Consider the following 72,089-nt stretch of genomic DNA (forward strand, 5'->3'; position numbering starts at 1 on the left):
TATATACTCACCGGATAGTCTGGTGATGGAGATGAAGTATACACCGGTGTGTTCGGTGTTTATAGAGGCTTGAGTGGGGTTCCAACGGCTAGTTTGTAAAAGTGTACTTACTGGATGATCAAGTGTTAGTATTATTGTTCTTATCGGATCATCCGGTGTTAACAAGTTTTATGAGCCATTGGGTTAATGACTAGTGCGCGGGTTTGAGGCTATAAATACCCCTTCACTCAGTCATTTGAAGTTGTGGCATGCTACTGGAGTCTAGAGGAAGCTCATATACACTTGAGAAGACATCCAAACCACTAAAGTGATTACTGTGATTATCCAAGGCGATTAAGCACAAGATTAGTGAGTGATTAGTGCTTATAGGCCTAGAGAGAGTGTTGCTAGGTGATTGCTGCCTAGAGAGTGGATTAAGGAGTGATCCAACCATGTATCAAGTGGTATGCCGGTACCTTGGAGTCTTGGTGACTCAGCGGCAAGCTTGTTGACCCTTCGACTTGGTATGTAGCAGCGACAATACACGTGTACGGGGACATGGAGACCTTTGCCTTGGTGGCTTAAGCTCTGAAGTGATCACGGCGGCAAGGAACCGGAAGAGATGCTAGTGGTGAGACCTTGCCTTGGTGACTCATCCGGGTGGAGGCCTTGTTTTTGTGACTTAGTGGCTCAAGAGCCGTGACTAGGTGCTGACCGTGAGCATATCCTTAGTGGAACTCCAACGTAGACTAGAGGTGGCACTCATGCCATCGATACCAAAAAAAAAGTCCTTGTGTCGAGTTTGCTCTCTCTGTTTCCGCATTTACATTCTTGCAATTTACCTTCTTAGATAGGTTGCAAGCGCTTTGATCGGTAGAGTAGACATACTAGATAAACCTAGAGCACATCTAGATAGAATTTGATATAGGTTTATTTTGTGTTATTTTTGGAGTCGAAATAGTTCTAAGTGTCCTAATTCACCTTCCCTCTTAGGACGTCACTGATCCCTTCATACTCATGTACAAAAAGGCCGCTCGGATAGTGCCCGGGGGCTAGTTCTAATGATTTTATTCAGTGTCCATAAAATCTGAAGATGCCCCTCAGCGGGTCGAACTGGATGGTCCAAAGAAGGGAGCGAGCTGCATATAGAAATGAGTTTGCGTGGTCATCGAGCTCCACCATGGTCCACTAAACACCATCAAAATCTGTACCGAAGTGAGATCGAGGTCGGGAAAGTGATCATTGACGCAGGTAAGGGCAAGACAGGCGCTGAACACTCTGACCTCAAAAAGGTGGTCGCCGACAGTCTCGTGAAGCCTCTACTCGAGGTCACCTGCCTTCTCGGAGGCTGCCAGAAACCAGTCAATATGACTAGTCACGGTATCCCCAGGGTTAGATGGACATGAACACCGGCGGCTCGAAGCAGCGAGTCAAAGAGGGTGAACACTAGGCCAAGGCAATAAAAAAAATTACACCCACCACTGGTCATTCTCCCTCAACATCCACTCCAAGTACCTTTGCACTGCGTGAAGTTTCTCCTGGCAAACTGGGTAGAAACATGTTGCAGAGCACGCAAGGGTCAGCTGGTCGGGTATTACTTGGCTAGTCTAAGACTATGTGTGGCTTAGCCTGTGGCAAGACTGGCGCACCTCGAAGACCACTCTAAAGGATCTCTCACTCAACCGCAAACCCAAGCTTGCACTTAGCCACTGCTTCCCGACTGTGCTAGTCGTTGATGTCGTCTATGGTGGTGGTCGGGGGTTCAGAGCGAGCAGGTGATTCAGTTAGTTTGGGGACTCTATGACCACACCAACAACACTAGCCCATCAAATAAATGTAGAAGGTCGATCAATATCATACAAACTTAAGATACAAACTGATGTTTACTCTTCCTCGGTCTCCACCCAGAAGAGAGACCCTATGAATTCCAGTGGCCCTTGGCGGTGGCCTCTAGCTTCGCCTCGACTTTAGGGACAACAGTTAAGAACCCTTCCCGGACGATCTCAAGGTTGAACCCAGGGTTGCGACAGCATTAGCACCGGAGAACATAACCTGCTACGGTCTTAGCCTCCTTCACCACATCCTCCACCTGAATGTACTTAAAAGTGCCTAGAGGGGGGGGGCGTGAATAGGCTTTTCTGAAAATTAAAACTAATCAGCGGATTAAACAAAGATGCCGGATACTCCGGTGAAGGTCGGATACTCCGGTGAAGGTCGGATACTCCGGTCTGTCCGGAGTATCCGGTCTAGTCTGGAGTCTCCGGTCTATACAGGATCTCGAGAACAACTAAGAATTAACGAGAACAGCTAGAGTCTAAAAGGTGATACTAAATCTACTTGACAGCACAAGGCTTAAACAACAATAGACACTAGCAAGATGATCACAAAGACAAATAGTATGAAAAATCTCAAAGCTACACAATTTAAATAAATTGCACAAATGAAGACACAAGGGATTATCCTGGAGTTCGGCCACCTCACAAAGAAGTGCCTACGTCTCTGTTGAGGAGCTCACAAAGAGCCGGGTCTTCTCCAACCCTATCATCTTCTAGCGACCACAAAGATCAAGCTAGAATTTCCTTACTCAAGTTGATGTCAATTATAAACTTTCCGTGGCACTCTACAAAGATTGGGTGCTCTACAGGCGACGCCTTGCCGTCTAGGAGCATAAGGCTCCAAGAGAAATGGTCACAACGAATGCTTGATGAAGAACTCAATGCTCAAGTGTCTTAACTTCACTCTCAAAAACTAGTCGTTATTGTTCTGACACACCTACCCGGGAGTATCCAGTGAATACTGGAGTCTCCGGTCTAAAATCCAAAACGGCGTCAGAACGGTCACAAAACTATGTCAGAACTAGCCGTTACAGTTCTGTTAAGTTGCCGGAGTCTCCGGTCCTGACAGGGCTACCACACAGACAAAGTCCGGAGACTTGCCGAACCCTCTGACTTCTCCAGGTACCGAAGTATGCGGTGAACACCAGAGACTCTGGTCTTTTTAATAAAAGAATAAATACTAACCGAGCCACCCTTGCCGGAGTCTCCCTCGGAGACTCTGGTAAAAAACTTGTTCTCCTATCGGAGTATCCGGTGAACACCGGAGACTCCGGTCTTTTTCCAACAAAAATAAATGCTTAACCTAGCGACCGCTGGCGGAGTCTCCCTCGGAGACTCTGGCCTAAAAACTCACCAACACCGGAGTATCCGGTCAACACCGGAGACTCCAGAAAAATAGAAATTCGGAACCGAGCATCTTCTGGCGGAGTCTGTCTCGGAGACTCCTGCCTAAATACTGAGGACCGGAGTATCCGGTGAACACCGAAGACTCCGGGCCCAGTAAACTTCTGTCTAACTTCCCGGTGTCCGTGGGTGAGTGTGTCTCTCAACTTATTGGTTCTAAAGGTTATCTTGAGCATTGAGACACTATACCAGCAATCAAATGCAACCCTCTTAATAGAACGGCTACCCTAGACTCAATTTTAAAGATAGAAAAATTTAGATCCTATTGAGTACTACTCAGTGCTTCTTTTTTCTTTTCGAGGGGCGTCAACCGTCATAAGTCTTCTCAATTTAGACTAAGACCTATTCATGACTTAGATAAATATATTAGATCCTTAATCGTTTTGTCATCAATAAGCCAAAACCCACTTAGGAGACCTAGATGCACTTTCAATCTCCCCCTTTTTGGTGATTGATGATAACACGATTAAAGCTTACAAAAGATATTTGAAAAAAGATTTTGAATTCTAGAAGATATGGCGAGCTCCCCCTAAATGTGTGCATTGATTTAGGATTGAGTTAAACTCAAATGCACATATTCAAGAGAAATTTTTTTGCAAGAGCCCCCCTTATATCCTAGGATTCGTGGGATGCAATATCAAGTATTTAAGATGCATATGACAAGATATGTATCACACTTAATTTAATAAATACGACAAGCATCATACTAACATGAAGAGTCTTACAAATTTTAAATAAAGCACATAGTTCATTACACACAAAAGATAAATCCCAATGTCCAAAAGCGATGAAAAGATAAAGAGTCCAAAGCTAGAAAAGAAGGAAACTAAGGAAACTAAGAATCTGATCTCTCTCTCTCCCCCTTTGGCATCAAGCACCAAAAAGAGGAGAGGAACTATTCACTGCTTTCTTCATCTTCATTGTCGTCATCCTCACTTCCATCATTGTTGCCATCAGGAGAGGAGCTCGCTGCAGGAACGTCTTCGGCATCGGAGGAGTCATCGTTAGGTTGTGCTTGAGAGCTCTCGGCAGTTGCTTCGGCTTCATCATACCAAGCCCATGGATTCTCAAATTCAATGGGTGCACTTTCTGCTTCATCCGAAGCGATAGGAGAGCAAGGCGGCTGAAGGTTCATTGAGCCATACATTGCCTTTTGACATTTCTCCATTTTCTTCAGACGGACATTCTGCTCCTTGATCTGAGTCGCATTGTGAGTGCATGCATTAAAGATAGCTTTGAGAGCGCTCTTTATGAAGGATGACCCTCGAGGAGGAGCACGTCTCAAGGCAATTTTCCTTGAGCTCGGGGGAACATGAGGAGGAGATGGTGAAGGAGATGGAGCTCGGATGTTTAGAGGCCTCATTCGATATGGTTCATGTTTGATCTCCTTCACAAAAGTCTTCTTGCATACACGCTCGATGATTGACATGATGTATGGAGCATATCCACAACTCTTGATAGGTGATTTTGATGTGAACACTATTTCTTCCCAAAGGAAATATGCCACACTAAATGGTGCATGATCATTGGACATAGCGGCGAGGAGGTTCCTTGAGATGCTCTGCACTATGGTCGCATCCCCGCTTTTAGGTGCCAATGTGAGTCAAAATAGAGAGTTCAATGATCTGTAGAATGGCCTCATACCGGTGAGTTTTCCAAACTCAACTCTTCCATGGTTATGATACATAAATCCGAGCTCTTCCAAGGTGAGTTGATGCTCGTTGTGAATTTGATCCTTATGTGTATCATGAGTATCAAAACGGAAATGATGAGCAAAGCCTCTGAAGCTCACCTTGTACTGTTCTCCCTTAGTCATCCAATGCATGAAGGGATTCTCCGATCCATCGAACCATACTGTGGTGTAGAACTGTGCGATAACTTCTTCGCACCAATCATATTTGAAAGCCATTATATTCTTTACCTTCTTGCTCTCACATGCAGCTATGACTTCATTAAACATAGGGTCATTTTTCTGTGCCATGTAGTTCCAATCTATCCATTGCATGTGGGTAATAGGCTTCTTCTTTGAGAGAATCATCGCCTCGTAGAAGTACGCTTGGAAATCATTCCAGAAACGGTAGTCCGTGACATTCTTTTCATAGTCAAAAGGATTTGTCATCCTCTCAGTGTTCATCTTTGACACATGCTTCATGTAATTCACTGTCTGCTTTGGAGTATCAAAAGGTGAAGCTGTCCTGAGGGGTCTAGGAAGTTTTAGAGGTCCAATCACATTATCTTCCTCTTGTTCTTCTTCATCCTCTTCCTCAGCTGCATTAGACTCAGAACTATTTTCCATAGCAATGCCTTTGCCTCTCTCTTCCCGAGATGGCATGCTACCTCTTCCCCTTCCTGCTGTCACTGGAGCCAAACCCTTTCCACGGCCACTCTCGCGACCTCTCATAGCTTGACTCTTGGTCCTACATAGAGCAACATTGGATCTTTGTGATTCATCAACAAAGGTCTCTTCTTCAATGTGAATGCCTCTCCCGGTGGCTACTTTGCGAACTCGTTCACCACTTGCATGTCCGCTCCCACTGTCCTCTGAATGAAACGGTGCGCTAGGCTCTTGAACATGAGGATCGCTTTTCTGTTTCTTCTTCTGCTCGAAAGTGTGACCTTTCACAAATCGATCTCCGGCCATGACGCTCTTCCTGAGAGAGAAAGAAGAATTTAGGAAGATGCGAAGAAGTTTTGACGACAGGGTTTGTCAGTGACACAAGAACCAGGGGTCCCCGAGTCCCGAGGCCAGAACAGCAGAGTGCCACGTGGCTCCCTCCCTTGGGGGTTATCTCCCCGAGGTACGAGAAGACCAAGTCCCGGGAGAGGATGCTCGGGGCCACGAACAGCGGTCCCCGAGTACCCGAGTTCCCCGATGACCCGAGAAGACCAAGTACCGTGAAGAGAGTGCTCGGGGCTGCGAACAGTGTCCCCCGAGCACCCAAGTCCCCCAACGACAAGACAAGCCAGTTCCGGGAGAGAGTGCTCGGGGCCGTGAACAGTGGCCCCTGAGCACTCGGTTCCCTGAGGACTCGAACAATCAGCTTCGGGAGAGAGTGCTCGGTACCATAAATAGTGGCTCCCGAGCACTCGGTTCCCCGAGGACCAAGAGAGGGCATTTCTGGGAGAGAGTGCTCTGGGCTGCGAACAGTAGCCCCCGAGCACTCACAGTACCCCGAGGGCCTGAGAAGTCCTTCGCCGGTGGTCCCCACAAGGGCCCAGCGGTGAGGTGTCAACTGGTGAGAGGCCCGATGCTGCATTTAAGAGGGCGCGTGGCCTGTCACTTCCAACTGCTCCCCCCACGCCTACTGTCAGTCCCTGCCACAGCCCGGCAGGGAGGCATGGGGACATTTAATGCACGAGTCCCATCGCGCATCTTCCGACGCGCCTCGGGATAACATCGCAGAGCTCGAGGCACCCCGCCTGTCACCCTACTGTGTCAGACCTGCCCTGACCAGGCGAGCATGCCGGGCTGCTCGGTGGCTGCCCGGTGGGCCCTCCCCGCGGCGCCCGTTGAAAAGCGGTATGATGACGAACAAGATTAGATGGGGGCGCGTTTTCAACCCTCCCCATCACCTCGCGCAGCAGCCCATGATGGTTGCTTTCCATTTATGGCGCCTTGGAACTCGCGCCATCCTTTCTAGGCACGCTACCGCCCCGGCGGGTATATAAGCGAGGCGGGCTCAACGGAGAAGAGGGACCGGTTCAGATCGAGACATCGGAGATCAAGACAACAGAGGACGAACACCGAAGCATAGAAGATAGATCAGTCGAAGAACAAGGAGCACGAAGCTCTAGACTAGACAAATATTCTTGTAACCCAGCAGATCCTCAGAGAGATATTCTCAGAGCATTTATAGCATACACACAGCAGTAGGGTGTTACACTTAGTGCAGCCCGAACCTATCTAAAAATCCCTTAAGCATTTATTACTTCCTGCATCCGATCATTCCACCTCCACCTGCATCCCATTTACTCCTATTTATTTCACCTACGAAGCGAATTCAGAATCATCCCCCCGGCCGAATCTCAAAGGAGGTCCCTCCGGATCCCCGCTTGAGGAGTTCACCCTCCGACAGGGCTGATGCTGAAAAACTATCAGATACCGGAGTATCCGGTGCACACTGGATACTCCGGTCAGCCTGAGAAAGTCCCAAAAACTTAGGGTTTTGGGAGATTTGGCCAACAAGAGTTAGATCTGGTAGAGGAACAAGTTCTAAGAAGTATAAGAAGCTATTCTACCAAAGGAAATCGATCCTAGAAGAGGGCATTGAGAGATCGGGAAATTTTGGGAAAAAGTACCTTTTGGAGCAAAAATAACTCCGGTGATTTGATGAATAGAGATGTCCGGAGTTTCTGACCTTGGATCCGAGTGAGAAACGATGAGAATGTTGAAACTCCTTGGTTGTTCTTCAAAAATGGCCGGAGAGGGTTATTTGAGATGAGAGGAGTTGAGAATAGATGAGTTTGAGCAACTGTTCGGGTAGAGGGGGATATAAGAATCTGGAGAACCCGGAGACTCCGGTCCTGATACTTTACCGGAGACTCCGGTGAACACCGGACTTTCCGGTAACTGGAACCTGGACAGGAATCAGCTGAAACATGAACAGTGTCACCGGACATTCCGGTACCTGGAACTGTTACATAATAGAGTGAAAGCTGAAATTTGAGGAGGAATTTTTCGGGAGATAGCCGTTGGACATAAAAGACGAATTTGCCAATTGTGATCAGCCAACAAGCATCATTACATAACTATGATCACAAGTAGCAAACTATGATCAAAAGATCAAAGAACCAAATAATTTTGAAAAAGCACTCAAAAATGCAGTTTTTGCAAACTCCTAGCTAAGAAAGCTATAACTCTACAACAAACAAATGTATGCAACAGTTCAAGCCACATTTCGAGAATTTAAGATATTTAATTCACTTCTCAACTCGTAAAACCTTTGCTCGTCTAGTGGCTTAGTGAGGATATTGGCTAGTTGTCTTTCGGTTCTCACATGGCGAATGTCGATATCCCCTTTTGTTGCATGGTCTCTCAAGAAGTGATGTCTAATATCTATGTGCTTAGTTCTTGAGTGTTATACGGGGTTGTTGGCTATTTTGATGGCACTCTCATTATCACACAAAAGTGGAATTTTGGATGTGTTGTGGCCATAATCTCTTAGCGTTTGCCTCATCCATAGGAGTTGAGCACAACAAGCTCTCACAGCAACATATTCGGCTTCGACGGTGGATAGACCTACGGAGTTTTGTTTCTTGGACGACCAAGACACTAAGGACCTACCCAAGAATTAGCAAGTCCCCGAAGTGCTCTTCCTATCTACTTTGCAACCGGCATAGTCGGAATCCGAATAGCCGATGAGATCAAAGGATAACCCTTTAGGATACCATAAGCCAAGATAAGGTGTATGAACTAAATATCGAAGAATCCTCTTAACGGCCATTAAATGGCACTCTTTTGGAGCGGCTTGAAATCTTGCACACATGCACACACTAAGCATGATATCGGGCCTAGATGCACAAAGATAAAGTAAAGAACCTATCATGGAGCGATATACCTTTTGATCCACGCTTTTTCCTTCTCCATTAAGATCAAGATGACCATTGGTTTGCATAGGTGTCTTGATAGGTTTGGCATTCTCCATGTCAAACTTCTTGAGCATGTCTTTGATATACTTTGTTTGGCAAATAAAGATTCCTTCCTTGAGTTGTTTGATTTGAAATCCGAGAAAGAACTTTAATTCCCCCATCATTGACATCTCAAATCTTCTTGTCATGATCCTACTAAAATCTTCACAAAATTGTGGATTAGTAGAACCAAATATGATGTCATCGACATATATTTGGCAAACAAATAAATCATTATCAACATTTTTAGTAAAGATAGTAGAGTCGGCTTTGCGTATTTCAAAGCCCTTTTTAACAAGAAAATTCCTAAGGCGTTCATACCATGCTATTGGGGCTTGCTTTGGCCCATAGAACGCCTTATGAAGTTTGTAAACATGTGAGGGATGCTTGGGATCTTCAAAGCCGGGCGGTTGCTCCACATACACCAATTCGGAAATTGGTTCATTAAGGAATGCACTCTTCACGTCCATTTGATATAGCTTGAAATCATGGTGAGTAGCATAGGCTAATAATATGCGAATTGACTCAAGCCTAGCTACGGGAGCATAAGTCTCACCAAAATCCAAACCTTTAATTTGAGTGAACCCTTGAGCAACCAATAGTGCCTTGTTCCTTGTTACTATCCCATTTTCATCTTGTTTGTTGCGGAAGACCCATTTTGTGCCAATCACATTTTGTTTTGCTCTTTCCACTAAGGACCAAACTTCATTTCTTTTGAAGTTGTTCAATTCTTCTTGCATGGCCATCATCCAATTCGGATCATCAAGGGCTTCTTCTACCTTCAAAGGCTCCAAAGAAAAAACAAAGGAGTAAAATTCACAAAAATTTGCAATTTTGAACAAGTAGTTACCCCCTTTTGTATATCACCAAGTATGTTGTCCACGGGGTGATCTCTTTGGATGCTTTGATGAACACGTGGGTATGGTACTTGAGATTGATGTTGAATATCTCCCACTTCATAATCTAAAAAGTTATTTGGGTCTTCATAGGCTTGATTTTGGTCTTGTGGTTGTTTATCGCCTTGATCTTGAGTTGACGTTGATGGTTCCACATGCGTTGATGAAGATGGTTGATCTTGATCATTTGAGTTGCTTGTAGCTTTTGTGGCTCTAAAGGCTTGATTTCACCAATTGCCATCTTCTTGATGTCTTCGCTTGGTATTTCTTCATCACCTAGCACACTAGGATCAACTTGCTCTACTTGGGAGCCATTAGATTCATCAAATGTCACGTCTCTCACAATTTCAACGCAACCGGTGGTTTTGTTGAAAACACGGTAGGCGTAGGCATTTGATCCATAACCAAGCATAAAGCCTTCATCAACTTTTGGAGCAAATTTAGAACTTTTTGCCTTCTTATTCAAAATAAAGCATTTGCTACCAAAAACTTTAAAGTAAGAAACATTTGGTTTGTTACTGGTTAGAAGCTCATATGCGGTCTTGTTCAATATCTTGTGTAGATACAACCAGTTGATGGCATGGCATGCGGTGTTGATTGCTTCCACCCAAAATTGATCCGATACCTTGTATTCATCAAGCATTGTTCTTGCGGACTCAATTAGAGTCCTATTTTTCCTCTCGACCACTCCATTTTGTTGAGAGGAGTAAGGAGCCGAGAATTCATACTTGATCCCTTCTTCATCAAGAAACTATTCAACTTGCATATTCTTGAACTCGCTTCCATTGTCACTTCTCACCCTTTTGATCTTCACTTCGAACTCATTTTGGGCTCTTCTTACAAACTTCTTGAAAATAGCTTGTATTTCGCTTTTGTCATGAAAGAAGAATACCCAAGTGAAACGTGAAAAGTCATCAACAATAACTAAACCATATTTGTTACCTCCAATACTTATGTAGGCAATCGGCCCAAATAAGTCCATGTGGAGGAGTTCCAATGGTCTTGTAGTTATCATCACATTTTTAGCGGGATGAGGTGCTCTGACTTGTTTTCCCGCTTGACAAGCACTACAAATTATATTTTTCTCAAAAGAAACATTTGTTAGTCCTAAGATGTGTTCGCCTTTTTGAAGCTTAGACAAATTCCTCATGCCAACATGAGCTAGTCGGCGGTGCCAAAGCCAACCCATGCTAGACTTAGCCATCAAGCAAGTTTTAGGATTCACTTCATCCGTTGAAAAATCAACAAGATAAAGTTTACCCTTCAACTTACCGGTGAAAACTATTGATGCGTTTTCCCTTCTAGAGACGATCACACTCTCATTAGTAAGAAGACAATTATAACCTATCTCACATAATTGTGACACAGACAACAAATTATAATTGAGAGATTTGACTAACAAGACATTTGAAATAGAATGATCATTGGAGATGACGATTTTACCTAGGCCTCTTACCTCTCCTTTTCCATTATCGCCAAAAATGATGTTTTCATGAGGTCCTCCATCTTCTTCAAAAGAAGAAAACATACTCTTTTCTCCGGTCATGTGATTTGTACATCCACTATCAATGACCCAACTTGATCCTCCGGAGAAGTATGCCTACAAAACAAAGTTATGCCTTTATTTTAGGTACCCAAATTTATTTAGGTCCTTTAGCGTTAGTCACAAGCACCTTTGGCACCCACACATTCCTTTTAACAATTCCATCTCTTGTGCGGGGACCAATATAGAGAGCAACCACTTTACTATGGTGATTTCTCTTAAGCATATACGAGGCATAGAATGAGCATTGGGGAGCATGAGCCTTTGGTTGTTTTGCTTGAACCGTATGATCAACTTGCTTGCCTCCTTTGACAAACTTGAGGCATTCCACTCCATTCAATATCACATGATCATTTGGTTTGCTCGTGTATTGGTCAAATCCAAGACCTCTCTTTAGCTTATTATCCTTGGCTTGGATGGTCTTGTAGAGTGCATCTTTTGATTTATAGGTTTTGATGCATCCATATTTGACCAAGGCATTTAGCCTCTCATTCTCCTTTTGTAATGCTTGCAAGGATTCAACATTTGTTGTACAAGCATTTATATCAATATTGAAACAACGAGAGCATCCATTGCTAGTAGATACACTAGATAGCTTCATTAGAGTTGGATGATCCTCTCTTAAGGGTATCAATTTGCATTTCAAGAGTTTTATAATTTTTATCCAAACAAGATAATTTCTTTTGAAGCAAAAAAATTGTTACTCTTAAGGTCGGCTATTGAGAAATTGGCCAAATCATAATCATTTGACAATTTCTCAACTTTCTCCTTCTCTTTAGCAAAGAGCTCCTCGAGTTTAAGGTTTCTCTCCTTTTCAAGGATGAGCAAGTCCTCTTGTCTCTCGAGGGTCTCCTCATGACTATCTATTGTATCCATTAGCTCCTTTATTTTAGCCATGATATTTTTATTCAAACCTTTAAACAAGCTATCACAATCACTATAATATTCACTATCGCTATCTAGGAGCTTGGATTGAGATTTTACCTTACGGCTTTTGGCCATGAAGCAATTTGGGGAGCCGTCATCATCATCACTCATTAAGAGTGATTTTCTTGGTGTTAACTCGCGGATGGCAATGGTGGTGACCCCTTCACCATCGGAGTCGGAGTTAGAATTTGAATCCCACTCTTCTCCAATGTGTGCTTGACCCGAATATTTCTTCTTGTGGGTCTTGTTTTTGTCCTTCTTGTATGGCTTGATTTTATTATCTTCCTTGTCCTTTCCTTTCTTCTTGTTCAGACAATCAGCTATGAAGTGACCAACTTCGTCACATTCATAGCATGCCCTTCTTGATGTTCTCTTCTTGGGTATGTCTCTCTTGTATTTAGAGTAGCCTCCCTTTCTCATGAACTTCTAGAATCTTTTCACAAAGAAAGCCATTTCTTCATCTTCGGAGCTTTCCTCTTCACTTGTACTTGATTCTTGAGTTTGTTTGCTTTTGCTTGCCTTGAATGCAACCTCCTTGTTCTTGGAGGTTGAGCTTTGTTTGGCATGAATCTTCACTTCATTTGCTTCTTCTTCCATGAGCTCATGAGCATGTATCCTTCCAAGCACATTGCTTGGTGTAAGCCTTTTGTAGTCTCTTCTCTCTCGGAGGAGTGTCACCAAAGTGGGATTTCTAGGAGCAAATGCTCTAAGCAATCTCTTCACCACTTTGTGATCATCAATGTCCTCACTCTCGAGTCCTCTTAACTTGTTTACAAGCACTACCATTCGATCATACATGGCTTGAGGAGTTTCATGATCTTCCATCACAAATCTTCCTAGCTTGCCCTCAAGTAGCTCTATCTTGGATTCTCTCACGCTTGTTGTCCCTTCATGAGCAACTTGGAGAGTGTCCCAAATTTTCTTAGCCTCCTCAAGTCCATCCACTTTATTGAATTCTTCCGGACTCAAGGCACTAAGCAATACACTTGTAGCTTGAGCATTACGGTGCATATTTTGCTCTTCACTTGACGTGAGCTCTTGATCTTCATCCGGCAAGTCAAAGCCTGTGCAAACAATCAACCAAATACTTGAATGAAGAGAGATTAAATGCATTTTCATTTTGTGCCTCCAGACGGCATAATGTGTACCATCGAAGAATGGTGCACGCCCGGAGGGCATGGAGATATAGTTACTCGAAGAATTTAAATGATCATAATTGAAAGAAACTTCACTTCCCTTTCCCTTACCATTACCATCATCATTCTTCGATGGATCATGTTTTAAACCCCTCGGGCTTCCGGATGTCGACATAATGATTTTCTCCAAGCGGTGAAGCCTTGTAGGAGGTTAGACTCTGATACCAATTGAATGTACATAAAAGTGCCTAGAGGGGGGGGGGGGTGAATAGGCTTTTCTGAAAATTAAAACTAATCAGCGGATTAAACAAATACCGGATACTCCGGTGAAGGTCGGATACTCCGGTCTATTCGGAGTATCCGGTCTAGTCTGGAGTCTCCGGTCTATACAGGATCTCGAGAACAACTAAGAATTAACAAGAACAATTAGAATCTAAAAGGTGATACTAAATCTACTTGACAGCACAAGGCTTAAACAACAATAGACACTAGCAAGATGATCACTAAGACAAATAGTATGAAAAATATCAAAGCTACACAATTTAAATAAATTGCACAAATGAAGACACAAGGAATTATCCCGGAGTTCGACCACCTCACAAAGAAGTACCTACGTCTCCGTTGATGAGCTCACAAAGAGCCGGGTCTTCTCCAACTCTATCCTCTTCTAGCGACCACAAAGATCAAGCTAGAATTTCCTTACTCAAGTTGATGTTAATTACAAACTTCCCGTGGCACTCCACAAAGATTGGGTGCTCTACGGGCGACGCCTTGCCGTCTAAGAGCACAAGGCTCCAAGAGAAATGATCACAGCGAATGCTTGATGAAGAACTCAATGCTCAAGTGTCTTAACTTCACTCCAAACTCAATCTCACTAAATTTGCGCAAAACTAAGCACTAGAGATGATTGGAGGGACTTTGAATGCTCTTGGAATGCTTTATGAGTGTAGAGCTCAGCAGCAACAGCAAGCCATTAATGCTTGGGGGTGTGGAAGTATATATAGCTCACTCTCAAAAACTAGCCATTACTGTTCTGACACACCTACCTCGGAGTATCCGGTGAACACTGGAGTCTCCGGTCTAAAATCCAAAACAACGTCAGAATGGTCACAGAACTGTCAGAACTAGCCGTTACGGTTCTGTTAAGTTGTCGGAGTCTCCAGTGAACACCGGAGTCTCCGGTCCTGACAGGGCTACCACACAGACAAAGTCCGGAGACTTGCCGGACCCTCCGACTTCTCCAGGTACTGGAGTATGCGGTGAACACCGGAGACTCTGGTCTTTTTAATAAAAGAATAAATACTAACCGAGCCACCCTTGCCGGAGTCTCCCTCGGAGATTCCGGTTAAAAAACATGTTCTCCTATCGGAGTATCCGGTGAACACCGGAGACTCCGGTCTTTTTCCAACAAAAATAAATGCTTAACCGAGCGACCTCTGGCGGAGTCTCCCTCAGAGACTCCGGCCTAAAAACTCACCGACACCAGAGTATCCGGTGAACACCGGAGACTCCAGAAAAATAGAAATTCGGAACCGAGCATCTTCTGGCGGAGTCTGTCTCGGAGACTCTGGACTAAATACTGAGGACCGGAGTATCCGGTGAACACCGGAGACTCCGGACCCAGTAAACTTCTTGTCTAACTTCCCGGTGTCCGTGGGTGAGTGTGTCTCTCAACTTATTGGTTCTAAAGGTTATCTTGAGCATTGAGACACTATACCATCAATCAAATGCAACCCTCTTAATAGAACGGCTACCCTAGACTCAATTTCAAAGATAGAAAAATTTAAATCCTATTGAGTACTACTCATTGCTTCTTTTTTCTTTTCGAGGGGCGTCAACCGTCATAAGTCTTCTCAATTTAGAGTAAGACGTGTTCATGACTTAGATAAACATATTAGATCCTTAATCGTTTTGTCATCAATAAGCCAAAACGCACTTAGGGGGCCTAGATGCACTTTCACCACCGTCCTTGCCGCCAGGATGCTCAGGAGCTAGGTGAACTTCTCCGCCGGGACTTTGATGGAGTAGGCCCAGCCCTATGCGGACTCTTCCTTCAGCTCACTGGCTTCTAGCCTGATGCTCCTCAGTGGCCCCTACATTGCCATAAAGTTAGTCCGGAGAAAGCCATGAGTCATCCACTCATGCTCCATCAGCTTGGAGTGTTGAGCGACGAGTGCAACCCTCTCATACTTGAAATGTGTTCTTCTCCTGTTGAAGTGCAGTGCTCTGCCACGGAAGCGCCTCCTTTTCCTCGGCCATCAGCCTCTTTAATTCGACACATCTGCGGATTGCTGCCTCCTTCTCAGTGATCAGCTGGCTCATAGAGGTAGCGAGGCTGGTGACCAAGGAGAGCATGTCAGAGGCTGAAGCGGACCCCTCAGTAGGTTCCGAAGGCACGGGGGTCATGGCGAGTACTTAGGGTGGCGTTGGGACCGCAGTTGGCTTGGGGGCTGGAATGTTTGGCTGAGACATCGGAGGAGGAGTTTCTACCGGAGTCATTGATAGGGTGGAGGACCTGTAGAGACAACAAGTTGTAGGGTCAAGAAAAGGGCTCAGAATATCTGCGCCTAACCAAGGGACTTACCGTGTGGTCGGAGGGGGAGCACAACTCTTGACCTTGTGAAACCACTGAGTTGACCCGATGGGGAGGCCTCATATGCCGTCGTGTCATGGGCAGACGGAGTCCCACTGACACGTTTGGATGCTTCCGTGAAAGTCGAATCCTCCGGTGGCCTTTTTTCCCCTTAAACGGGGGCTCAACGAATAGGCTGGTCAGACCTAGTTGGCTCGGAGAGTGACTAATCGCTCCCCTAGTGGCTGGCACCGCTCGTCGTACCTCCACCCATGGTAGACTTTTGGCTGTGAGCAATCTATTTCCTGGCTGGCTCAGGGCGGGGCTGGTTGCTCCTCTGCTGACCAGCACCACACGCAAGATCTCCACCTGTGGTCGACGTCCGGCTGCCTTTGCGACCAAGTGTGTCGGAGGCGTGACTAAATCAATCAGGAGGAGGCGGGGCCACGCCTTGTTGGGCACCTGGGTGGAGATCGCGATGAACTCCACTCCCTAGGGCAGCTTGGCCGGAGGCCTCCAAGACCTCATCGATGACCGGGCGCAATACGTCGACCTCAGGAAGACCCTGCAAATGGCATCAACAATGAGAATCCATGTCATAAGAAGGCTCGGGGGAGGGAATTTTAGAAATACCAAACTTACCCTCATATGTTGTGCTCTCTCTAGCAGGGTGAGATCATACATCGGAAGGGCGCCGACTGGAGGACCGTCCTTCCTCGCAGAGCTCGACATTAGGACTCGAACTCGTGAGTCGATGACGTTGTCAGTAAGATCTGAATAACAAAAGGGGGGGTGAGAGGTTGCACACTTTTTGGAAGAAAGGGCGGTACCGAGGATTCGACGGCAGGGTAACATGTGAAGCTCGACCGGGTCTCATCATTCAGCCCGAAGTACATGAACATTGGGTGTGCTCACCCCCGCAGGGGACATAACCAACGCTTGATGTAGTCGTGGGAGATGTCCAACCCCGTCAGCCTAGCTTTTCAAAGCTAGCCAACTCGTTTGACCAAGGTCAGTAGCTCGGAGGTAGTCGTGGGTGAATTTCCCCAGTCCTTTGTGACCTGCGTTGGTGTGCTCGACACGCGAAGGTTGTTCAAGGAATCGTTGACCATGAGGTAGAACCAATTCTCCCTCTAGCCCGATCATGATGACTTGAGGCCCACCTCGATATAGGAGTCTGTGGCGCCATCGCGGAGGGGGAACCCGTAGCTCCAAATGGTCGACCCAGTCACCGACCAGACTATGTAGAAGAACAGAAATAGGTCGAGGCATGGCTCAACCCCGACAAAGTTCTCATATAGATGAGTGAAAATGCTGAGCATGTGAATGGAATTGAGGTTGAGATGGAGGTGCCAGATGCCATAGAAAAAGATGACGGTGGTAAAGAACTCGAAGAAGGGCAGCACGAGGCCTGCCAATAAGAACGAGACAAATAGCCCAATCTCCCCTTGGCGGGGGGGCGGGCACGCTCTCCCCAGCGTGGTACCCTATGGAAAGGCGGCAGGTGAGCAGGTCGGCCTCATGCAGCATCTTTAGCCTCGTCGTGTCGCACTTGGATCTGGGGAAGGCATAATCGTTGCCGGTGTGTGTCGGATTGCGGTGGAAGATGCTATGAGGAAAAGGATAGAGATAGAGACAGAGATGGCGGAGGAGACGAAGAGCTCTGAGCATAGAGAGGCTTGGGGGCGATGGAATACAGTGAAAGGATTCATGGGGACCTATGAGTATGCCAATTTAAAGGGCCGTCGCGGTATTTCAACTGTCGTAGGGTCAGGTTTGCGCAAGATTCAAAGGGGCACGCATGGGGAACCAAAATTTCCTCGAGCCTAGCAGCAATCAATGTTTCTCTCTCCCATGTCTTTTCTCTCTCTCCCATGTTTTCTCTCTCTCTATCTCTCCCACGTTTTCCTCCTCTCTGGACGTTTAACCTCCCTTGAGTTGATCTTTAATTTGGGCTACGTTGACGACCACTCCTCAAGCAAATTTATGATCACTTGGGGCCCATGTGGTGCGACTGGACTCGTCCACGACCACGAACCCCCACAGCGAACCGACCGCTCCCCGAGCAAATTTATGATCACTTGGGGCCCATGTGGTGCGACCGGACCCGTCCACGACCACGTGGCATACGGCGACCACGAACCCCCACAGCGAACCACTCAATCCACCGTATCCACGAGAGAGTTTGGAGGCTATTGTCGGTGCAATAGGTGAGGGTGTGCTCCACATGGCGGGCTTCATACCGCTAAGTGTCAGCCAACAGTAGGTATTATAAAGAACACATCCACATTGCACGACCAATCCCTGGTCGCCCAACGAGGTCCTGCGATGAGCCCTTGCTAGTCGCAGAGCAGATACTCACCTACCCGGTCAAGTCTCATTTAATGATGCCCACTGTAGCGAAAATGATCCTATTAGCCCATGATTGTGATTTTGGTGATTAATGACAACATACTCAATGGGACTAACATGTTTGTCAAGAATATATATTAGTAGATCTCATGGATGCAATACATGAAGAAGCCACCGGAGCTGGAAAAAAGTTTGGTTAAATTGGAAAAGTCATAGGAAAAATGACTTCAACGGATGGTCCGGTATTCACATGGTTGAACACATCGAAGCATTGTGTCTAGAGGCATTTAACCTCACCAGATGGTTCAGTGCTCAAAGGAGGATACACACTGGAGCATTTCCACCAGAGAAGGTTGCAACCGTTGAAGATCGAAGTTCAACACGCCAGAAGGTCTGGTGATGAAGAGAAGTGCACTAGACAATACACCGAACAATGAACAGTGCAAATACCAAGAAGAAGCATAAGACCCCACCGGATAATCTGGTGATTGATTTGAACACACTGGAGGAAAACACCTGAGTATCGTTGAAAAAGGGGAGAATGCAGTGACCTCACCGGAAGGTCCGGTGCTCTGAAGATGTGTACACCGGAGCATATTTTCTAGAGAGGGTTGCATTGGCTCGGCTGGCTGAGGATAATGCACCGGATGGTCCGTGATGAAGTGATGTGCACCGGAGAAAACATTGGAGCAATTTCCACAGAGAAGATGTTGGCTAGGATGGCTAAGGTATACTCAACAGAAAGTCTGGTGATGAAGATGGAGTATACACCAGAGTGTTCGGGGTTCACAGAGGCTTGAGTGGGGTTCCAACGGCTAGTTTGTGAGAGTGTACTCATCGGATGATCCGGTGTTAGTACTATTGTTCTCACCAGATCATCCGATATTAACAACTTTTTAGAGTTGTTGGGTTAACAGCTAGTGCGCGTATTTGAGGCTATAAATACCCCTCCACTCAGTCATTTGAAGGTGCTGGAGTCTAGAGAAGTTCACACACCTGAGAAGACATCCAAATCACCAAAGTTCTTAAAGTGATCATCCAAGATAATTAAACACAAGATTAGAGAGTGATTAGTGCTTATAGGCCTAGAGAGGGTGTTGCTAGGTGATTGCTGCCTAGAAAGTGGATCAAGGAGTGATCCAACAGTGTACCTCTTGGTACGTTAGCACCTTGGAGTCTTGGTGACTCGCCGGCAAGCTTGTTGACCCTCCAACTTGGTGTGAAGCGGCGGCAAGGTGATTGTGCGAGGACGTGGAGACCCTTGCCTTTGTGGCTCAAGCTCTGAAGTGATCATGGTGGTAAGAAACCGGAAGAGATGCTAGTTGTGAGACCTTGACTTGGTGGCTCATCCGGGTGGAGGCCTTGTCTTTGTGACTCAGTGGCTCAAGAGCCGTGATCGGGTACCGTCCAAGAGCATATCCTTTGTGGAGCTCCAACGTGAACTAGGGGTGAAATTCATGCTATCGATATCATAGAAAAAAATCCTTATGTCGAGTTTGTTTATCTATCTTATTTACGTTCACATTTACTTATTTGCAAATTTATCTCCTTAGATAGGTTGCAAATGCTTTGATCGATAGAGTAGACACACTAGATAAACATAAAGTATATTTAAGATAGGAATTGATAAAGATTTATCTTGTGTTATTTTTAAAACCGAAATAGCTCTAAGTGTCCTAATTCATCCTACTCTTAGGACGTCACTGATCCCTTCACCTACTCTAGTATTTTTCTCTTCCACAAGCACTTGCTTTCAACGTGGTATGGTCGTGTAGCTGTGTGGAGTTGCAGCGACTCACTCCATAGCATTTAATGTATCGACATGCAGAACAACTAGAGAAAAATAGGCATACCTATCCGACGTCATAATGGGTTAAAGGTAGTTAGCTTCATTAAAGATAAATTTATCATAGGGTTTGACACGACCCATTAGTTTGTGTATTTTTACCCCTAGCATATAAAAGAGATATTAAGAATAAATCAACCCAATTCATAAGACAATATATATGATATAGAAGTATTATAAATCTTGTTGTTCTTAATCTAGGTTGATACACGCATATAGGAAACGCGGATCAACGCACCCGTCGTCCGATATATTCAGAATTATTTTCAGGATCATCCCGACAAGAAGTGTGAAACTACTCAATTGACTAGTAATACAATACAAGAAATCCAGTAATACAATACAAGAAATCCATGCAAACTGATCTTATTACTAGCCTGACGATGTTGAGTTTCTGCAATGCTTGTACAGCAAGTGCTTCCCCTATTTTAACTTCGACAGCATCTCCTCGGAAGGAACCTCTAGTGTAGCTCCGGCGTGTACCTTCTCAGGCTTCACAACTGCAAATGAATAATACGAGTTGTCATAACAGACAAGACAGCTAGCTCCTAATGTCAAAAATCAAGAAGGAAAAAAAGCAACAACATAAACAAGAAAGAGAAACAGCCTTTTTTAACATAAAATGTAACGAACTTCCATGGTTCTACCTATATAATCAAATATAAGAACAGATCTAGTTTTAAAGAGTTCACATTCTATTTTATGATAAAGTTAACATGCGTTAGAATAAACACTGCTGGGAGGATAGCCGGACGGCGTCGGCTGCAAGGGAAAGGATTAGAATATAGGTTGGAGAGACATAGAAGGGGATTGAGAACTAAATTGATTTCTCTTGTTTGATTGATCATAGCTGGCACCATGTATATATAGCCGGTAGCCAGTCGGCCTACAAAGTCCTAATTCAAATATAACTCGAACTTACCTCTAATCGTATCTCTAAGTCCTATATGATTTAAACTAACTGATCTCTAATCTTATCTCTAACCGAATCTGATTCAAACTAACAAACCAATCTAACTAATCCTATCTCTTCATGCGCCCATAACATCATGCCTTACTGAGGTACACAGCATAAACTCAAACCATTCGAAAGACTGTTTTAGTGAACCTGGCACCATGTATATATAGCCGGCAGCCAGTCGGCCTACAAAGTCCTAATACAAATATAACTCAAACTTACCTCTAATCTTATCTCTAAGTCCTATACGATTTAAACTAACTGATCTCTAATCTTATCTCTAACCGAATCTGATTCAAACTAACAAACCAATCTAACTAATCCTACCTCTTCATGCGCCCATAACATCATGCCTTACTGAGGTACACAGCATAAACTCAAACCAGTCGAAAGACTGTTTTAGTGAGCCATGAAGCTGTCAGTAATATAGTTCTATAGAGTACAGACAGGCTAATATTACACTGATACCAATATAAGACCAGATTTTCATTAATAGCCCCCTTCAAAGACATGGAGGTGGGCATGACGTGTAGACTGGACCACCTGTGATCAGATACAACAAGCAGTATCAATGTTTCAGGGATTGCTAGTTTGCTACAGCTAAAATAGGGCTAAGGAATACGATGAATCCATCAAGAGATCTCTATTCCCTACACAATTTTTCATCTTCAAAACTCCAAAGGCCACTGCAGGAAAACTGTTGCACATTATGAGAAAATGAAACTCTAAACTGCCGTCACCACATTGGTGATAACAAATTTACGATATCCCATTTGTCACAAGACTAAACAGTACACTCTTTAGAGAAAAGGCTTTGTGTTTTGGGTAAACAAACTGGCACTATATTGAAAACCTGCTTAACCTTGGGTCTCTTCATATTATATGGGACCAATGGTTGGAAACTGATATATTCAAGAAAATGAATGTTCAAAATGCATAAAACATTCAGATGTCCCAAATATGTATTTTTTTATGAAGTATATTCCCAACTAAATTTTTTTTTTCAAGGACAAGAAAACAAATCAACTATTTTATCTTGAGCAGTTATTAAAAGTGTTGTAGTATAACAAGGATTTGTCCTCATCAAGGAATAAAAATATTCATCATTAATTAACTATGGTATACTTCAACTTTCAACTTAATAATTGTCTACCCCATCAAAGTTGTCGGTGACTCGTCAGCCATTAAAAGATTCTCTTCATTTGTCAAATGAATAAGCAGTGACTTCCTTTTTCCCATACGTAGGACAAACTTGCGATATAACAATCGTGTCAAAACTTATACTCAAAAACATGTGGAAGTCCTTGTGGAGTAAGAAGCAGGGAGATACATAACAACTGGATTGAGTTTCGCAGGAAACAAATCTAATGTTTAGGTGGGCATTTTGGTAGTGACATTTTTGGTTAGATGAAAAGGATACTTCGGAAAATGGTGTGACAAATTTTCCTTCAAAATGATGAAAAAATAGAACTTTTCAGCAATAGATGTAAGACTAATGATATGTTATAAATGGCAAAAGGGTCCACGATAATCCTTTCCCACGGAGACTTTCAATGGCCCACTTCTTGTGTTTTGTACATCAAAGACTAAAGGATATATGTGCCACCTAGTTACTTGTTAGTTGGAGAATAGCTTTGTGCATGGTGTCTCAATGGCACATTGGCAGTTGTCCCTTCACTTAAGATCAGTTCAGGAGTCACAAATTCCACTCATTCTGCCATTCATAATTAGTTCATGAGCATAGAGGAAATGGTCTGCTTGAGCACTTGTCCAACCACACAACGCTTATGCAGAAGTTCTAGAGCGAGCTGCAAGCATCACTGCGACCGAGCTCATGCACTGCCATGTGCATGAGAACCACACACACAACATCAGAGTGAGTTGGTGCTGACAACAGTAAGTTATTGGGGACATATCAGGGATTTCCACAAAACATGGTATAGCTACAGAAGAAACTCCACTTAGGTGCTTAATGATGGGTTTTTTGTGCCAAATTCATGCTTCAGTGTAATTAATCTAAACAAATTATAGAATCAGGTTGAAACACCTTTGCCCATACTTTTTTTTGCAGAGCAACACGAGTCAAACCTTTCAAAAAGGCATAGATACAATTGGCCCTTAGATATTTATGTCGAGAAAATCAGCTCAGTGCCATCGTAAATGGCACAATTGGCCCATACATATTTATGTCTAGAGTGTTGTTCTGCCCTCTAAGGCTCGAACCATGCCAAATTGTACAGTCAATTGCTAGGCCTAAGGTGCTGTTCCTTTTTTTGCGGGGCTAGTGTTTACTGTTCAGATGAAGCTAAAAACTGTGTTGAGTTGTACACATGGTGAAGGTCGCGCACAAAACATGTTACATTAGTTTGAATCTAATACTACATCCATCATACTGAAATTTACCAGCCAGAAGTAACAAATAAATCCAGGGCATGACATAGGCAGGCCAATACAGTCATGTGAAGCCCCCATCTATTGCAAGTAATTGTTGCATACCAGATCAATAGATCATTACACATAGAATTGTCAGAGTACTCTAAAATTACTCTAAAATAGTGACTCCTTTACTAATACATCAAAAAAAGAATGCATGTGAAGTCACTCGAGAAGATTCAAAATTCATGTGGCTAAAAAAGTACATAATTTTCATCTAAAGGTACATTATAACAGTTTGTAAATTTGGGTGTAACCAGAAAGAGAAAAAGGCAGCAGACACAAAGCAAAATTTGTGTAACATATGACTAACTAAGCAAACTTGCACTTAAATACCTTTAGTAATTCATGAACACAGTTTCTGCTCGAGAGTCATTAGTTCATTACACTCCATGGTAATAGCAACTCTAATAGGCACTCTCATTTTAAAAAAATTGCTCCCTTTTTTATAGAAATTTTTTTGCTCCTTGTAGACTACCCCAACTTGCTTGGGACAAAGGCTTTATTGTTGTTCTTGTTGTTGTAGCCAAGAGCAGCTCCACTTATATGATTCTATCTGTTTCTGTTTTAAAAATCTCGGGAGTGTTACAATAACCATTCTGCAGTCATATGCAATGCTCTTCTTCATCAATATTCTGCATCATCTTGAATGCTAACTAGTGTAATGATCCATAGGTCCAATTCGTAACTCTCCTGCTGCTAGCATCTACCTCCACTCTGTAACTGCTAAAACCCTCAACCATAACCCAAAACTAGGCTAAACACACAATAAATGTTCAGAAAAGGGGTCTGCTAGGCCCTATACTACGGCGTATACAAGAAACTGGTGCCCCTAGCTGTTACCGCATAATCGCAGGTTAGGCTGCATAATCGGGCAGGTTAAGCCGTATAATCCCTAAGAGATCGGTGACCAAACGAATACCAGCCACCGATTTTTAGAATCAATCTAAGCCCTAGATGACAAGCAGGCGGCAATGAGGTAGTGGTGGTGAGTGGTATCGCATCGAATCGTACCGAAGGATCCGGAGGGTGCGCGCTGGGCCTGGATGATCATGTGTGTGATGAAGTGCGCGGCCTCGCGGGCGTCGGCGAGGGCGCGCGCGGCCTCGTCGGAGCCCGGGGCGATGCCGCGGTGGTCCTCGAAGCGGCGCCGGATCTCAACCGCTGACTCCTGCAGCATCAGCCGGTCACCCGCGAACGTCCGCCGCGCCGCCCGCAGCACCGCCCGGTAGGCGGCCAACCCTTCCGACGCCGCCGCCATTTTCGCGAGCAGAGAGGTCGAGGCGTCTGGTGTCGTGAAAGGAGTGTGCGGTTTCTTTGGTCATCCATGCCGTACTGGCTGAATTTATAAAAATGATAAAATCTAAAAACTATACGTTAATATTTTAATCTTAGGGTATATATACCTTTAAAAATATATAAAATTGCTTGTGAGTTTGAACCAATTTATTTTTTTAGAATTTATTTGAAGCAAAATTATTCATAAATTTTTCTATTTTATAAAAATATGTAGCTAGATCTAATATTACCTTTGAATAATTCTAATTTGCTCATAAAATTTTGTTAAATACCCGATCTGAATTGTATTAACCTGTTTCTTAAATTGCTCGTAGATCCATTCTAATTTTCTTACAAAATTTCAAAAAATTACTTACATAACTATATTTAAGAGGTAGACGAATAGATTAATTTTTTTATCAAATATTTTCTCTATTATTTTGCCATGTATTGAAATTGATCACAGATAAGTATGGTATGCCTATATGTAAAAAAGTCTAAAAATAGAATAAAATGCTTATGTTTATATATTTTTAATTTAAAATAAGTGTATATGCTATAAGTATAAATTATATACGCGCGGTTTTTAAATGTGTAAAAAATAAAAATAAAAAGACTTTTCTTGCCAATTTTATTATAAGAAACCGTCCAAACATTATTCTAATTAATCATTAAATCGATCATTTATCTAATCATGACATCAATGATTAATCAGAATACCACTCCGATAGTTCCGACATGTGTTTTATGCCCAAGATCGGAACACATGCCTTTCTTACATTTAACATCACAATACAGCTCAATAAAGAGCGAGCAATTAACATTAAATTACAGGTTCTTAAGTATAAATAAGTTATTACAATTTACAGCAAAAGAGAGCTAGAGGAGACAAAAGCTGACTCAACTCTTAACCAACAAAAAAAACTACACAGCAGAAGACTAAAAACTATACAACAAAAGGAGGATGGAGTCATATGCCCTTAGGCTCCGTCACAAAAAGCACGACTACAGAGTAGTTGCCTACTCACGTCTGCCACCACCCTCGGTGGGCGTGAAGTAGCCAAAGGCAAACTCCTCCTCGCCAGTAGCACTTGAGAGCTGCGTGAGTACGAAGATATTCGCAAGACTTAATGCATTGGGTGTTATCAAGAATATTGTCACATGGTTAAGTAAAAATCATATGCAAAAGCAAATTGACATAAACATGTGAGCAACTATCTCATACCAAAATTGATATCACTCTATTCTAGAACCACCCACATAAATATACCGATAATAGTAACCATAGTAAACATATATGTGATGATACCATCTTGACATATCCACCATATCATCCCAAGACTCGTAACTCTACGTCCAATGCAGATAGACAGAAGCATGCTTATGACCAAGAATGCGGCAATTCGAATTATTTTTGCATCCTGCAGGGGTACTCTTGAACTCACAAGACTTGAGGACCATACGACTTACATGACCACACAGGTCCATACAAGGGGTACTCATGTCAACCTTTCTCAATAAGCCCCAACCATCTAGATCGTGTACCGCTCGGTGAAGAGCCAACTTTGGTTAACTCCCGGAGCAATCACAAGTGTCTTTACTGGCTTGTCCGCTCACACCGTCGATATTCAGGCCCAAATGATCACAGCTACAGAGGTATTCGGCTTGCCTTACATTATATTGGCATGTTGTGAGCATGGAAAGTGCTAAAGCCAACGGCACCGACAGACGGTGATTAAACGATGCAAGCGGTATACAACACCCGGGCTCCTCCCTCGACTTACCCCAGGGACATCATCCAGGGCAGAAAGTACCCCTAACTCCGTCCACATCTCGTCTCATACTCACCACTCATCTAACCATCAACATCAGAACCCACATTATCATAGTGAGCAATAATAAAACCTATAGCTCACGAGCGATAGAGCATTCCACCACTCGACTTCTACCGGTGACCTTTGCATTGCTAAGCATCTCCGTTAACCTTTGAATTAGACGACATTAAAATAAACCCCGATTATAAGGATATGGATCATCAATATCTAAGACAGAGAATGTAATTCATCAATATAGGTTCTACCCATTTGAAACCTGACCTCTACTCATCATCATGCAAACATACATAAAACATAATTTATCACATTAGACATATATGATCCAAAGTACTAGGAGAAATATGCTTAGATGATTGCTTTGCTGCTCAAGTGATCACCGGATACTGCCCGCACAGCAATCACAAAATTCATGGAGATTAGCATCGCCTTTGACCGCGACCAGTTCACGTGTCATTTCTTCGTTCACTAAATAAGAACATGTGCAATAATGAGCATGAATGAAGTGTAACAAAGTATGCCACAATATGCATAAGATGAAATACCATAAAACTATTCTTTATAATGTATGAAAATATTTTTCCTAGATGGCACTAATCATAACATGAATTGTCAAAGTGGTTTTACAATTTTAGGAGATGATATCAAATAACTGTGATTTCATTAAGCTGATACACATTTATTTAACTAATTAATTATCACAAATTATTTAATGAGTTCCAATATTTTTAACATGTAGTTCAGACTTATATTAAGCTAACACAATTGGTTTCATGATTTTTGGAATCCGAATGAATTAATTATGAATTTTATAAGCTATCATCACAAAAGAAAAATGGCTGATGAATAGTAACCACGGAGTCTCCGCGAAGTTTTGCAGACACTCCACATTGCAGAGTCTCCGCACATTTTTGTGGAGTCTTCGGACAATTTTCTGGAGTCCTCGGAGTTCTGCAGAAAGCACTTATTTGTAGGGAAAACGACCGATTTGATATTGCGAGCTTCTCCGAACCAAAGGAAAATATGTTTGGGATAGTTCATAGAGTCTAGAACTCAATCACCCATCTAGCAACTTGTTTCCTAACTCGAATCTCATCCAAATTCTCTAATTTTCTCCAAAGCTCAAGAACTCAATAATTTTGTAACCCTAGCTCCAAATTCAAAATCTATCCAACCAAAAGACGGATTCTAGCCATGGATGCATAGGGAACTTACCCAAGGTGCTTTATCGAGTTTGGGGACCGTCGGATGGCGAAGTAAATTGAGAAAATCACTCGAGAAGAGGATGAACACCGGTGCTCCCTGTGCTTCAACCAAGAACACCAAAAGAGATTAAAATCGGCTTGAATCCTTCGAGAAACTGAATATGAATTGGATGGATGGGAAGCTTGTGAGCTAGGGATCGCATGAATACCACATGCGTACCTCGGCTTCGCTTTTAGAGAGAGGAATCTTAGGAGAAAGAGAGAGAAAGAGAGAGCTTGAGAGAGAGGGAGAGCAATAGCTTGGCTGCTCGAGTGGAGAGGGAGAGGGCGTGGGGAGTGAGAGAGAGAGAGGGAGCAGGTGGTGCTGCCCATTTGGAGTGGTGGGTGGTGGGCCACATGTGGGCCCATGTGGAATAGAAAGGAGGTTTGTTTTAACTAGGCCCATGTGGAATAGAAAGGAGGTCCATTTTAACTGCGAATTCAGTTCTTTTCTCTCCTGAATTTCTTTCTCTCGCCCGAATGACTTTTAAATAAAGTGCTCTACTGTACCAAAATAAATTGCTCAAAATTAAGCATGATGCTAATGATGCATGATTAGACTTAATCACGTGATTACGGATTTTGGGACATGACAGACCTCCCCGCATTAGAAGAATCTCATCTCAAGATTCGGTACGAGTCGGGGTGAGTACGTTGACTCTAGGAACTTCATGGTTTGCGCAGTAACAGAAAGATTTGAGGAATACCCACTTGCCATGCTGTGAGGAATAATAGTAAAGTAACTCAGGATAATCAGCACGAAGCCGATCTTCACGCTCCCACGTAGATTCATCCTCAGAGTGATTACTCCATTGACCCTTAAGGAACTTAATAGATTTGCATCGTGTCTTCCATTTGGCTTCATCAAGAATGCGAACTGGATGCTCACAGTAAGATAGGTCCGGTTGCAATTCTTGAATTGCCACATCAATGATTTCGGTCGGGACTCGAAGACATTTCTTCAGTTGCGACACGTGGAAAACATTATGTATGATGGAGAGAGATGAAGGTAGCTCCAGCTGGTAAACCACCTCACCACACCGGTTAATAATCTGAAAAGGGCCAACATAACGGGGTGCTAACTTTCCCTTCATCATAAAATGCTGCATTTCTCTAAGAGGAGACATCTTAAGATAGACAAAATCTCCAATCTTGAACTCCAGCTAACGCTGACGACGGTCAGCATAGCTCTTCTGACGAGACTGAGCTGTGAGTAGATGCTGGCGAATGGTTAGGACATGCTCTTCTGCCTCTTTGATCAAATTCGGGCCTAGGAAAACTCTTTCGCTAGACTCGGACCAATTCAACGGCACTCGACATCTTTGACCATATAGAGCTTCAAATGGTGACATCTTAATGCTCGATTGATAACTGTTGTTTGAGGAAAATTTGGCGAATGGTAAGCATATGTCCCACTTCTTCCCATAAGTGAGAACACACGCTCAGAACATATCTTCTAGAATTTGGTTCACCCTCTCAGTTTGACCCTCGGTTTGAGGATGATAAGCGGTGCTATAGAAGAGCTCGGTTCTCATAGCTTCATGAAGGATCCTCCAGCGATGAGAGGTAAATTGAGTGCCTCGGTTAGAAATGATCTTCTTCGGAATCCCATGGAGGCAAACAATCCGAGTGAGATACAGCTCAGCATAGTCCTTGACACTGTATCGAGTCTTCATCGGGAGGAAATATGCTAACTTTGTGAGTCGATCAACGATGACCCAGATCGAGTCATACCCTTGAGGGGTCTTTGGCAATCCAATTTCTTCCCACTTCCAGAAGGGAGTGGGCAAAGGCTGAAGTGTACCACCCAGCTTGAGATGTTCGGCCTTCACCCTACGGTAGACATCGCACTCGGCTACATATCGAGTGACTTCTCACTTCATGCGAGTCCACCAGAACTTGGGCTTGAGGTATTGATACATTTTTGTGTTCCCAGGATGAATGGATAGCAATGAGTCATGAGCTTTATCCAGAATTTTCTTCCTCAATGCATTGACTCTCGGAACCACTAGCCGGTTCCCAAATCACAAGACACCTTGCTCATCCTTAGAGAAATAGATAGCCTTGCCTTCCTTCATTTTGTCTCGGATTCGAGCCATGCCCTTGTCATTCTTTTGATCTTATTTGATTTCATCCAGGAGGGAGGATTTTATCTCTAAATTTGCAAGAAATCCCTCTGGAACCATCTCGAGTCCAAGCCATCAAAAATCATCACAAAGTTTGGTATTCCCAAGCTTGACCATAATGCAATTGCATCGAGCCTTTTGATTCAGTGCATTCACGACCATATTCACCTTGCCAGGATGATAATGTACTTCCAGCTCATAATCCTTGATCAACTCGAGCCATATTCACTGTCTCATATTCAGATCGACTTGAGTGAAGATGTATTTGAGACTTTTGTGATCTGTATAGATACGACACAAATTTCCTAGCAGATAGTGGTGCCAAATCTTCAAGGCATGCACAACTATCGCAAGCTCTAAATCATGGGTTGGGTAGTCCTCGTCATGACGCTTCAACTGACGTGAGGCGTAAGCCATAACTCTGACCACTTTAGGCTGAGCGAGAACAGGAGCGGTCGTGAGTAGTTTCTTTAAGGTTTGGAAAGCTGACTCACATTCACTTGACCACTCGAATACGTTGCCTTGAATCGATAAGGTTAAAAGCCCCAGTCAGGAAGCTGCCTCACTCACAACTCCCGTGCACGCAGATAACATCTTCTACTATCTCTGTTGCATAGTAGAAACTAGTACTAAAGATGCATTTCTATTTCTACGCGCCAACGACTCCAATCATCCAGCAACTAGGCACCAGGAACCATCCAACCAGGCACCAAACATGCAAGAACCAGGCGATTCTATCCCTGCGCCTCTAGCGGACCCTATACGACATCATCTCGCGATCACGAAGAGCACTCGAGGTCGCCGGGAGCATCCGGGCGCGCGGAGACCGAATCTAAGCGGCGGCTAGCAAATCCAAAGCTTGTACAGGATTTGGGAGCCATCGATAGGAGGAGTTCACCGGAAGAGATAGACGAGGAGACAACCACCACCACTAAAGATGTCCAAATGGGCCGTGCCTATTGAGCCGGCCCGAGGCACGGCACTGTAGGCACGGCCCAGGCACAGCACGGCCTGAGTCGAGATGGGCCGGGCCGGCACGGCAGGAGGCCACGGGCCGTGCCTGGGCCGAGCGCGTGGCACGGCGTGCCAGCATGACACGGCTCGGCCGAGTCGGGCCGGCCCGAGCATGGCCCGGGCACGAGGCGGTCTAGGAGGCACGGCCGGGCCAGGCCGGCACGGCACGGCCTGGGCACGTGACGGCCCAGCATGGCACGGCACGACACGGCACGGCCTAGCGCGCAGGGCACAGCCCGGCCGGCACAAGGGGGCACGCGGGTTAACGGGTTAAACGGGCCCCATTAACCCGATATTTTTGAATTTTATAGCCGTTTTATGACCGTTTGGTGCTCCAAAAAAATTTGAAAAAAATTGCAAAAATCACTATTTTTCACCTATAAATAGAGGAGCACCCTGTCCTTCCATTCCACACAAGCAACACCATTTTCTCTCTTGTTTCCTCCTCTCATTCTTGTCTCAAAGTTCTTGAGAATTAGCAATAATTTGGCAAAATTAGTTTGAATTGTTGCAAAAAAATCCGAGCAATTCCAAAACCTTCATCCTGCTGACTTGTTGTCTTGAAGTTGAAGAAATCTTTGTGATTTTTTTGCATCGTTGTTGAGTCTTATTTTATTATTAGTTTTATTACTTGATTATTTCTAACTCTGAATATTTGCAATTTTTGTAGTGTCATTCGACATTGATCATGGATGCCGGTGATCATGATACATCCATAGATCATGATTTTTTTTCTCTAAGGACTCACAGGGGACTACGACCCCTTTGGTACCAGTGCTGCAGGTGATGATGGACCCGACGGTGAACCTCCGGTTGGTTCACATGCAGGTGATGCAGCAGCAGTTCCAGCATCAGGCTCTACAAGTGCACACACATTAGCAAGCACCGGGTCTAAAAGATCAAGAGCCGGTACTTCCGAAGTTTGGCAAGACTTTGAAAAGTTCTACAAAGAGGAAGATGGGGTAAGTGTCAGGTATGCTAGGTGTTATATTTGCAAACATGAATTATCTGCAAAGCCCTCGGGTGGAACGGGGCACTTGAAGAGGCACGCCACAAGTTGCAAGCGAAAGAGTGGAGCAGCCATGAAGCAGACGGTGTTGCAGTACAACCCCAATGACTCTGTTCGTCATTGGGAGTACGACTCTGACAATGCTCGAAAAGAGCTATGTCGCTTCATTGCAAGAGCGGATCTACCACTCAATATTGGTGAGTCTGCTGCATTTGAAGATTACATTAAGCAAGCTCATAATCCTAGGTTCACACATATTTCTAGATAGATAACTAGTAGGGATATGGTAAAATACTATAATGCGTGTCGTAGCAAGCTTAAAGAAATGTTGCAAACATGTACATTTTCAGTTACTTTGACCTCGGATATATGGGCAGGTAGGGCAAACGAATAAAATATTTTCTATCACTTTAGATAATACCGGTGCAAATTCTAGAGTAATGGATATTCTTACTCCGTTGTTTAGTACCTATGCTGAATCTTTCTTGTTACATCAACGTTGTGCTTGTCATATTATCAATCTTATAGTAAAATCCGGTTTGAAGAGGTTGTCGCAATACCTAGACGATTTTCGTACTGCAATATCTTTTATAAACGTTTCTAACCAACGAATTGCAGCATATAAATAGAATTGTGTTGCAATGGGTGTGCGTCCACGTAAGTTTGCTCCGGACATGCCAGTGAGATGGAACTTTACTTTCTTGATGCTTAAAAATATTATACCATATAAGAGCACATTTGGTGTGTTTATTCATACACATTACCATCAATATGGGGTTAAACTTTACTCACGAAAGCGCATTGGTATGTTGCTAAAAGGATACTGGAGTTTCTTAAAAAAATTTATGATTCAACTGTGAGTTTATCAGGAGTTTATTATCCAACATCTTGTTTAGTAGTGCATAATATTGTTGAAATTGCTACTCATTTAAACAACTGTGAAAATAATAATCTTGTAAGAGATTGTGTAGTTCCTATGAAATCTAAATTCTTAAAGTATTGGAAAGAAATTCCTTTGTTATACGCTTTTGCCTTTATTTTAGATCCTAGAGCTAAAATTGCAGCTTTCTGTAGAGTTCTCGCAATTCTAAGTGATGCTCTTGGCCACGATTATTCTAATTATTATACTAATGTTCGTTCTAAGTTATTCGAAATTTATAGTAAATATGAAACAAAGTATGGCAGAGTTCGCCTGCAACGACATCCACTAGCACCCACAACAAGTAAGAAGACGACAACGTGTGGGAAAATATTTGGTGCAGGTTCTTCATCAAGAAGTTTAGACTCTTCATCACGATCGTCTACAAGCACGGGAATTCCAATATTCGGAGGGGAGCTAACTACCTTCATCGACAGTGACATTATCAGCCATGAACAAGAAAACTTCAACATACTACAATGGTGGCATGAGCACAAGACGAATTATCCAGTGCTTTTACTGTTAGCGCGAGATTTGTTAACGGTTCCTGTATCTACAGTTTCTTCTAAGGCTACCTTCAGTCTTACTGGAAGGATAATCGAAGAGAGAAGAACAAATCTGTCAAGTGAGATGGTTGAAATACTCACCATAGTAAAGGATTGGGAACAAGCTGAAGCACGAATGCAACACACTGCAGAAAACACTGAGCTTGAAGAATCATTCAAAAATTTGTATCTAGATACTGATGAGAACGTGTAATTTCAAATTTTCTGAGCTAGGTTGTACTTTTTTTCCCTTTGCTAGAAAGGTTTTTAACGAGGCAATCTATCAATAAAAGCTCATTTTTAGAATTAATCATGTGTCCCTATTATTTCTAAGTTTTTTTATTTTATTCATGTTTTTTCTTTATTTTTTTTAAAATAACCCCCACGGCCCCACCCCACCCACCTCTCCTCTCATCTTGACCTATAAATACCATCTCAAGCTCCATGTGATCTCATCGGTCACCCATCTCTCTTTTTCTAGTTGCTAGCCAAGTAGTCAGTAGCCACTTCACATCAAGAATTCAATTCCATATTTTAATTCATGGATCAAGACGTCGAGAACTTACGTGTATGGTCATGGGTGTGACAACATTTTGAAAAGGTTTTTAGAGAAATTAATAGGAAACATGTAAGATTTGCTAAGTGTAATATATGCAGCAATGAATTAGGTGCCAGATCTCCAAATGGAACGAGACACTTGAGGAAGCATATTAAATATTGCAAGCAAAATTCTAGAGTTTCTAATGAAACCATATAATTTTCGGAGCATAATCATATGTTGTACTCTTTTTTTCTTCTAGTAGAAAGGTTTTTAACGAGACAACCAATCAATAAAGCTCTTATATATTTATTTTCTATATTTTTATTGATTTTTTGGAATTTTTTAGCTATTATTTTTGTTTTTCCTATTTTCAGAGTACTAGCGGGCCGAGCGTGCCTCCACCGTGCCGGCCAGGCCCGTCGTGCTGACGGGCCCAGCGTGCCTCCACCATGCCGGCCGAGCCCGTCGTGCCTCCACTGTGCCAACCTGGCCCGTCGTGCCTCCATCGTGCCGGTTGGGCCCGTCGTGCCAAACGGACCCGTCGTGCCTCCACCGTGCCGGCCGGGCCCGTCGTGCCGACCGTGCCGTGGGCCGGCCCGGCACGGCACGGTGAAAGCTGGGTCGTGCCGTGAGCCGACGACTCAGCACGCCAATCGGGCCGTGCCGAGCTGGACCCATGCTGGACCAACCCGATTAGCCCATTTGGTCATCTTTAACCACCACCACCCCCACCCCTGGAGGGAGGAGGACGGAGACGGCAATGGGCAGTTGCACTTTCCCGCAGACCCCCTCGGCCTTTGCGTGTTTTGCGAGATGGCCCCTGAAACAGCTCTACTACCGGGTCCGGGTCCCGGGCCCGCCCAGGTCCAGACCAGCCAAGCCCGTGTAGGGTCCACGGCTGGATCACCCCGCACGAATCATGAAGCGCACGAACCCCTCTCCCTTCATATCTTCGTTCGCTTCTCGCGGCGGCCAGCGCAAACACCTCGCGACGCCCGCCATCGAAGCTTCTCGAAGTCGAGCCCTCCTCCTCTCGTCGTACCTCGCCGCTTCCGAGTCGCAGGTGAGGCCAACCCCTCTCCACCCCGAGAACCTTAGTCTCCGTCGGATTCTGGTGCGCGTCCTGTGCCACTCGTTGATACCGCACTTTTGCGAGCATTTTGCTCGCCTCGGCGCGCAGGATGCGGTATCTTCCTGGGTAGGATTGCTCGTTTTTACTGGTATGCAACTGATTTCGTTGTGCTGGGTTGGATAGCGTAGGGTTTTTGGGATGCTACGCCTGTTTGTTTTGTTTCACTAGGGTTATATGGATGAATGTTTGAAATTGGCTAGTGCCCTTCTCGTTTTATTCCTTACAATTTGTATGGGTTTATTCGTGCTGCTGGCTAATTTGATCTTGTTCCTGCAGGAACGATGACCCGGCGGAACAGCTGCACGATCTACGTGGGCAATCTCCCAGGCGACATCCGTGAGAGGGAAGTAGAGGATCTCTTCTACAAGGTGAGCAGTTGACTGGATTGGGTTAACTGATACCGTTTGGCCCAATTTGCATTGCTTCTTCTCTGTTAAGAGAATGCTAGATCAGAGGGAAGGTTGTTGTGGTGTAGTCAAGCCTGCAATTTGCTTTTAAGAAAAGTTGACCACGAGGAGGCTTTGTCTTAAGAGAGGGGAATACTGAACCTTTAGGGAGGTACTCACATGACCTGCGAGCACCTGGGTTCGAGCCCGGGTGGGTGGCCTCTCAACTAGAGGCTCTACCAACTAAGCTATTGCCCGGTTCTCTGAAATTTGCTTTAAGAGTACCATATGGAGATTAGGGGTGTTGTTACTTGTTAGGAAAAGATTTTTTTTTCTTGGCTTAGTGTTGTTGAAGTGAAAGAGGTGCCTATGTGCAATGTTGGGGTTGTTCATATTGGCGTTCGTCTTACAATAAGAACTATTGAGAGTACTATAACTACAGTTGTGTGCATCAAACAGAGTTTTTTTTATTGCGTTTTTACTTCGAGTCATAACATAATTAAGGTTTGTTGAATATATTGGTGATGCTTGGAAGTTCAGTTCAGTGTGAACTTCACTGTCAGTTGTGTTTGCCTTTTATCGTCATCTTTTGTGGGTGGGTCTCCAGGAGACAAGACAGTGTGGAATTGCAGATTGCTAATTTTTGTTGGTATCTCTATTTTGGTTAATCAAACGTTCCTGGATGTTGATTTGTGTTTTCTATTACTTCTGCTTCTGCAGTATGGTCGTATTGTGGATATTGACTTGAAAATTCCTCCAAGGCCTCCTGGTTTTGCTTTTGTTGAGGTAAGGATATTGTTGTCTGCTCGCTGCGAGAATGTTTTTTTCTCATTACGTTTGCATTTAAAATTTGTAGTATGCATTAATTATTTTCATCAATCATCACAAACCATGGATTGAGTGACAAATTTTAGAGAGGTTTTGTGTCTACTTTTAAGGAAACTCAAAGAAGATTACCTGAAATGCTCATTGCCCCTAAACAACATGTCTAATGTACATGACACTAATAACAAATGGAATAAATCATTTTTGCTAAGCACTCTATTAAAGTTAAACAAGGATTGTGTAAATTATTCTCTAAAATCAATAATGTAGAGAGACCTAAAACGGTGGAATACTAACAACAAAGTGATGCTTTTTGCAGTTTGAAGACCCACGTGATGCTGAAGATGCAATTTATGGTCGTGATGGATACGATTTTGATGGCAATAGGTTGCGGGTAGGTGGAACTTATATGCGTACCTGTTTCTTCCATGAGGGATCGCCAGGTTTCAGAGAGCCTGGCTATCTGTGTTTTTCTAATGTTGTTTATAACTTTATATCCAGGTGGAATTAGCTCATGGTGGAAGAGGACCTTCTTTTTTTGATCGATCAAGCAGTTATAGCAGTGTTGGACGACGTGGTGCATTTAGACGTTCTGATTACCGCGGTTAGTATTTTTAACTCCCAAGTTTCACATACTTGAGTGAGAGATTTCCCTGATCTTATTATGTCAATTCATGGATTATGCAGTTATGGTTACTGGATTACCTTCTTCAGCATCATGGCAAGATCTCAAGGTTTGATGAAGATTTGAGCTCATAAACAATTTTCATGCTTCATGAATCTTATTTTTACTTTCATGCGCAGGATCATATGCGGCGAGCTGGTGATGTGTGTTTCTCTGATGTTTACCGTGAGGCTGGAGGTTAGTAGCGAACACTTCTCATTTGCTTTCCTGTCCCCAATGTTAGTGTAAATTTGCAATTAGTTTTTCAGATAACATGACTGTCATTCAAACTGTTTTGCTTTTTAGAAGTCATGTTTCAGTATCTTTTGATGATACTCAGATACTGCTGACATTAACATTTTATGTTGCAGCAACTATTGGAGTAGCTGATTATACCAACTATGAAGATATGAAACGTGCGGTAGGTTTGGATGTGTTTTTTTTGCATCTTGCTTTTTGAAATAGATGTTATGGACCCTGTCATCTGGATGTTCATATTAGAATGGTTGATTAATAACTGAAAACGAGAAACTTCATGAGATGCCCTACTCTTTACATGTTCATGCATGTGCAGAGATTTCCATGTAGATATATACTGACAACTTGTTATCCTTGCATTATAGATAAGGAAGCTTGATGACTCAGAGTTTCGTAATGCATTTTCACGGACATATATCAGGGTATGGCTATCGTATGTACTCCCTGTCCATTTGATTAGTAGTATTGAAAGGCTGCATCTACACATTTGTTTCACCTCATCATGATTGAAGATTTACATGCTCTCATCTAACTTGTGCTTCTACAGGTGCGAGAATATGATTCTAAGCGCAGCCGCTCGCGCTCCAGAGGCAGAAGCCGTAGCCGCTCTAACTCGAGAAGCAGAAGCCGCAGCCACTCTTACACGAGAAGCAGAAGCCGCAGCTATAGCAGTAGTAGGAGTCCGAGGTATGTTAAATTTCGTCAAGCTAAAATGAGTTTATTAGTGCAGCTATAGCAGTAGTAGCAGATCTTCTTATGCATTGTTCTTTGTTGATCCAGATCTAGGTCTACTTCTCAGTCAAAGTCACCTGATAAAGCGAGGTATGAACACTCTTGTTTTTGTAGGGAATGCTGGAATTTGGGAACACTTATGTTATTCAAAACTACATGTCATCCAAAATTTTGATATTTAACAATTGCAAGGAAGAAAAAGCTATGACAAGAATAGATTGAAATTTGCCTTCTGATTTGCACCTTATGGCTTATGTTTGTCAATGCACTTGTTTTCTTAACATGACTTTTGTGTTTCCACTGCATCTGATTATTGAACATGCATATGACTGGATAACTGTCCTTCATCGTTGAAGATTTGCTCTTGTCTTTTACTAGATTTGGGCCATGCGATGATCTGGGGATTGCATTGGTAGGATATTGGAACATTGAGAACCAGATGGTTTGGAACATTGGATAGTTCAGCTGGATTGTGACGCACTATATGACAATGGACTACAACCAGTGATAGGTGCAAGATAGGGCTGGCACTAAACATTTATGGACTGGAGTTTGTGGTATAATCGAAATACTATTGACTTAAGCAGTTCTATTCTTAAATATAACCCTTATCCGCAAATATATAACAACAGCCTTAGTGTTGAGGTTTCATTTAAGAATTATATATTTGCAAAAAGAAATGTTTGGCCCTGTTGGGTCAGATCAATCCGTGGTGACTGCATCTTTTTTAAGACATGTAATATTCCCTTTCTTGAAGACTGAAGGCATGCAATTTCCAAATTTATTTTGAGCTCTGTTATATTCCTAAAAAGGACTGAGTGGTTAGAGATAGGTAGACATCTCATGTGCTCACCCAAACATTTCCCATAATGTTTGTTTTTGCCCATATGTATGTTTGTTATCATATTTGGATCAAACTTAATTCATGCAGCATTACGGAGTAAGAGTAACACATTCTCTTTTTTTTGCAACATTTTTCAGATCGCCATCCAGATCCCAGTCAGCTGCAGCTGCTTCTGTAAGTCTTTGAAACAAGTACTGCTTTGTATTCAACAATATTTTCCATGTGATGATTCAAGTCTTGTGCAGCCCCCTTGTGACAAGTCTGCAAGCAAGAGCCCCACCAGGAGCAGAAGTTTGTCCCGATCTCAAGTCTCCTGTATTTAACATACCCCGAAGCTTTGGCTGCTCATTAGTATGCTAAAACATATGTATTAATTTGGTTTCTGGTTGCTTGCAGGCTAAATCTGAGTGAAATAAAGATGCACTCAAAACCTTCAGAAATTATTTTGGATCTGTGGAGCTCGGACAAAAAGACTACAACATGGATTATGAGCACTCTGTTCTGAGTTAGCATGGGTCAATTAGCATTGCTATTCCATTCCATAAAAAAAAAAAAACCAGTTCAGGTCTTGCCATTCGATAATTCTTCAGGTGTTTGTTATGTTTTACTACGTACCTGCGAGGATGCAAAGTTATCATGTTTCCCTAACTTTGTGCTATGACAGAAGTGATATGAGTTCCACAATCTAGTTGAATTTATCAGTAGTAACTTGAGGTAGTATCTGCGGTGGCATTCAGTTTATATCTGTTTATGCATCCTGCTTGTGCTGGTTGGCCATTAATTTGCCGTCTTTCCTTATGCAGCAATTTTATCCTTGCTGTATCATTCATTGCTGCGTTGTATCATCGTTCAACCATTGGTTTGTTCTATTGTTTCCTTTCGGCTTAGTGCTACAGAATTTGTCTAGGCGTTCCCATGATCTATGTCGGACGAGGATCTACCGAAGTCGCGCGTCATCGCTTATGGTCTACGCGTCAGCAACGAAGTCACCAAGACTTCGGGGATTCAGATCCATCTATGTCCCGTTTTCTGGGTTCAATGGTCTGCGGCCTGGTTTGCCTGCCCGGAAGTTCTCTACGGACCTGTCACAGAAGCAAGGTACACCCTCCGTTTGTATTGGAACATGCTTGCCAGTTCACTGTTAGAAGTTAACTCTCTATCTAATGGGTGCAAACATAATATGATTCAAACAAAATGTTACTGAAATGTTGTGCTTCAGAATTCATCTTGAGCGGTTAGTGATCCTTTAGGGACCCAAATATGCATTTTAGGAGTTTAGAGATGTTTTGAGGATGCTGTGGGACAAGTTTAATGACTGTTAGTGTATTTTACTCTTATATAGGAAGTGCGGTTTAAAACATCACGAGAAAAGCTATTTATGTGAGAAATTTTCATAAAAATTAGACATCTTGTTGCTTGCTATTCACGTGAGTGATCAAAGAGCTCACTCACTTGTACGATGACTTGTAGAAAAAATTCGAAATCGTTAAAACTCAAGATCGACACAATAGATAGAATAGATAGATATGAGTTTCATCCTAATTATTGATTGATATATGTATATTTATACAGGTAGAAGGGGCACCTGTTGGGAAGGCAACCCTTTACCAACAGGTGCCTGGATAGCAACCGCCATGGGCGGATGGTGGCAATGAGATTAACCGCAACACTCTCCCTTGATCGAATTGTTATTTGTATATTGATCAATGAATAACTCCTCTAAAATTCCTGTGGAAAAAATATGAGGAGAGTTGTGATTGTAATATACCATAGAAAAACTCTTTGAAAATCCAGTGAGAAAAATCTTAGGAGAAAATGATATGGCATATATACTTGTATTGATATTGCCTGATTAAAAACCTTATATGAGAAAACTAAAGAGTAAAACTCATAAAGGGAAATGTAGTATGTATGATCTAATTGTCATAAACATGTTATAAAATTAGGATTAACTCCCCCTGAACTCTGCAATTCTCGAAGTCTTCTCATGCCAATTCCACAAATACATTTCTGAAATATAGAAATGGGCAATGACTTAGTGAATAAATATGCTAGATTTTCACATGACTTCGTTTGCAAGATATTTATTTCTCCACTCTTTTGTAGCTCTTGTGGGAAAAATAATTTAGGAGCAATATGCTTTGTCATATTACTCTTTATATAATATGTTTGTATCTGAGCAATACGAGCAATATTATTCTTCGTAGAAAATGGTGGGAGATTCTGATGAATTAATCACACATGATCCTTGAATATGGTTTATCATTCTGCGAAGCCATATATATTCACGAGAGGCTTCATATAGAACTATTATTTTAGAATGATTGGTGGAAGTAGCAACAAGAGTTTGCTTTGATGATTTCTACGAGAAAGCAGTACCACCATATAGGAAAACAAATCCAATTTGTGAACTGGCATTATGAGGATCAGACATATAGCCAGCATCAGTATAACCTATCATGGTCATATCTTGGTTTTTTTTAATAGAACAAACCAAGATCTCTAGTACCGTTTAGATACCTAAGGATTTGTTTTGCATCAACCAAATTCCTCTTAGTTGGAGCAGCACTATATCAAGCTAAAAGATTAATTGCAAATGTAATATCAGGCCTTGTACAATTTGCAAGGTACATAAGTGCTTATATGATACTTAAATATAGGACATCAGGCCCTAATAATTCTTCACCTTGTTTCCTAGGTCGAAATGGATCTTTGTCCATATCCAAGGATCGAACGACCATAGAGGTTTTCGATGGATATGACTTATCCATATTGAACTTCTACAATATCTTTTCAATGTATACAGATTGGTGAATTAATATTCCTAATGGGAGATGCTCAAGTTATAAACCTAAGTAGAATTTGGTCTTGCCCAAATCCTTCATCTCAAACTCCGTCTTTAGATGATTGCTAGCTTCCTTTGTATGTTGTGTGGTTCTAGTAATGTTGAGATCATCAACATAAACTGAGATGATGCAGAATCATGTGAGGGATTTCTTGATGAACACACAAGGACAATCATCGTTGTTAGAGTAACCCTTCAGAAGAAGGAACTCACTTAGTCGATTGTACCACATTCTACTTAACTGTTTCAAGTCATAGAGTGACTTTTGCAACTTTACACAAAACATGTTGCGATTTGCCTTAGGATTCAGAATCTTAAGCCCTTCAGGGACTTTCATGTATATGTCCGAATCAAGTGACCCATATAGATAAGTGGTCACCACATCCATTAATTGCATGGATAAGTCCTTTTGAACCGCCAATGAGATTAAGTATCGTAACATTATTCCACTCGTAATAGGAGAATAGGTTTCATTATAATCGATGCCGGGTCTCTGCGTGAACCCTTGTGCTATAAGCCTCGCTTTGTATCTCACTACCTCATTGTTTTCATTTCTTTTCTGAAGGAAAACCCATTTCGATCCAACGGGAAAAACATTTGGAGGAGTAGGTATTACATATGTAAATACCCCTCTTTTAGCAAGCGATCTCAATTCTGCCTCAATAGCCTTCTTTCATTTGATCCAGTATGAGCGCATGAGGCACTCTTCCATAGTCTTAGGTTCTGGATCTACCTCGAGATTTTTGGCAATATTTGAGGAGAAATAGATATCGACAATTGTAGTCTTACGGTTATAAGATTCTCCTGAATCAATATACTTTGTGGAAATTTCATGTACTTCCTCTAACTCCTCAGGATTTCCCATCACCATAGAGTTAGATTGTTCCGATGTCCCAACACCAAGATTAGTGTGCATAGTTGTGCTGGGTCTTGAATGAAGAGCATCCAATTGGTGTCTATCAACAATAGGTTAATTTTCATTTACTGACTTTGAAGATATATTCCTTTGCTTTAGCGATTGCTTTTCAGAAGCATTATTTGCAACCAGATTTCTCCCCCTCTTACTGGGATTTGGGAGATGAGTGGTTTTATAAGGTACATTCACTCTTTCTGGTGCATTCGCTACAGGAATATGAGACTTTGTGACACCCTTGTGGTCAGTAAATGCATCTGGCAGGTTATTTGCAAGGTGTTGTAAATTTATGATCCTCTGAACTTCTTGTTCAGATTCTAAAGTACGTGGATCTAAATATTGAAAGCCAGTGGCATTCCAATTGATTTCTCGGCATTCATTATGGTACAAGTCTCCCCCTAATGCTTGGAAATTATCTTTATCAAAGATGGAATCAGCATACCGGGCTGTGAACAAGTCCCCTGTAAGGGGCTCGAGGTATTTAATAATTGACAGAGAATTATATCCCACATATACGCCCAATCTTCTATGGAGGCCCATTGAAGTACGATACGGTGGTGGAATCGGTAAGTATACAACACAACTGAAAATTCGCAGATGAGAAATACTTGGTTGATTTCCATATACTATTTGCAACTGGGAGGTTGCATGATCTGTAGTTGGTCTGATTTGAATCAAATCTGCGGCGTGCAAGACCTCATGACCCCAACATGATGTAGGCAATTTGCAATTATGTAAAAGTGGTCGAGCAATCCATTTTATTCTCTTGATAAGAGCTTCAGCAAGACCATTTTGAGTATAAACATATGGTACTGAATGCTCTAGATTGATACCTAGAGCTATGCAATAATCATTAAATGCTCGTGAAGATAATTCTGCAGCATTGTCCATTCTAATGGACTTTATCCTTTGTTTAGGATAATTAGCTCGTAATTTGATAATTTGATCTATTAATTTTTCCAAAGCATGGTTACATGTGGACAAGAGGCACACATGTGACTAGCGAGTAGATGCATCAATAAGCACCATAAAGTACCTGAAAGGCCCAGATAAAAGTTGAATTGGACCACATATATCTCCTTGAATAAGTTCAAGGAAATTAATATGTTCATGTTTAATTTTAAGGTAAGAAGACCTTAAAATTACTTCCATGTGGCATAGGCGGTGCACACAAAATCAGATGATTATGAGAATCTTGCAATATTTATGTTGTGATCAATAGAATTGCGAATAATTTTTCTCATCATCCCAATGCTAGGATGACCAAGGTGATTATGCCAAGTCTTGAACTTATCAAGATTTTGAAAAATTATTTTAAATGCAACATGTGTTACGGGTGTGATGTACGTATAGTACAATCCAGATGAAAATGAGGGAAATTTCTCAAGTACCTTCTTGTTAAATCTGTTGGATTTGGTGAGAAATATGAATTCATCACCATTCTCAGTTTGAGTTTCAATATGGAAGCCATTAAGACGAATGTCTTTATAACTGAGTAAGGTATGAGTTGAATCAGAATACAAGAGTGCATCCTCGATTACTAATTTTGTACCGATATGGAGTCTTATTGTGGCTCGACCTGAACCCACAATCAATGCATCGTGACCGGTGATGGTCATAACATTTCCATGTTTCTTATGTAATATATGGAAATATTTTTGCTCTCGTAAGATTGAATTAGTGGTACAGCTATCCACTAAACAAATTTCTTCTTTCTCCATCTGTTTGTGTCCCGTAAAAGATTCTATATATATAAAGGAGAAAATTCAGTAGGAATTTAACTCATGTATAGAATAAAGTGCTGATATTATTTAATACATGTCAAAGGTACATGTTTGGATACAAACGAAACAATATACAACACTTAATAGGATAATATTAGGCTAATGACAACTAGGATGAGTCAAAAATCTAAGAGAGATCTCCGAATATGTCTTGGGAATGAAATTCCATGAGCATATCATCCACATTGAGGGGGTCGTCCTCCTTCTGATGAACCGGATCTTGATTGTTCAGAGGAACATCTTGAGAAGATCCCGCGACCATATCGTCAGCAGATTGTTCATTGATGTGTGCTCAAATTTGTCTCCATGAACTTGCTTGCCTTTCCCAATAGAGTTGAGATATAAATCCACTAAGTGCCTAGGAATCCAACACTTGTTTGTACGATGATTCTTACATCCACAGCACTGACAAGCATGAGAGTTGTCTTTGGTATTATTCTTGAATTGACTTTTGTCTTTGGCAATACCACGCTTTTTTTGCATATTGGAAGGCTTCCACTTTCCTTTACCCTTCATGTTGTTCCATTTATGGCCACGAAATTTATTAGTATTCTAAGTATTAGCATGTACTTCAGGAAGTGGAGTAGCGCCTGTTGGGCGATTATGATGATTTTTCATAAGAAGTTCATCATGTTTCTCTGCCTGTAGCAATGTATATATCAACTCGAAATATTTAATGTATTTCTGTTGGCGATACTGCTGTTGCAATACCCAGAATGATAGATGAAAAGTGCATAATGTCTTTTCAATCATGTCATCATCTGATACTGTTTGACCACAGAACTTCAGCTTGGCGCAGATTTTGTGAACTTGAGAGCTATAACCTACTACGGATTTAAAATCCTGAAAGCGAAGTAGAGACCAGTCCGTCACGTCCCAAATTCCATAATCACATAATTAAGCATAATTATGCTTCTTAAGCATTATGTTTAATTTTGTGTAATTTGTTTTGTGACTCTAGAGCGATTCGTTTAAAGTCATTCGGATGAGAGAAAGAAATTCGGGAGAGAAAAGAATTGGATTCGCAGTCAAAATGGACTTCTTTCTCTTGTACGTGGGCCCCACATGTGGCCCCACCCTCCAACCACTCAAGTGGGCAACCCTCACCTGCCCTCTCTCTCTCCCATCTGCTCCCTCACTCCCACTCCCGTGCCTCTCTCCTCTCCCAACCAGCCAAAGCAAGGAGAGCAAGAGCTCTCACTCCCTCTCTCACTCCTTCTCTCCATTTCTTCCAAAATCCGAGCTCAAGAGAGGGATTGAAGGTATGCATGTGGTACTATTGCAATATAGAGCTCATAAGCTACTCATCCATCCAATTCATTTTTGTTTTCTCGAAAGATTCAAGCCTGATTTGATGTCTTTTGGTGTTCTTGGTTGAAGCACAAGGAACACCGGAGTTCTCCGATTTCCCTCCGTTTCCTCCATTCCTCGGTGGTCACCCAACTCAACAAGCATCTTAAGTAAGTTTCTTAGGCTCCCCATGGCAAGAATTCGTGATTTGGTTGATCGATTTTGAGTTTTAGCAATGTTCATGAGTTTTTGAGATTTTGGACCAAAATAAGGATTTAGATGAGATTTGAGTTAGGAATCGAGATGCTAGGTTGATGAGTGAATTCTAGACTCCATAAACCATCTCAAACATATTCCTCTTTAGTTGGAAAAGATTGCAATTCGATTTGGCAATTTTTTCCTCAAAATCAGAGAAGTTATGAGCAGTGCTGAGTATCCGCATAAAAGTGCGGATAGTCCGCACAAATGCGGAGGTTCCACATAAAAGTGCAGAGGGTCCACACTTTCTGGAAAAATGGCAATTTGAATTGTATTCAAGATTTTCTTAGGGTTAAGCTATAAAGTTAGTCTAGAACTCTTGGTATAGTATATGCGTAGGAGTATCTAGCATAGATTCAAGTTTGGAGTTAAATCGATCAACGAATCGTCGAAAACACATTTTCAGCCCAGGTCCGTAGTGTCCGGACAAAAGTCCGGAGGGTCCGCATGTGTCCGGAGTATCTGGAGAATTCTTCGGATAGTCTGGAGTTTGCCTGAGTTGCGCAATGTCCGGATGTTCCGCATAATTTTGCGGATAGTCCGCATATGTCCGGAGGTTCCAGAGAATTCTCTGGAGGTTCTGCACTTTCGGCAACTTTTCAAATTAGTTTGAGTCCTAATTTTGTTCTAGCTCGCATGTTTGCACTTTTAACATGTTTTGCGCATCTTATGGCATGCATTGTTGCATTTAATCCATACTCATGGCATTGCACGCGTTATTCTTTTTAGAGAACGCCGATCCGACGACCCCGGCGAGCGAGGACGATCCGGAGGTACCCCACCTTTGTGAGCTAGTGCATCAAGGCAAGCATTTATCATATTGAACCCTATCAGTTGAACTGAATAAAGTCTAAATATTGATAAATTATGCTTATGTATAGGTTTGCATATATAGGAAGTCGATGTTGGGCTTTTATGGGTAGAAACTATGTTGATTGCATTGTCTTTACCTTGAACTATTGTTGATCTATATCCTTGTAGCCTGGGTTTATTCATGATAAGGTCTAACTTAAAAGTGATGCGAGATGCTTAGCAATGCATAGGTCCTTGGTAGAAGTCGAGCGGTGGAACGTCCCATCGTTCGCGAGCTATAGGTCAAGTTACTTTCACAATGGTTACCGTGTTGGGTTGTTGGTGTTGGTTGGTCGAGTGGTGAGTATGAGGTGAGGTGTGAGCGGTGCTAGAAGGTGTTTGTACTGCCCGGATGTGGAGTTCCCCTGGGTAGGTCGGTAGAGGAAACCAGACACCATAGACCGCTTTGCACCGGTTAAGCACCGATCGTCGAGGTAGTTAGCTTTAGCACTTACCTTACTCACCACATGCCGATCTAATGGTAAGGCGAGCTGAATACCTTCACAGCTGTGGCTTTGTGGGGCTGAACATCGACGGTGTGAGCAGGCGGGCTTGTAAGTGGTACTAGTTTGCTTCGGGAGTAGTTCTAGTATCGCCGTGCCGTACGATGCATGCCGCACACGATTGGGGCTGGTTGGGAAAGGTTGACACGGGTACCCCTTGTGTGCACTTTAGCGGGTGGCACAAGCCGTATGGTCCCTGAGTCGTGTGGGTCCAGGAGTATCCCCTTGCAGGGTGTATAAACAGTTCGAACTGCCACGCTCTCGGTCATGAGCATGCTATTGTTTCATTTGCACCTGGTCGTAGAGTTCTCGGGGTTGGTTCGGTTATATAGTTCTGATATGTGGTTTGTGGTTCGGATATGTGGGAGGTGGTCGAGATGGCACTTGTTATACATTGATACTATTGTGGTTACAGTTTCATATGATCAGTTGGTAGTTGCAGGGTAATTTCATATATGTTGGTTAAGTTAGTTGCTCACACATATGTCTAGGTTGCTTATCGCTTTAATTAACTTAACCGCATGATTATATTCTTGCTAACAACTCAATGCATAATCCTTGGAGTCGGAATATTATATACCCATATTGTGTAAGTCTTGCGAGTACCTTCGTACTCAGGGTGCTGCCCTTAAGTTGATGCAGGTACTCCGGCTGCTGAGGAGGGGGCGTTGTTTGGCTACTTTGTGCCTGCCGATTAGGGTGGCAGGCAGGAGTAGTGCATCCGACTCCGAAGCTCGAGCTTTTAGAGTGGAGCCTAAGGGCATGTGGCTCCACTCTCTTTTGTTGTCTAGTTTATGCTTTCCGCTGCGTAGATCTTTGGATAGTTAGGAGTTGAGAGTTTTTTGTCTCCTCCTAGCTCGCTTTTGTTATAAATTGTTGGAATCAGTTGCATGCTTAATTTTTGTAATATAAATGTTTATTACTTGCTCTTTATTAAGCTATGTTGTGATGTAATATGTTGGAGGCATGTGTTCCAATCCTTGGGTACAAAACACGTGCCGGGACTATCAGAACGGTATTCGGGTTAATCGTCGAGGTTGGATTATGAATAATGATCCTCCTGATGATTAATATGAATACTGTTTGGACGGTTCCTCACACAGTCGCGTTGAGCTTCTGGTCAGATGACATATTTCTATTGCTCATAATGCTCCTTGAGGGAGATCCATAGAGCAAGTGGATCTTCCTCCATGACATACTCATTTTTAAGGTTGGGGTGGAGGTGATGTCGCAGAAAGACCAAAGTAGCATATTTAGAATGCTCAGGTATTGGAGGTGCATCCTCCGGCTGTGGAGTTATGGTGGCAAGGATTCGCTGGGCAGCCAAACTGAATTTGACATCTTGTGCCTAGGTCAAGTAATTGATGCCATCCTAGCAAGCTCTGGGAAACTCTTCTTAGGAAGATCATCCATGTCCTACATGAAATGACATGTATTAATTTACTAAGAGAGTTAATTAATAGCAAATGTTTTAATTGCTTGTATAAAAATACAAGATGTTTAAAAGACAAGTGATGTAGACCTTGATATAGTATAGGCGATAAATCTCTGCCATAATGTTAGGCTCTATTTGCAATGGAATAGGTGACAGTAGTCACTGCCAACATATAGACTCTGTACAAAATGCGGGATATACACATTGAAGGTAATCACTAAAATGGTGTAGACCTCACAGTATTAGGCAAGATAACTTGCTGCTATTGACATGGACTCCGTCCAATTAAGGCGGACGACGCTACAGTTGCAACCAATGTCGAAGTCTCCAATACCTTGTGTTATGCCAACATTATAAAGGTAATCATCAATTAAATTGCATTTTTATGAGTATTCCAAATAGAAGCAATAAGAGATTGCATGGAATAAACAAGAGTGTATTAAACATCAATATATTGAACATATTACAGAGGTAATATAGTTACAATACATAAATACACAAATTCTTGTAATATATGAAGTCCTGAGGGACTTAGATGCAAGAAAAACAAAATATAACAGAGGTTATATAAAAGAGCGTGCGTATATATATAAACTCAGAGGTTTTTTGTTAAATTTGGGGCGGCTCATGAAGGTCTGGCTTGGCATGAGCCGCTGGCTCAGCTCAGACTTAGCTCGGGCGCCTGTTGGCAGGCTGGCTCGGAAGGCAGGTGTCGGTGACACAGGAACCAGGGGTCTCCGAGTCCCGAGGCCAGATCAGCAGTTTGCCACGTGGCGCCCTCCCGTGGGGATCATCTCTGCGAGGTACGAGAAGACTAAGTCCCGGGAGAGTGTGCTCGAGGTCATGAACAGTGGTCCCCGAGTACCCGAGTTCCCCGATGACCTGAGAAGACCGAGTGCCAGGAAAAGAGTGCTCGGGGCTACGAACAGTGGCCCCCGAGCACTCAAGTCCCCCGACGACCAGAAAAGCCAAGTGCCGGGAAGAGAGTGCTCGGGGCTGCGAATAGTGGCCCCCGAGCACTCAAGTCCCCCGATGACCAGAAAAGCCAAGTACCGGAAAGGGGGTGCTCGGTCTGCGAGCAGTGGCCCCGAGCACCCAGGTACCCCGAGGACCCAAGAAAGTTAGCTCCGGAAGAGAGTGCTCGGGGCCGTGAACAGTGGCCCCCAAGCACTCGGTTCCCTGAGGACCCGAACAACCAATTCCGGAAGAGAGTGCCCGGGGTCGTGAACAGTGGCCCCCGAGCACTTGGTTCCCCGAGGACCAAGAAAGGGCATATCCGGGAGAGAGTGCTCGGGGCTGTGAACAGTGACCCTCGAGCACTCGGTTCCCCGACAGCCTAAGAAGTCCTTTGCCGGCGGCCCCCACAGAGGTCCAGCAGTGAGGTGTCAACCAGTGAAAGGCCCGATGCCGTATTTAAGAGGGCGCGTGGCCTGTCACTTCCAACTGCTCCTTCACGCTTGCTGTCAGTCCCTGCTACGGCCTGGCAGAGAGGCGTGGGGACATTTAATACACGGGTCCCATCCCGCATCATCCGGCGTGCCTCGGGATAACATCGTGAAGCCCAAGGCGCCCCACCTGCCGCCCTGTGATGTCAGACCCTCTCTGACCTAATGGGCACGCCGAGCTGCTCGGTGGCTGCCCGGTGGGCCCTCCTCGCGGCGCCCGTTGCAGAACGACATCATGATGAACAGACCGGATAGGGGCGCGTTTTCAACCCTCCTCGTTACTTCGCGCAGCAGCTCATGATGGTTGCTTTCCATTTATGGCGTCTTGGAACTCGTGCCCTCCCTCTCTGGGCACGCCATCGCCCGGGGAGTATTTAAGGCGGGGCGGGCTCCCTGGAGAAGGGGGATTTTTGAGATAAGGAGGAAGCCGAGGAGGAAGACAAAGGTCCAGTACAAGCACAGAAGCTGAGATCACCGAAGAACAAGGAGCCCGAAGCTCTAGGCTAGACAAATATTCTTGTAACCAGCAATATCTCTGAGAGACATTCTCAGAGCATTTATAGCATACACACAGGAGTAGGGTGTTACGCTCAGTGCAGCCCGAACATGTCTAAAAACCTCCTGAGCATTTACTGCATTCTGCATTCGATCCTTCCATCCCACCTGCATCGCATTTATGCCCACATATTTCACCCGCAAAACAGATTCAGAATCATCCCCCCGGCCGAATCTCAAAGGGGGTCCCACCGGATCCCTGCTTGAGGAGTTCACCCTCCGACAGCAGGCCAGCTCAGGCTTTGGTGGGTAGGCCGGCTTGGCCTATGTGGGCACCAATATAAAGGGAAGGGGAGGGGCGATTAGGGCTGCAGCACCCCTCCCCATCCAGCCGCTGCCGCCGACGTCGGGACGCTTCTGAGGACCGCACTGAGCACCGGGATCAGGCGCCGCCGTGAGATATCGCCAGCCGTTGGCTGGGTCAGGCGTCGTGCCATGCCGGCCGATGGCCGGCTTGCGCCGTGGCTGGCCGGTGGCCGCCACGTGTCTGGGCACGATGTGCCGGCCGTGGGCCGCGTCACGCTGCTGCAATGGAGCGCCAACTGAAGGCTGTCACCCTCCCCACTCCCCCTCTGCCTCTGAGGCGGAACCGATGTGCTTCACGTGGGCGGCGGCCGCCGCCGCCTGCTCCTCGGTCCGATGGAAGTTGGGGAGCACACCTTCGGGGAGATCAAGGCCCATGGGATTCCACAAGGGTGAAGCTCGGGCTGGCGATTGGCCACAGCGGCGGCGGTGCGACAAAGCCGGTGATAGGGAGGGTGCATCTCCATTGAGGGGGCCGAGACAGAGACGGTGAGGAAGATCCGGCTACGGGCGTCGGTGATAGGGACGCGGCCACCGATGAATGAGGCGCGGCCATGTGTGCCGACGAGGATGGCGTGGCCATGTGCGCCGAAGGCGCATGCCGTGAAGCAACAACACCATATGGTGTTCGCAGTGCCGTCAATTCGTGCACCGGGCAGCAGGCATACCCATGAATTGGGCAGCACGGCGCCAGAGGTAGCACTACCGTGTTCGAGGGATCGCGTGCCGTCTCCGGTGGAGATACTACCTTCGTCCAACGACGAAACGACAATGAGGGACATATGAGACGAAGGATTGAAGCCTCCAGAGCTATCAGGGAGCGGAGAACATCTCCAGTTGACGAAGGTGAGGGCTCCATCTTGGTTCTTACCGTGGGATAAGCACTCTGTTCTTCGCTATTCTTCGTGTGCGATGGCGTTGTTCGTCCTTCTCGGTTGTTCCTTGCTTCCTCTTGGTTGGCCGATGATCAGCGGATTGAGCGAGTGCGTGATAACGTGTTAGAACTCAAGATCGACATAGTCGATAGAATAAATAGATTTGAATTTTATCCTAATAATTGACTGATGTATATATATATATATTTATACAAGCGAAAGGGACACCTGTTAGGAATGTAATCCTTCACCAACAGGTGTCTGGATAACAACCGCTACGGACGAATGGTGGCGATGAGATTAAGCGCAACAGAAATATCTGGTTGTCAGTCAGAGCTATCGAAATGAGTCAGCCTAAGCATATACAGTACGAACGCCGCGCTAGTCGAATGAATGTGCTTGGTAGCCATTACTATCATTTGCAACAGAAGGAGGGAGGAGAGCGGTTCCTTTAGGTAACGTCACGACGTGATATGATTGCTGACACGTGAGGCTGCTAAAAATTGGTCTACTATGCCAGCGATCCGAGGGAGGGAGGACGACGCGCGCAAACGCCATCCACGCGTTGCGAGCGCACCAAAATAATTGGAAAATAGATCCTACAAAGTGGCATCATCGATCTCCCTAAGCTTACATCACCACCACAAAAATCTCCACCATCTTGTCCGCTCTCCAAACATCAATTCCACCCAAAAAAAGAATTATTTCACAAACCGATATCCTAGCTCCGTGGAGGTTCCCAAGCGAGCACGCCAAGCACCATGGCCGAGCAGCAGCAGGCGGAGGAGGAGGGGAGCGCGCGCGGCAAGAACAGGCCGGCGGCGGCGGCGGCGGAGGGGGCGCTGTCGGCGCTGGCGGACGACGTGCTGCTGCAAATCCTGGGGCGGCTGGAGGGCGATCCGCGGGACTGGGTGCGGGTGTCCTGCGCGTCCCCGCGCCTCGCCGCGCTGCTCGGGGCCGCGTGCCTCCCGCCGCGCCTGTCGCGGGTGCTCCCCGCCGAGCTCCTCCCCGCGCCTCCGCCCGACGGAGCGCCCGCCGCCTGGGCGGCGCTCCACAAGCTCTCCGTCTGCTGCCCGGGGCTCCTCCGCGCAGGGGTGCTCCTCGAGCCCTCCGACGACTTCGGGCTCGAGCTCGACATCGGACCCGACGTCCCCTTCTGCCCTCCCGCCGACGCCGCCTCCGTCGAGGGGCTCGAGGCCACGGCCACCTCGCGTGACCCCAGGGCCGTCGACGCCGCGGCGCCCGAGGCGGAGATCCCACCGTGCGCCGGCTCCAGCGACGCCGCCGGCGCCGCGTGGTTGCTTTACGACGACCTGTACCTGGACGCGGCCTACGACTGCTCGTCCGAGCCGCAGATCCCGGCAGCGGCCGCCCCCGCGGCGGTCCGCGAGGAGGACGCTGAGGTCAATGCCGTCGGCGGCGGCGTGGCCCGGCGCGGCGTGGTGGCCGGGAGCAGGCGGCGGCCGCGGCGGTGGCTGGGGCCCGTGGACGCGCACCTGGCGTCGGGGTCCTGGACGCTAAGCCGGGAGCAGGGGAACAAGCTCCTGGCCAGCCGCTTCCGCGGCGACCGGCTCTACCTCTGCGACTGGCCCGGGTGCGTGCACGCCGAGGAGCGCCGCAAGTACATGGTCTTCCGCGGCGTGTTCCACAACTTCGCGCGCTCCCAGGTGCGCCGCGCGCTCAGGGACACTCGGCGACCCACCATCGCCGTCCAGTGCGCCTTCTGCGGGTGCAAGGAGGCGTGGGACCTCTACTCGGCCTTCTGCCTCCGCAGCTTCTACGGCTACCACAACGACGGCGAGCCCGTCGTGCGCGCCTACGTCTGCAAGAACGGCCACGTCGCCGGCGCCTGGACCGAGCGCCCGTTGTACTCCTGATTTTGGAGTCCACTGCCCTCTCCCATTGCCATTGCCGGATGCCAAGCAGTTAGGAAGCTCCGGATGACAATTATGTGTCACTGCTTACAATAAGGTGGATTTTAGGGAGCTCCGAGTATATGTATCGTGTGTATTCTTTCTTCTTGTCGTCGTCTTCGTCGTCGGTCGATGATGATTGTGATGCTTACAACAAGGATGTGATGCCGAGCTGATGTACGGTGCTGGGGATTAAGATTTGCATCAATTTGTAGGTCTGATGCTTAGCATAATATATATAAGAATCGAAAGTGCTGTTTATCTTGGCACTATAGTGTGTCTTCGGTACTTCGGATTCCACTGAACTGAAGTGAGCTTATGAATCTGGAGTGTAGATTTTGCATGAAGTGCAGTGCAGTGCAATGTGCTTACTGCCAACTGCTACATCATTTTATTGAAAAATTGTAAAATAATAGCTAAATTTATAAAATTGCAAGAATAAGTATCTATTGGTATTCCACCTGCCGACTTTCTGCGTGGTAGTGAACTTAGGGTTCTATTGGCACATTGAGTGTCGACAAGTGGTGGACCCGACGAAAGGGATGTCACGTAGGCTATTTGTGGTGGTGGCGTATCATCTCACGCGGAATATCGATAGGTGCAACGTTAGACCTATTGGCATGTAAAGTGTAGACATGCCTATTTTATATTCCCTGGGCGTTGATTCCTCTTCCACGTATGACCGTTGCAACAAAGAGGCACGACAGGCGAGCGAGCGTGGGCGGCGACGAGTCGACGAGCAGTGACGACTGCACCAGTAAGTTTCTTTAAGAAATAGTTAGAAATTTAGGAGTAGTTAGAAAATAGGAATAGTTAGGAAAATTTGAAATTAGGAAAATAGTAGGATATGGAATTAGGAAATAGTTAGAAAAATATTAGGTGATATAGAAAATTAGAATAAAATAGTTTGAAATTAGGAATAGTTTGAAATATTAAAAAACCGTAGGATACTAGAAAACAGTAGAGAATAGTTAGAAATAGTTCATAATTCAGAGTTGAAATGTGCTATTTAATGTTCTTCGGGAATTTGATATTATTCGACATAGAATAGAGAAGTTAGCGTAGAGCATACATAGTTCGGAGAATCTAGAATAATTTGAAGAAAATTGTATCAATATGTAGTACAAATATTCTATAGATATAGGATATTTAGAATGGAAATAGAGTATATTTTTTTTACAGCATTATATTTAGATTGATATAATGTCAACAGAAAGGGGTATAATAGCGGTGATATTAGATGGATATGTAGAATACAAGTGTTTAGGTAGAATAGATATTGCATTAGTTGATGTTGTATGTTAATTACAATTAATTAATTTAATGGAGTATAGTATGATTGTTGAATCAAGGATGTTGATCGTATTGGGGTTCAGGTTTTTTTTACGGCCATGGATATATTATGCATTGTGACAGTGGAGTGGATTTAGGTAACTTTCAGTATGTGTATTCATATTTGAGTAGTCTGGGAGAGATTCGGCGGTCCCAAGTGTTGGGTTGGCTGTATACTCTGCAGCAAGTTAGTTCGACACATTAGTGACTGATGGTGAATGTTCTAATTTCTAGATGTCACGAAACGGGGTGGCAGCGGGAGCTTACATGTTCGAAGCAATAGTAGCAATTTTTGTCACTAGGGTTGAGATGGAGTTTTTCCTGTAGAAGGGAGCAATCTTGGTTCAACAGAAGCCAACCCTAGCACCGTAGAAGCTATTGGTGAAAATGTTGTCGACGAGGAGATGCAGGAGAGTGTGGTTCTGGAGGTTCCCCTGCAGACTAGTGCACTGGTTGATGTAGAGACAACAAGACAAGAACGTAACGACGGGGAAGATAATCAGACCGTAATGCTTGCTGATCATGGGGAGTGTGACGAGGCACTTGTGGACTAGATGGAGGTAGATGACGATGAGTTCCGCACTTTTATGGACTCAGGTGCAGGAATTCAGAGCAATGGACGAATTTTGTATTGGACAAGTTGACGGTGAACGATGGACACGAGTTGTCATGGCACTATAATTCCATCGTGGTGACTAAAGGGCAGATATTTCATGACAAGGTCCATCTACAACATGTAGTGAAGAGATGATATTTCTCTGAGAAGAGATAGTTCAAGGTGGTAATTTTCAATCCTTGGACATACGACATGAAATGTTTAGCTAAAGGTTGCACTTGGCGAGTTCATGGATTTTATCGAGGTGTGCCACTGTATGGTTAGCATCCATTGTTGAGATGCATACTTGCAACTTGAGCCAACCTCTATGCACGTATAGGAACATACATGATGATTTTGTTGCAAAGAAGATGTACCCAAAGACATACCCTACGATGGATTATTGCAAAGGAGATGTATCCTACAATGGAGGACGCGTACTTGCGCTAGTTCTACACGACGACACATGTTAGGTGCATCCTAGTGCCTTTGGAGCCACCGTAGCACGAGCTGGACGTCACCGACACTTCCGCTACGGAGCTGGCGGTGGTGTACCACGCAATGGTACATGATGTTTGTTGTATTGTACTAACTTCTATTCTTGTATTAAATGTGTTCTCTCACACATTGCAGTCGGACACGTGCAGGGACGTCGGCACAGAGCTACTAGACTTTGTGGACCGTTGGGAGTTTGTCCCACCTTGGGTTGACCTAGGCGAGCTAATGGCTGGTTTGCATCGGCTCGCAATTTGTTGCCTTGATAGGTTTCGATGTGCCAGAGATTACCGAGAACGTCGTCGAGCCTACCACACACACGAGGTCTCTGCCACACGCTTAGGCTATGGTTGCACGCTTCTACATATAACCAGCATCAACGTCTCGGCCACCACCACCATGCTACATGCCGACTCCTGTTTTTCGCTCTGGTGGTACAATTATAGGTTCGTCACTTGTAATTGATTGCTCGAGCTTTGCACCTTATAGTTTAATTAAAATGTGATGCACGATATTTGACATGGTGGAACCATACAACAGTTCTAAGCTCCTTCCACGCTGCATCCCAGCTCGATGAACTCCCTCTCGAATGACTGGTTCACCGTCACGCCCGACAAGGAGGGCTCATCACAAACAGCGAGGTCGCCTCTATCGACGCAGCTGTTGTAGCGCAATCCTACCACCCCTGTAGACGTTGTATGGCCTCGTCATCCTCCGCACAAGCCCTTGACGTACTATATGGACCATGTGTGACATAGAGCACTTGACCGGCGTAGGGGGGCAGGCGTGCCCAACAAGCATGCATGTGGCCATGGTGACACTCCTTGAGTGCATCATTAGACAATACTTTGAAATGTTTATGTTATTTCATCATGTGGTTGTCATATTATGTAGGATGTTTATGTCGGTACTATGTTATAAGGTATGCCTTTATTACCTATGTTCTCATTCAATCCCAAAGCATAGCATCGTGCAATCGTATCCACTTTAAAAACATATTAGCATGCCATTGTGTTAGCCAATAAATCGTTCACTTGAAACTTCCCAAATTAAAACCCTTCACATTGTCGTTAAGCCTTACGTATGAATTAATTACGCTAACATTACCGTTAGCCTTACATAAGATGATAACTGTAAACGCTTTAAGATAGTCTTTTAAGATGTAGGATTTTCAAAACTTGATGCCTTTTCAGAAGTAGTCTTTTACGATGTATCCTTTTCAGACGTAGCCTTTTAAGAAGTAGCTTTTGCAGACATATCCTTTTCAGACATAGCCTTTTCAACCGCAACCTTTTAGAAGTAGACTTTTTAGAAGTAGACTTTTCAGACATAGCCTTTTCAAAAGTAGGCTTTTCAAATGTTGGCTTTTCAGAAATAGACTTTTCATAATTAATGTTGGCTTTTCAGAAATAGACTTTTCAGAATTAGACTATTCAGACATAGCCTTGCCAGGAGTAGCCTTTTCTGACTTCAGTTTTCTAGCGAAATCTCCATGGACTCAGTCCATGAACCAGAACTGATTTTCTGTATAAATAGCAGCCCAAGAGCCAACTTATCCCAACAAACCAAAGCCTTCTCCGCTTACAAAAATGGCATATGATTCTCCCCTGAACAAGTCAATGCCGGATCTTTTGCCTGCTGGAGTCGAAGTTCTGATGTGCTGGTGTGAAGACCTATGTAGGGTTAGGAAGTCCAACGACTTTTCAGACACCTACGGTAGGAAGTTCTTCATGTGCTCCATCTACGAGTACAACTCACCGAAGGGCAGCATCTGTGGTGGCTACCGTAGCCACGTACTCACATATTATAGAACTAAAACACAACTATCTGGGTTTACCACTTATGAATTTTTCCTTCTCTACTACTCTGTGCCACCACTATGCGACTTCATATAGTAGATTGATAATGAGCAGAGTGAAGCAGATCTCTTCCTCATGCGCACCCAACGGGTGGCATGAAGACGATTCCATGAACAGAACAAACAAGATACGAGTAGAGAAGGGGAAGTTAGCAAAGTTAGACAAGAATGAAAGCCAACGAGAGGAGACATGCGACCCACAAATGTGTGGGAGAACCGTCCAAATAATATTCTAGTTAATCACCAAGTCGATCATTTACATAATCATGACTTCAACGATTAACCAGAATATCATCTCGGTAGTCCCGGCACACGTTTTGTGCCGAAGATCAGAACACATGTCGTTCCAACATAAGCAATCATAACCAAGCTTAATAAATAGTGAGTAATTAAATTATATTATAAGTTCTTAACCATTTATAAGTTTAACAATTTACAACAAAAGAGATCTAGGAGAATACTAAAATTGATCAACTCCTAGCTAAAAGATAAACTACGTAGCGGAAACAAAAGCTAAAGACAACAAAAGATGGGTGAAGCCATATGAACTTAGGCTTCACCCCAAAAGCGCGACCTCCGAGTAGTTGCTTACTCATTCCTGCCGTTAGCATCAGCGGGCATGAACTAGCCAAACACCGCATCTTCCTCACTTGCAAAACATGTAGAGCAGTTGAGTACAAAGGTAGTCGCAAGACTTAATCCATATAAGGTACATATAAATAACCCGACTCCAAGGATTATGTATTAGGCCATTAGTAAGGAAAAAGGCCACAAGGTTGATTAAAACATATGCGTCCGCAACCTAGACACATATGTGTGAGCATCTAAACATAACCAACATACCATTCCAAACCTGTAACTACCAACCTGCACATAAATGTAAATAGAACCATAGTAATACATCAATCAACAATCAATATTACCCAACATACCATCCATATCACCATCCCACATTCGTAACTCTATGACCGATGCAAATGAATAGAAACATACTTATGACCGAGAATACGGCAATTCGAATTGTTTTTATACCCCGTAGAGGGTACTCCTAGACCCACACAACCCGTCAGTCATGACTGATGATTCACGTATCAACCGTTCACGTACCCACCCCGAACCGAACCTTTGTGCCTCTGTTGAGAAATATGTGGAGGCCACCTAGGTCCCGTGCGTACCATGACTTACCGAACACAACCTCAAACACCCCTAGCATTCTCGCCCACACCTCGACTCAGAGGTCAAATGAACGCGGTGACTTATGGTACTTGGCTTATCCTTCCCATATGCGACATGCGGTAAATATGGAAAAATGCTAAATCTAACTGCATCGACGAACGGTGCTTAATCGATGCCAAGTGGTCTATGGTGCTCAGGCTCCTCTCTCGAACTACCCTGAGGAACTCCTTCGGGATAGAAAACACCCATAACACTGCCCACATCTCATCTCATCCTCACATCTCATCCAACCATCGACATCATAATCAATATTCGTGAATAATAAGTAAGCCCTAAGCTCGCAAACAATGGTTGCACCATCGCTTGACTTCTACTGAGGACCTATGCATTGCTAAGCATTTCAAATAACTTTCAAGTTAGACATCAACAATGTTATCAAGGCTACAAAGATATGGATCATCAAATAACCAAGGTAGGATAATGCATCACATATGGTCTACCCATATAAGCCCGACATCGACTCATTGAACATGCAAACTTACCGAAAGCATAGTTTATCAATTTTAGACTCCACAATTCAAATCAAAGGGTGCAATATGCTTAGATGCTTACCTTGCTGCTCTGGGGTTTGCTTGATACTTCCCGTACAACACTCACAAAACTCTGAAAGGTTGGCGTCCCCTTCACTCGCTTGGACCGGCGACACAACACTCTCTAAATGAATCAAAATGCAATGCATAAACAAATAAATGACGAAAAAACGCACAAATGATGCATGCTTGAAGTATAAAAGAGCGCCGAGCTTCAAAAATATTTGCAAAAGGCTGCTAAGTGATTAGGTTTTAAAGTTTGAAACTTCAGACAAGGTAACCTAAGTATACCTAGCTTTAACAGGCTAGCAATCAGATCGACATAGAGGTGGCGGTCTGACCGGTAGCCAGCAGAGAGTTTTGGCCTATAATGGTCTAACCATAGGCATGGTGGCGTTCAGAACGCCCACCAACGGTCAGACCGGTCCAAGTGACGGTCAAACTAATGTATAAGTTTTCAATTCGGATTCTCCAGTCCCAACTGGCGGACAAACCGGCCCTAGCGGCGGTCAGACTGCCAGACCTTGCGGCAGCACCTTTGCAGGGTTGCCGGCGAGGATTCTAGCGAAACCTTTGACAACAAAGGGTACCAAAATGCTCTATGGGACTAGTGGAGTGTTTCTAAAGTGGTTTGGACATCATTCATCGAGCTAAACTCAAAAATACCCCATGGATTGGATCTAGGCTAGGTTGAACTTGGGCCTAAACGATACGAGGGTCAAATCAAGCTCGAAAATAACGCAGAAACAGTAGGGGATAGCTCACCTCAGCTTATGGAAGCTTTCTATTAGATTGGAATGCTTCGGGGAGGCTCCGATTCGCAAATCAGCTCCCGGAGTGGTGGTGAAGCTTACAGCCGATGAACGGGTCTCCGGCGAGGGAGAAGAGGGGGAAAACTTGGGGAAGTCCTCTGAGAAGCTCGTAGGAGTTCCCACCTCCGATCTTCAGTCTTCAAATGTGACGAGTAGAGCTCTATTTCTCTCTCTAGATTCGGGTGGAGAGAGGAAGAGTGAGAGAAAAGTGAGAGGGAGAGAGCAAAAGAAAGCGATCGATCCACTTAACCCGAGCCTCTGTGTGCTAGCGGTCAGACCGTGCGAAATCCATGTGGCAGCCCACATGACAGCGCACCTGGTGATCAGACCACGGGTGACACTAGTCAAACCGTGAGGGGTTCTTTTGCTAAAATTTTCCTAAGTCTCCTTTCATCATCCTTCTTCCATTCTTTTCCTTTTTCAAGGTATGTAGGGATTCTCCAAAGTATTTTTAACCATCTCTAAGGTGTTTGAGACATGTTTACCTGGTTTTTGATAGACAAACATGTGCAAGCACATGCGATGACGATTTTGCATGCTTAATTACGTAATTAGCATTTTGGGATGTGATAAAACGCCTACAGGAGGAAGAGAAGAAGAGGAGAGAAGAGCAGAACCGCCTCAAAGTGGAGGCGCGTGAGGTAGATAGGGAGCAAAAGTGCGAGATGGCGCGTTGGGCTCGTTAAACTGGACCTGAGGCAGTGAGGAAGGGAAATACCCACGTTGAACTCAATAAAGTATCAATAGTAATCGACCAGTTTCAATTCCCTAAGGCATGTTAGGTTTCGAATCGTTATATGTCTATGTTACTTTCAAAATTGTACTGTATATGACAATGTCATTGTTACTTTCTATTTGTGCCTTATTTAAATTCCCTAAAGTATGTTAGGCTTGTCATCGGTACATACCTATGATGGAGTGAAAAATGTATTGAACATGCCACCATCATTGTTACAATCATGTATGGCATGTGGTGGTTCTCGCAATTTAACATTTCAATAATACAAGCGGCATTGTTTAGTGCCGATACATGTACACTGACTTTTGCTCTACCTGTGCCTTATTAATTGATTATTTCCAAATTAATAAATAATATTACTAAAAATAAAAAATACTGAAATGGCCCATGCCGATACTTGGAATGCTGACATGCCTGTTAGCCAAGCGAGTACCGATAGGCCATCAGCTCTCCTGTTGACCGACAGCCATGTCGGTGTGTACCCAAGGGCCTGTTGGCATGCAGAGTGCCGGCCGCAGAGTGCCGGCAGTCCTTTTCAACAGGACATGCATACTGATAGGATCTTAATTCATTGCCACGTAGGAAGTCGATCTCTAATCCGCACTTCGTTTGCCGTCTGGTACATATTCTTACAATTTGATAAATTTAACTATTATTTTGTAATTTTTTAATAAAAATAATATTATTAAAAAAATCACGCTTTGACCCTAGGCCCCTTTCCCCTCTTCGATTCCTGTTCATCTTCAAACAACTTATTCAGGCTAACTGGAATCTGTTTCTCGTTTTGTTGAATGGCATATGGACTTATTTCAGACTGCATGTACCTGTGCTGCATACCTTTTCTTTCTGACTGTTCTAACCTGCAAGATGCAAGTAGGGCTATATATCAGTGATAGCGGTGCCGATCGGCAGATAGTCCAAAGAAAGATACTATACTTCTGCACCCCTTTTGAGACTGATTCACTGGGACTGCATGGGCTTCCCATCAGAAGCAGTATAAATAAGCTTTGCTCTCGCCTTGGCCATGCAAACTCTTTAGGCCCGTATCAGGTTAATCCTAGTTCTTCCATCACGTGATGCTGCGACATTTGTCTATATATCCGTTGGCGTTGGCGCGGCGGCCGCTCGGTCACCGTCTAACGGGCAGCGCTGTTCCTGTTACATCATATGGACGATAATCGATTAATAAATAATAAATAGTGGCGAGATGTACACCTTTCTCTGTCAAGTGTCCTGTCCTTCGCTGTCCAATACTCCAATAGATTTGCTGGAAAATTGGAGATGTCCCATTAACTCGGAGCATGGATTTGGAGTGTAATTGATTGTTGTAGGAGTTTTGCTCGTATGGATTATATATATATATATATATATATATATATATATATATATATTAAAGAGAAATAGATTGTGTGGAGTTATATTTGTTGAAAAAAATTATGTTGTATTTTTGTACAAGTTAAGTTGAATTTTTATTTGGTTGACCGAATGTAAGGTCGTATGAACTAATGTGAGAGTTGAGATTTTGATTGGTTGTTCGTATGAGAATGATTATGACACTGATAAATGAGTTCGTCTGCATGAGCAGATGCAGACTTCCGAGCCAGACTACAGACATATATTTGCATCAATCGAGTCAGACTAAAATAGTACATGTAGATAACAAACACGTATCTTCGTAAAATTATACGTATCCACCGAACTAGCACCCATCCATACAAACAACCAATCACTTGTATGGATAATCAATCACACCTTTCGTGCCCCTGTATGTACTCTGCTCAAGTTACTATCAGGCGCTGTACCTACACGTTGTCTTTTATCCAAGATTGAGTTTTAAAATGGTGTGATGTACACCCCGATGTACAATGAGTGGTTTGGCCGTTCGGGTATAAGCTGCATATATATGCCGCTTGGGAGCACATTTGCATTTTCGTTGAGTTACTTCTTCCATACCGTTACAGCCTCGCCATAAAATGCCAGTGTTATCAGTATATCACCAATGATAAACGTGAAGATTCGAGTTTTTATGATGATACTGTAACTCATTGTATTGCGTCCTTGTTTGAATAGCTTGTTGCCTGCGAAATTAATATGGTGTTTTCAGGTTAGGTCTAGCTCCACGTTACTCAGCAGCTTTGGTGAAAAACTGGAAAAAGAAATACTCCAATGTACACCTCGATTTATTTTTATGAGCGCACACTAATTTAAAAATTCAAACTTTGTGATCATTGACTAACAATTAGTCTAAGCAATATGTAAGTTCAGTGATAAAGAAATGGTACTATTAGATTAGTAGTTGAAAGTATTACTAGATTATAATTTTGTTGTTACAAACAATATATATAATATAAGAGAAACTAGTGGTCACATGCTTGGCTTTAGGGACCGCACCGGGTCTAATTGCACACTAAAATTTGGAATGAAGGGTGTACGAGATATAAAAAGAAAACCCTCCAAAATACAATTGTTTAAGTATTGTGGCTTGCCTACATTATTCTAAAATGTAGATATGACAAAAATAGCACATCTCATGCAGTACGGAAGCGCAAGCCCATTCTTTCCCATCTGAACACATTTACTATTGAATGCTTTTTCTCACATAAGGACAAGCACATTATTACATATCAAACGTTTTATAGGTCATCTTATACAATATCACGTAAGATTTTAATGATGCGGAGGAGAGAGGGATTAGAGAAAGACACTATCTCAGAACGGCTCATGGACATATTTTAGACCATATTACAGGCGGTTATGAGTCCTGTCTCTGAAAAAATGTTTGTGATATTGAACTTGTACAAACGGTTACAACTCCATCTATAACAGAGCTACACACATGTCAGTTTCGTAATACACATAGATGAATTTATCTAAAAAACAGTCTGTGTATATTAAGAGTCACAAATGAATTTTGTTGAAACCCGTATGTATAAAGTGTTCTAGATGATTTTTTTTTTAAAAAAAATCATCTGCATGACCCTTTCTCCCTAATAAACTATTTTGCTTCCTAGTTGCCCTCATAATATGAAAACACCACACAAATAAGAACACCACATGCATATACATAAGAACATCATACATATATATAACACATAATAACACATTATTAAGAAATAACAAACATTATTCAGAATATAATCAAACATATATACAATTCAGTAGTATACATTGTTCATAACATGAACCTATACTAAATCCTAATTATATCTGGTTTTTGAGTATTGAGCTTCAACAATATGCCTGCGTTTCATGATAATCTTAGCAAAAGTATTATATTTATACATCATCTCTTGTCATTCGAATCAGGCTCCATCCTGACTAACCTAGTCATGCGTTAGAACCAAACAATATTGCTTCCAAATATCTTGCCCTTCTTATGTAGGAGATGATTGTTCAAATCAGTCTTACATTTCACAAAATGTCTCTATTGTGAAAAACATCAATAGAGAAATTTCCACAATGAATAAAAGATAACGAACATGGTTCACATCATAAATTTGGTCTACGGTGCCCTTCACAACAACGAAGAACACATGCTCCATAAGACCAAAATTGATGCCAAGCATCATGATCGTGAAAAGCAATCACAGGAACAACCCCATCATTCTAGCGCTTGACAGCAGTGAATAAAGACATATTCTATGTAGATATGGGACACACAACAACAACATTACACTCAGTACACAGATCGAATCAAATCCTAACAAAATCACGATGCAAACCCTATTCACCTCAGTGCAGGGAAGGGGATTTATAGCCCAGATCTTGAACCTCTCTCGTGAAAACAAACCCTAAAAAACCATTATAGAAGGGGATCATATAGCAACAACGAGAGTGAGGGAGATGAACTTCATGTCGTTTTGGTGAGGGAGACGAGTGGTTTGTGTTTATGGGAGGTAGTGGAAAGCGGAGAGCTAGGGGCCAAATTTAAATAGTATCCAAATATTTAACTACATACAATTTTTTCAGAAAATCCATTTATGGCAATCATATAGACACAGACAGATCTTATAAGAAATCATATATAATAATATCACATACGGGGTTTTCTAAAATTCGTCTGTGTCTATATGATAGAAATAGATGGATATGTAAAAATTATTTGTGAGTTTTGGCACACTTAGACGACCATGTTGCAGACACGTCTGCTTAGTAACCGTCTCTGGGTATTTTATTAGTGATGGGCCCTAGAAAATTATCTGTGTCACTCCATTCGCTTTTACTGGTTCTGCGGTTGTGAGATGTGGTTGTTTCTGAAGCAACGATCTCATAAGCTAAAATTTAAAACTATGAGACTACTCTTCACTACTAGAGAAAATATCATCACTACCGGTTCAGGATTGATATCACTGTCAGTTTTTGAACCGGCAGTGATACTCGATAGTATTACTATCGGTGTTGTAATCGGTAGTAATAAAGTTATCAATATCAGTTTGTGTTATGGACCAGTAGTAATAGTCAGTCCCTTAAAAAAAAATTGGCCTCCGACCAACTCCTCTAGACTATAAACAGTTGCAACTTGCAAGTCACATAAGTAGCAAGGTTTTTTTTTTTTTTTTTTTTTTTTGCAAATTATGTGCACGTGCGATTTATGGGAGTCAAACTTGGGACATCTCACCTGCCACTTATGTTGAGAGCAATGTGATATGTTTTCATTTTGATCCTTATTAACTAAAATTTGTGATTATTATTTGGACATCAGAATGACTTCAAATAAAAGTTGTCAACGATAAAGTTATAGATCTCATTGAGAGCTACAATTTTAATATAAAGTTTGTCTCCATCTAATTCTGTTTGATAAGTTATAAATTCTGAAATTGATCATCATTGTTAGTTTGTATTATAAACTGGCAGTGATAATCCAATGAGATATTTTTTGAACCAACTTTTATTGTTCATAACTTGTGATGATTATTTGGGCATCAAAATGACTTTTTGTGAACTATTTGGTAAAACAACTATAACTTATACATACAAAATCCGATTTTAACGTTTGACCTCTTACTTTCGAAGCTAATGAGGAGGTACATATGAAAAAAATACCCATGTTTACACCGGTACCTTTCTTGACGCCCACAAAAGGCTCAAAAGACTGTCGATAGGACCTCTTAAGTTTTTTTTTAATCAAAAATTTACCTTCTTCAATTTGCCTAATTTTTTTTGAAGATATTATGCTATATCTCAAAGTCAGTGTTACACATACGTTTCATCAATCTGAGTTACCGAACTCGCACAAAAATCTTTCAAGTTGCAGTTTTTAATTTTGTAGCTCTGTCTGTAGCTTTTTCAATCCTACCTATTAGTGTTACACTAGATTCGATAGTTTATTTTGTGGTTGAGTGCGTGGTTTTTCTAATTTTTCTTGTACATATTTTTGGATGATTATTTGGGTATATATATTGCTTCAACTAAAAAAGTTATCAACTATAAAGTTGTAGATCTCATTGAGATCTATAATTTTTATATAAAATTTGTCTCCATCCAACTCTATATAAAAAAGTTATAAATTTATGAAGATAAACTGTATTTTATTATCATTGCCGATTAATATAATGAACCGACAGTAATAATTGTCAGTTCATATACTATAAGTAAGAACTGACAGTGATACTTTATCTTTACTGGTTATTTTCAAACTGACAGCGAAAGTAGGGTACGAATGATCCTTTCTATAGTAGTAGCCGCACCATTATATGAGTTGTAATTGTCATTCAACTCCTAACACTCATTTGTTACGTGCACAAATTAAGGGGCTACGAAGTTACTATGAGATAACGAAAAAACAATCAGTTGTAGAGATTATTTATTTTATCTCAAAATTACATATAATACACCAATGTACTTACCTAAGAAAGTTAGGGTTTGACCAAGCAGCCAAGTACAAAGTCCCCTGCAACCCTCTGTCACAAGGGATGACGGTGACTTTGTTCCTAACTGAAACTTTGAAACTTTGGATATTTTCTGAATTCCGATCGATCGGCTGAACTGGTTCGATTTAGAGCAGATTAAGAAAACTAACTCGTCACATTTTCAGGATGCGGAATATGAGTTGGATAACTTTTTTGTCAGCTAAGGGAGAGAGCTGGTCGCCGGAAACCAGTAGTTTTGAGGTTGTACTCGCATAGTTCCAAACTTTTAGACATTGAGGAATTATCATACTTATGTATTTATCGATCAATTCTCTTGGTCTGCACTGAACAGGATTAAAGCAAGTTTTTGATTAGCTTGAGTTTCAAGATTGTGGCCTCCAAAACACATGCGTTGCATTTGGACATGCACAATTGGGTGACCTCAGTTTTTGCGCAATATCTAGCAAATCGTTGCGTGTCAAATCGATCATCATTTGCTCTCTTCTTCGCAGTTGAAACTATCAAAATTCACATTGTCATCGAGCATGTTCGCGTCAAACTTGGAATAACAAAAATAGTGGGCATAATATGAAATGAGGCTTACTATGCAACCCCAATCTGGCAAATCGCATTCCCGTCGCGGATGGGTAGGTAGCCCGATAGCAAAACCTCCAAGATAGGAATGAGCTGACAGAGGTTCGAGCTCTCGTCCCATACACCCCGTTAAGACATCCAACGAACTCCGGATAAAAAAGACCTTAGCCTAAAAAAATAAAAAAATCTCATTTCCATCTGAATGCAGGCCTGCAGTTGCAGTTGCAATTGCATCCCAACCGTAAGCTCAGTCGAATGGAATAGGCAGCCCAGCCGAGACAAGCAACCGACGGCCAGGTTTACTCCACGATTCGTGCAAGAGGAAAGCCAACTCGCCATGTGGTGCCCTCGTCGTGTTCACCGTCTCGTCCCGTCTCGCACGGCGGTCGAGCCCGACGCGTTTCGACGTCGGCCGTCACCAGGTACCTCTTCTCTCTCTCTCAGGTATCACCGCTCAGGCCTCAATCCACTGATATGAAACTGACCGCCAGTGAATTTGTCGCTGATTGGGTAATGGGATTTATGTTAGGTTTGCAGTTTCCTTTCGAATTTCGGGCTCGAGTAACAGTTTGTGCAACAATTATATTTAAATCGCGCTAGAAATGCGACAGTGCACTTCCAAAAAAGAACGAAACGAAATGAAGCAGTGGCTCAAGAAATTTTCTCGGAAAAATCTCAGCCTCTCGGCAAAATTCAGCATGCTCACAAGCCTTTTTGTGAGAATGCAATGGAGTTATGTTTGTGTAGGAACAAGAACAACTACTAGAGGGTTGAATAGCTGTTTTAATAAGTTTTTTTTAAAAAATAGATTCTCTTATTTTGTCACCTAGCACATCTCAAAATTAGATCACAATAAAGTACGATGCTCGATAAAAAAATCATAGCAGAAACAGAAAAACCTAAAAGTTGTAATCTGTCGGAAGTTTTGGGTTAAACCAGAAGTTCCGAGTTAAATATAACAGTGATTCGAAAAATCAAAATTCAATCAATGGTGGGTCTCATGATTAGAATAGAATACTAGGTTCCACAGCATACCAATCCATGACTCATCTACACACAATGCTTGATCTTGAGAAGGAACACCTGTAGCGAAAATGGCCCTATTAGGTCATAATCGTGATTTTGATGATTAATGACAACATAGTTATTAGGACTAATATATTTGCTAAGAATATGATTAGTAGATCTCATGGATGCAATACATGAAGAAACCATCAAAGTCAGGATAAAGTTTGATTGAATTGGAGAAGTCCTAAGGAAAATGACTGTACCGGATAGTCCGATGATTCAAGTGTACATACTAGAGCATTTTTCAGAACAATGGAAGACTGAGCTGAAATGAGATTTTACTCACCGGAAGGTCTGATGATGAAAAGACAGTGCACACCGGAGTGTTTTCCAGAATTCAAAGAAGATGAAGCTATACACATCGGAAGGTCCAATGATCAGAAGATCAATACACCATATAGTTGAACAGTGAAGAAGTTGGCTTGATCAGACTTAAGTATACACACCGAATAGTTTGGTGATGGAGATGAAGTATACACCGAACAATCTAGTGTTCAGAAGTGTTTCTGAGTGAATTCTAATGGCTTATTTTTGAGGTTATACACAACGGATGATCCGGTGCTTATACTAATGTTGTCATCGGGTTATCCAGTGTTCATAGTAAAGTTGAGTCCTTGGAGCAACAGCTAGTTAGCGAGTTTGAGGCTATAAATACTCACCCATTCGGCTATTTGAAGGTGCTAGAGTCCAAAGTAGCTCATGTACACTTAAGAAGATATCCAAACCATCAAAGTGCTAAATATTATCATCCAAGGAAATTAGCACACTATTAGAGAGTGATTAGTGATTATAGGTCTAGGGAGAAGTGTTGCTAGGTGCTGCAACATAGAGAGTAGATCAAGGAGTGATCCAACTGTGTACTGAGAGGTACACCTGCGTCTTATAGTCTTTGTAACTCGCCGGTAGTTTGTTGACCCTCGGACTTGGTGTGGAGCGATAGCAAGAAGATTGTGCAGGGACGCAGGACCCTTGTCTTTATGACTAAAGCTCCGAAGTGAAGATGGCGCACAAGTGACCGAAAGAGAGGTTAGTGGTGAGACATCGTCTTGGTGGCTTGATGGCTCATTGTGCTTGAGGCATTGTCTTGATGACTAGTATCTCAAGAGCTGAGACTGGAAGAGACTTGGCGATCAGGAGCATATCGTTTGTGGAGCTCCAACATTGATTAGGGGTGGCTTCTGTGCCACCGATACCATGAGATCAAAATCCATTGTGCCGAGTTTGTCTCTCTACCATGGGTTAGGTTTAACACAAATTGAAGATGCTCAAGTAGTGAGAAGAATACTTCAAGCTCTTTTTCCAAAGTATAAGCTAATTGTCTCCATCATCTACGACAACCACGACATGAGCAAGATGACTCCAAAGCAAGTTCTCGACAAGATCATCGCCCATGAGATAACCATGAACATAGGGGTTAAAGCTTTTACCTCATCCGACGCCAAAAACCTTACCCTCACAAGCAAACAATCACCATATTCACACATAAAGGCAAAGATAAGGGAGTAAGAGTAAGGATCAAGCTCAAGTGAAGATGATGGTGATGAAGATGAAGAGAGCTATGAAGGGGATGATCAAAGCACATTAAGTGATGAAGAAATTGATTTCAAGATGATCAATCTCATGTCACAAGTGGAAAATAATATCAACAGGATAAATGCCAAGATTGATCATCCAATCTCCTTAAAAGACTTGATTAAAATAATTGATCATATAAATAAATAGAAGAAGACCAAGAACAAGAGTGAGACAAGAGGAAGAAGTAAAACATTTGCAAGCATGGGAAGATGAGTGAGTGAAGATGAAGATTAAAGCTCAAGTGATGAGAGCTCACCATCCACTCTTCTAAGAAAAACTCTTTCTTAAAGTCATCATCACACAAGTCGTCATCACGCAAGTCATAATACAAGTGCCTTATGGCCAAAGGTATGGAAAACGATGTAAATGATGATGAATCCGATAAAGATTCTCCCTCCCATGTTAAACTTCTTGATTTGATCAATAAGCAATAATGGGCCTTAAAGAAACAATCTAAAGAACTAAAGAAATTCAATGCATGTAATGATATTCATGCTATTTTTGTTTGTAACTATGAATAATTATTGAGCAAATTCAATTTACTAAACAAGTAGCATGAAGAGCTTAAGGCTAAATTTGAGTGCATTGAATCTCAAACTAAGGTCCCTTTGAAGCAATCTACCTCCCTCTTTAATTTCAAGCCTAAGGTGATGATCCAGTGATGAAAAGACAGTGCACACCAAAGTGTTTTCCAGAACTCAGAGAAGATGAAGCTATACACACCGGAAGGTCTGATGATCAGAAGATCAATACACCAAATTGTGAACAGTGAAGAAGTTGGCTCGGCCAGGTTCAAGTATACACACGGGATAGTTCGGTGATAGAGATAAAGTATACACAGGACAATCTGATGTTCAGGAGTGTTTCTGAGTGGGTTCTACGGCTAGTTTCTGATGTTGTACACACCGTATAATCCGATGCTTGTACTACTATTATCACTGGATAATCCAGTGTTCACAGTAAAGTTGAGCTATTGGAGCAACGGCTAGTTTGTGAGTTTGAGGCTATAAATACCCACTCACTCAGCCATTTGAAGGTGCTGGAGTCCAGAGAAGCTCATATACACTTCTGAAGAAATACAAGCCATCAAAGTGCTAAACGTGATCATCCAAGGTAATTAGCACACTATTAGAGAGTGATTAGTGTTTATAGGCCTAGAGAGAAGAGTTGCTAGGTGCTACAACATACAGAGTGGATCAAGTAATGATCCAACCGTGTACCAAGAGATACATCGGCACCTTGGAGTCTTTGTGACTCACTGGTAACTTGTTGATCCTCCGACTTGGTGTGGAGTGGTGGCAAGAAGATTGTGTGGGGATGCGAAGGCCCTTTTCTTTGTGACTAAAGGTCTGAAGTGAAGACGACGTACAAGTGATCGGAAGAGAGGTTAGTGGTGAGACCTCGCCTAGTGGCTTTGTAGCTCATCGTGATTGAGGCATTATTTTTGTGACTTGGTATCTCAAGAGCTGTGACTAGAAGAGACTTGGTGACCGAGAGTATATCTTTTGTGGAGCTCTAATATGGACTATGGGTGACTTGTGTGTCACTGATACAACGGGATGAAAATCCCTTGTGCC

At 43.2% G+C, this 72,089-nt stretch overlaps 3 protein-coding genes across 8 annotated transcripts; 2 read left to right on the top strand and 1 right to left on the bottom strand.

Annotated features, from left to right (window-relative positions):
• Window positions 1–20,248: 20,248 nt before the first annotated feature.
• Window positions 20,249–24,825, bottom strand: LOC133885937 (mitochondrial zinc maintenance protein 1, mitochondrial). The gene is made up of 2 exons (XM_062325710.1): window positions 24,524–24,825; window positions 20,249–20,618 (listed from the first exon to the last, which is right to left on the bottom strand). The coding sequence occupies exons 1-2, from the start codon at window positions 24,768–24,770 to the stop codon at window positions 20,542–20,544; spliced, it is 324 nt and encodes a 107-aa protein (XP_062181694.1). The 5' UTR covers window positions 24,771–24,825; the 3' UTR covers window positions 20,249–20,541.
• Window positions 24,826–34,947: 10,122 nt separating this feature from the next.
• Window positions 34,948–40,674, top strand: LOC133885656 (serine/arginine-rich-splicing factor SR34-like). 6 transcript variants are annotated; one of them, XM_062325393.1, is made up of 16 exons: window positions 34,948–35,080; window positions 35,426–35,517; window positions 36,256–36,321; window positions 36,680–36,754; window positions 36,862–36,964; window positions 37,048–37,094; window positions 37,165–37,222; window positions 37,396–37,445; window positions 37,648–37,704; window positions 37,830–37,969; window positions 38,063–38,104; window positions 38,393–38,571; window positions 38,996–39,032; window positions 39,104–39,173; window positions 39,255–39,956; window positions 40,431–40,674. In XM_062325393.1, exons 2-12 carry the CDS (start codon window positions 35,431–35,433, stop codon window positions 38,472–38,474), a joined length of 807 nt encoding a protein of 268 aa, XP_062181377.1. In that variant the 5' UTR covers window positions 34,948–35,080; window positions 35,426–35,430; the 3' UTR covers window positions 38,475–38,571; window positions 38,996–39,032; window positions 39,104–39,173; window positions 39,255–39,956; window positions 40,431–40,674. The 6 variants fall into 6 exon arrangements, with proteins under 6 accessions (XP_062181377.1, XP_062181378.1, XP_062181373.1 ...); XM_062325394.1 differs by having other exon boundaries at window positions 39,104–39,149; XM_062325389.1 differs by lacking the exon at window positions 38,393–38,571.
• An 11,775-nt stretch (window positions 40,675–52,449) lies between these two features.
• On the top strand, window positions 52,450–54,101 carry LOC133885472 (phytochrome A-associated F-box protein-like). Its single transcript, XM_062325194.1, has one exon. The coding sequence runs from the start codon at window positions 52,678–52,680 to the stop codon at window positions 53,791–53,793; it is 1,116 nt and encodes a 371-aa protein (XP_062181178.1). The 5' UTR covers window positions 52,450–52,677; the 3' UTR covers window positions 53,794–54,101.
• The last annotated feature ends 17,988 nt before the right edge of the window (window positions 54,102–72,089 follow it).

This window comes from Phragmites australis, chromosome 11 (genome assembly GCF_958298935.1).
Source record: "Phragmites australis chromosome 11, lpPhrAust1.1, whole genome shotgun sequence".
Taxonomy (NCBI): domain Eukaryota; kingdom Viridiplantae; phylum Streptophyta; class Magnoliopsida; order Poales; family Poaceae; genus Phragmites; species Phragmites australis.

What these genes read in the sequence shown, in the direction of transcription:
- LOC133885937 (XM_062325710.1), bottom strand. Translation starts at nt 24,770, where the DNA reads ATGGCGGCGGCGTCGGAAGGGTTGGCCGCCTACCGGGCGGTGCTGCGG. An exon ending in CGCACCCTCCGGATCCTTCG is followed by an intron (nt 20,619 to 24,523) that starts GTACGATTCGAT and finishes ATTCATTTGCAG; the next exon opens with TTGTGAAGCCTGAGAAGGTA.
- LOC133885656 (XM_062325389.1), top strand. Translation starts at nt 35,431, where the DNA reads ATGACCCGGCGGAACAGCTGCACGATCTACGTGGGCAATCTCCCAGGC. An exon ending in TAGAGGATCTCTTCTACAAG is followed by an intron (nt 35,518 to 36,255) that starts GTGAGCAGTTGA and finishes CTGCTTCTGCAG; the next exon opens with TATGGTCGTATTGTGGATAT. An exon ending in ATGAAGATATGAAACGTGCG is followed by an intron (nt 37,446 to 37,647) that starts GTAGGTTTGGAT and finishes CTTGCATTATAG; the next exon opens with ATAAGGAAGCTTGATGACTC.
- LOC133885472 (XM_062325194.1), top strand. Translation starts at nt 52,678, where the DNA reads ATGGCCGAGCAGCAGCAGGCGGAGGAGGAGGGGAGCGCGCGCGGCAAG.